Source organism: Phyllobates terribilis, unplaced genomic scaffold (genome assembly GCF_046119375.1).
Source record: "Phyllobates terribilis strain yellow unplaced genomic scaffold, ASM4611937v1 Scaffold_4__5_contigs__length_816908805, whole genome shotgun sequence".
In the NCBI taxonomy this organism is placed as follows: Eukaryota; Metazoa; Chordata; class Amphibia; order Anura; family Dendrobatidae; genus Phyllobates; species Phyllobates terribilis.
Genome location: NW_027362764.1, coordinates 50828302 through 50900390, shown reverse-complemented (window position 1 = coordinate 50900390; position 72089 = coordinate 50828302). Strand labels below are relative to the sequence as shown.

Here is a 72089-nt window from a genome sequence, read left to right as displayed (position 1 = left end):
CAAATTTACAGTGACTAATCAATAATGTACAACATTAATGGAGTTACTATAAAAACAATTAATTCTTAAAGCTCATTGTCATCACCCTATAGCACTCAGGGAAAACACAAAAATATATCAGGGAAAACACAAAAATATATCAGGGGAAACAATGTCTCACCCTATTAAATCACTGTCAATTGTCAACCAAGATGTTATCACAAAATCATTCCAAAAACAGATTAAGTGGCAAGGGCAAATTGACAGTGATATATCCAGAGGAGGCATGGGAAAAGGACATGTGTAGAGATGAGCGTTGTTCTACTCGAACTGTTCGCCAATCTCAAATTCGAGCTGTTTTGGGCGGTGTTCGAGCCGTTCGGCGAACACGAACAATTTGAGAAAAATTCGGCTGTTCGAGGTTATGTTCGATAACTGTTCGTGCACCAAAATCATAACTGGATTTTTTCTCAGTAATGATGAAAATTAATGTTAATACGCAGTTTGAGTGTACAGCGGGGCGGGGGGAGGGGCAGGGGATGGATCTCTGCAGGAACAATGAAGATCTCCATTTTTTTTTTCTCTTTCCCGCATTTACAGTGGGGAGGTGCAATCTGTCAGCCTATCAGCAGCGCACACACGGAGCGAAGTGCTTTTTTTCACACAAGCAAGGGCATGTGTCATTGGCAGTGTATGTCACATGTCCTTGCCCTATAAGACCAAGCCATTTTCCCCGTCGCCACCATTTTCTCACTGCTGCAGCTGCGTGTTAGACGGCACCGCTGTTGCTGTGTGCGCTATACCTTGTTAATTTCAAGCCAATTTTCGCACAAATCTACAGATAGCTTGGGAGTAGGGAATAGTTGTGATTGCAGTCCTTTTAAGGACTAGGTTACAGCATTTCCTACGACTTTTATCAGGCAGGTCTGTGCTCTTAAATAGATAGATTGTGGGAGTAAAGACTAATTGTAATTGCAGTCCTTTTCAGGACTAGGTTACATCAGTTCCTATCAGTTTTTGCCAGGCAGGTCTGTGCCAGTGCTGTGCAAGTTTTTTTCACAGCATTTGGCTGAATCTAGCAAAGCTAATCCTTTTTGGCCTATTGCAGAGTGTGTTAGTCAGTGGAGTAGCCTATCTGTGTTGCAAGATATACCACCTGTGTATAGAATACCAATTTTTTTACTGCACCTAGTGAAGTAAAATCTTTTGGGCATAGCATCATTCTATTAGTCCATCTATACTGACCTCCATCAGGTTGCAAATTGAATATAATTTTTTGTCTGCATCTAGCTCTGAAAAAATATTGGGCTTCTAGCTGTGTGTGGGACTTGTTGTATTAGTCCATCTATACTGACCTCCATCAGGTTGCAAACTGAATATATTTTTTTCTGCATCTACCTCTGAAAAAATATTGGGCTTCTAGCTGTGTGTGGGTCTTGTTCTATTAATCCATCTATACTGACCTCCATCAGGTTGCAAACTGAATATAATTTTTTTCTGCATCTAGCTCTGAAAAAATATTGGGCTTCTAGCTGTGTGTGGGTCTTGTTCTATTAATCCATCTATACTGACCTCCATCAGGTTGCAAACTGAATATAATTTTTTTCTGCATCTAACCCAGCCAATAGTTTTGGCCTAATACCACAGTTTGGCCACTCAGCTCTGCTCGGTTCCCATCCATTGTTTTTTTGTGCAAACAACTCCAGAGTTGTTAATTAGTTAACCACCAAAATGAGTGGAAAAAGGCCTGCTGCTGGTGGAAAGGGGAATAGGCGTGTTGGGAAGGGGAAAAAAGGTTGTGTCCGTGGGGTAGGTGTTAAAGCAACAGTAACATCTGCAGAAGAAAGACCATCTTCCAGCCAAACTAAAATGTCTACTTCTTTTAGCGGACAATGTGATAAGATCCCTTTCTTACGGCCACGCCAATCGCTACAAATTCCAGATGAGGCACAAAAACAGCAGGTGCTTCAACGGATATCAAGTGCTCCTTTAAGTGGGCTCTCCTCCACATCAACTTCAACATCACAAATACTCCAGTCCTCAAAGGTGTCACCCCAATCGCACTTGCTTCCTCACAGCTCCCAAATCTCCAGCTGCCCGTCTGAGTATGAGGTAGAACAGATGGTTGAGTCTGCAGAGCTGTTTACTCATACTATAGCCTGGGAATCAGAGGTCGACTCCAGCGCTTCTGTGAATCCAGACGAGGAAATGATCTGCACTGATGCCCAGAATCTTTATGAGTCGGATCCAGGACCAGACGCAGAAGGTTCTGACCATAATGTAGACCCTCATTCCCAAACTGTAACTCCTGTTGGTGGAGACAATGAGGAAGACGATGATAAGACTCAAATACCTGCTTGGAGCGCCAACTTTAGTTTTTTGTCAGGGCAGGAACAGGTTGGCTCTGAGGACGACGGGTGTGATAACGCACAGGGTGATGATGATGAGGTTGGAGATCCCACTTACTGTCAACCCACAGTCAGCCAAGAGATGAGGTCAGCAGAGGAGGTGGAGGAAGATGCTAGTGAAGACGAGGTCAGGTTGCGCCTTCCTGGACAGAGACGTAGTACTGGTAGCACGTCAACAACTGCATCCTCAAACACAACTCTGCCTCTCACCACAAGTCATGGTGGCTCTTCAGGTCGCATGGGTGCTAAGCCTTGCATAGCCTGGGCATTTTTTCAGATCGATAAAGATGACCCAACTCGTGTTATCTGTAACATTTGTCAGCAAAAGCTAAGTAGAGGCCAAAAAATACATAGTTTGAGTACTTCATGCATGAACCGGCACATGGACATGAAGCATAAGTTGCAGTGGGAAGCTCAGTGTGCTACAATGCGGCCTAGCCGGCCGGGCCAACCACCGTCTGCCATATCTTGTGCATCCGCGGCCTCTTCATCCTCTGTGACTGGGGGGACAGCAGTCACACCTGTTTTGGGGCGCAGACCTGCCACCTCTTTACCCGCAACAGCCAGCGTGATTGGCAGGTCATCATTTTCTTTGGAGGTGGTAACACCAGCTGGTGTTGAGCGCTGTCCGACATCGATAGCACCACCTTTGGATCAAGGCAACCTAACATGTCCGCCTGCATCTTCCTCACAGACCGGCAGTTTGCCGGGGACACCCTTATCAACCCCGTCTAAGCACAATAGCCAGCCCTCGGTCCCTCAGATGTGGACAAGTAAAAGACCATTTCCTCCTAGCCATGAGAAAGCTAAGAGGTTGAATTTCACCATCTGCAAGTTCTTGGCTACAGAAATGCTGCCTTTCCGCCTGGTGGACACAGGATTTTCGAGACCTTATGTCCGTCGCAGTGCCCCAGTACCAGATGCCCAGTCGGCACTACTTCTCAAAGAAAGGTGTGCCTGCGCTCCACCAGCATGTCGCACACAACATCACCGCTTCTTTGAGAAACTCTGTGTGTGACAGGGTGCATTTCACCACAGACACTTGGACGAGTAGGCATGGACAGGGGCGTTACATGTCGCTGACTGGGCACTGGGTAACTATGGTGACAGCAGGACAAGGGCTGCTGTCCAAGTCTTGCCGTCCCCACGAGTTGTGCGTCAATCCTCTTTATGTCAAAGTTCCTCCACTGCTTCTGCCTCCTCAACCTCCTCTCGGTCTTCCACCTGCACCCAAAGCCTGTCTGGTCATGCCACAAGCTTTCTAACTGCGCAGAAGGGATCCTGCACACCTCCTTACTATGCTGGCAGTAGGGCTCAACGTCATCAGGCGGTTTTTACATTGAAATGTCTGGGAAATGTGAGTCACACAGCTGAGGAGTTGTGGTCAGCTCTGGAGAACCAATTTCATGAATGGTTGTCTCCACTGGACCTGAAACCAGGGAAGGCCGTGTGCGACAATGCTGCAAACCTGGGTGCGGCCCTTCGCCGGGGCAATGTCACACACGTGCCTTGTATGGCTCACGTGTTGAACCTGGTTGTCCAGCAATTTTTAGCCCACTATCCCAGACTAGATGGCCTTCTGCAGAGGGCACGGTCGCTGTGTGCTCACTTTCGCCGTTCGCATCCCGCAGCTCAGCGACTTACATCTCTACAGAAGTCGTTGGGCCTGCCACTTCACCGGCTAAAATGCGATGTGCCTACCCGGTGGAATTCAACTCTGCACATGTTGCAGCGACTGTGGCAGCACCGACAAGCCCTGGTGCAATACGTTCTGACGTATAGCCTGGGCCAACGAGATCCAGAGGTGGGGCAAATCACGCTGGAGGAGTGGTCTCAGATCAGGGACCTATGCACCCTTCTGCACAGTTTTGAAATGGCGACGAAGATGTTTAGTGCTGACGATGCCATTATCAGCATGACTATTCCGGTGATTTACATGCTGGAGCACATGTTAAACAGAATTCGGAGTCAGGTGGTGGCACAAGAGGAGGTGGAGGAAGTAGAGGAGGAGGAGTTGTATGCGGAAGGGCTAACATCTGCAAGGTCCAGACGGTCGGCAGCACCAAGGCGGCAGGCATGTGAGGGTGGGGGAGATGGTTTTACCAGGGCGAATGGTAGCAGCCAAACTAGTGAGGAAGGTGCAGGAGCCCAGGAAGAAGTGGAGGACGAACTGATGGAAGACTCATCAGATGAGGGAGACCTTGATCACATTTCTGTTGTGCGAGGTTGGGGGGAGAGGACAGAGGAAGGAAGCATGATTGTTACCTCGCCACCAACACAACAGGGACTTGGTGCTCCTGGATGTGCAACACACATGAGTGCCTTCTTGCTGCACTACCTGCAACATGACCCTCGAATTGTGAGAATTAGAAATAATCCTGACTACTGGGTTGCCACACTGTTAGATCCCCGGTACAAAAGTAAATTTGCAGAAATTATTCCTGCCATAGAAAGGGATGCACACATGCAGGAGTATCAGCAGAGACTGTTGCAGAATCTTACATGTGCTTTTCCACAAAATACCAGTGGTGCACGTAGTGAATCTCACAGTTCCAACTTGCCAACCGTGGGACCGTCAAGTGTTCAGCACTCAAACCGTAACAGAACCACAGTATCTGCTGGTAACATCAATTTTGCGGAATCATTTCACCACTTTTTTAGCCCATCCTTTGCAAGGCCACAGGAGACAAGAAGTCTGACACATAGTCAACGCCTAGAGACGATGGTACAGGAGTATCTCCAAGTAAACATTGAAGCCACGACTGTGTCACTGGACCCTTGCTCTTTTTGGGCTTCCAATCTGGATAAATGGCCGGAGCTAGCCACTTACGCCTTGGAGATCTTGTCATGCCCCGCAGCCAGCATTCTGTCTGAACGTGTGTTCAGCGCTGCTGGTGGTGTGCTGACAGATAAGCGCACGCGGCTCTCCACTGATAATGTAGACAGACTCACGTTCATAAAGATGAACAAATCATGGATCCGAAACTACTTTTCTACCCCTGTGTCATCCTGGGGAGAGTAAAAGCTTGATGATTGGTTAAAATCACCCTACCAACCGTTTTAAGCTTTCAAATTACTAATCATGTTTATCTGTATCTTGGCTGGAAAATAATTTGGGCTTTGTAGCAGTGTGCAGCACTGATTCTATTAGGCCATCTATAATAAGCTCCACCAGATTTAAAATTACTAATCATGTTTATCTGTATCTTGACTGGAAAATAATTTGGGCTTTGTAGCAGTGTGCAGCACTGATCCTATTAGGCCATCTATACTAAAGCTTCACCAGATTTAAAATTAATAATAATTTTTAGCTGCATCTAGCCCGGAAAATAATTTTGGGGCTCCGAGATGCGCAAGACACATAAGTGCCTTCTTGCTGCACTACCTGCAGCATGACCCTCATGTTGTCAGAATTCGAAGTAATCATGACTACTGGGTTGCCACACTCTTAGATCCCCCAAACTTTTCGATCAACCTTTTCATTTTAATAAAGACCAAAAAAATGGTCATTTTTGAAATTATAAGCATTAGCAGGTTGTTAGAAACTGAAATCAAACAGTTTTCAACTCAAAATTTTATTCTAGGTGATGTTACATTTTCACATAGGACCCCTTGTTCAAAAGGAGCTTCTGAACTCTCTCGTCCATTGAATTTGTCAGGTTTTGGATGGTTTCTGCTTCAATTGTTTTGCATGAGGACAGAATACCCTCCCAGAGCTGTTGCTTAGATGTGAACTGCCTCCCGCCATCATAGACACTCCTTTTAATGATGCTCCAAAGGTTCTGAATGGGGTAGAGGTCAGGGGAGCATGGGGGTCACACCATAAGTTTGTCCCCTTTTATGCCCATATCAGCCAGAGATGCAGATGTTTTATGTGCAGCATGAGATGGTGCATTATCATGCAGAAAAATGATCTTGCTGTGAAATACACGGTTCTTCTTCTTGAACCATGGCAGGAAGTGCTGTTTGAGAAAATCCACATACATTATGGAGTTCATCTTTAGCGCCTTCAGGGATCCTAAAGGGGCCGACAATCTCTCTCCCCATGATTCCAGCCCAAAACATTACTCCACCTCCTCCTTGTTGGCGCTGTAGCCGTGTTTGCGTGGGGTGTCCATCAACCAGCCATCCTCCACTCCATCCATCTGGACCATCGAGCGCTGCACGGCACTCATCCGTGAACAAAACAGTTTTGAAATCAGTCTTCATGTAATGTTTGGCCCACTGGAGCCGTTTCTGCTTGTGTGAAGTGGATAGAGGAGGTCGACAGGATGGCGTATGCACAGCTGCAAACCTCTGAAGGACCCTGCATCTTGTTGTTCGGGGGACGTTGGAGGCACAAGCAGCTTCAAAAACTTGTCTGCTGCTATGACAAGGCTTTTTTGCCGCTGCTCTTTCAACCTGACGTAATTGCCTGTAGGAAAGAGTCCTCAATTTGCCCTTATCAGCACGCACACGTGTGTACTGTGAATCAGCTACATACTTCTTGATTGCCAAGACACTTCATCCTGATCATCGCACAATGTTGATTGTAGTCATGCCTTGACCTAAACACTCCACAATTTGTTGCTTCTCAGCAGCCGACACATCCTTTTTCTTTCCCATTTTGGCAGAAAATGTAGGCTGCTTAATAATGTGAGACAGCCTTCTTAAGTAGTCTTGCCTTTCATTGGACACACCTGACAAACTAATTAGCACAGGTGTCTGCAATTGCTTACAGTGATATAAAGAGCCCTGACACACATCACCATAAATGAGTTTAACTGACAAACAAACAAATTCTTCCCTTATCACTCCTAAACACTTTTTGCATAATAATTTGGAACACAGTGTACATGTGCTTTTCCACAAAACACCAGTGGTTCACGTAGTGAATCTTACAGTTCTAACTTGCCAACCGTGGTCTGTATGGAGTTGTTCAATAAAGGGCCCAAAATTAAGATAACATAGATGGGAGAGGTCTCTATGAATAGGAATACCTAAGTATTTGATACCCTGTGAGGGCCAGGCAAAGGGAAAGTTGGACTGGATGGAATCCTGTATGGATTTGGGGAGGGAGACATCGAGGGCCTCAGACTTCGCTGCATTGATTTTAAAATTTGACCATGTAACAAAGTGATCTATTTCAGCCATAACAGCAGGGATGGATATATGTGATTGAGTGATATATACTAGGACATCATCAGCAAATAGAGAGCACTTGTACTCGGTGCCTCCCACCTCAATCCACCTAATATTGGGGTTATGGCGAATTGATGAGAGCAGGTGCTCCGTCACTAGGATGTATAAGAGAGGGGACAGAGAACATCCCTGCCTTGTCCCATTGGTGATTGTGAAAGGTGATGAAAATGTTCTGACGCGCCCCCTGGGCCTTGGGACACCCGGAGCCGGACCCTTTTCGGTGGATGCTGGTGGTTGTAGTCTCCGTGTCGGCAACCCGGTTCCGTGGCTCAGGGCGGTCAAACCAGTGGCGGAACTATTTATGTGGTTTTGATGTTTAAATGTCCGACTACGCCACCCGTGGATTGCGGTCAGAGTGAACCGCCGCTCCAGGGCAGACCGCTGAGGCTGGTGTTGTGGGTGCAGCAGAGCGTAGCATAACTCCCCACGGGAGGAGTATAGCCTCCGGGCAGTGTATGCGGAGGATGGGGGTGATGGTGCAGGGCAGCAGCAGTAATGACACGGAGTCAGTGATGCAGTCCAGGGCCTTTACTCACAGTTCTTATTATCCAGACCACGTCTGCAGGTAACGGCTGCCCACGTCGTACTGTGCTCACCAAGTGAGGGGCTCAGACAACTCCCAGATAACTTTGGAGCGCTTCACAGGACCCCCTTTGTGTGTCCTTTGTCTGGCCTTTCTTACCAACCCTTCTGTCCGGCTGCCTCGGGCCTCCTCTTGGTAAACTTGGCGCCAGTTTCCCTGACCCTATGTGGTGCCTTCCTAGCGGGTGTAGCGAGGGGCTGCGCCACATAAAATGTCACAGCCTCCTGTTTCTAGCTGAGGGTCGTTTCCTGCCTCCACTAGTTTCGGGGACCAGTCTCCCCCTTTGGCCTGACCCCTCCACGCAGGTGGATTCGGGCGTGCGGTGGCGACTCGCCCGTCCGCACCCCTGAGATCCCTTCGTTCCTCGTTCCTGGAGCCTTCTCCGCTCCTCTTCCTTCCTTCTCCCTCTTCCAAGCCTGGGCCTCTGTTACTAGGCCCGCCTCCGGAGCAGAGCTCATGCAGAGCCCCTGCTCCCTGCCACTTCTGCTCAGACTTCTCTGCACTGAACTAAGATGGTGCCCACCTTTTATACTCCCTTCTCAATGCACCCAGGAACTGCTTCCTCCCTGCTCCTGCACTACAGGGTTCCCCTTCCTCAGTGTTCCCTCCCCCCACTCCAGCCAGGGACAGGGACTGTCGTGCCCATCTCAGGGGCATATTGGTCGCCCTGCCCCACGGCAATATGGTGTAATGCATGCAGGTGTCGGGTCCTGATCCACACTACATCCTTACCTGAGAGTGAGATATCACACCTCTGGGTGAGGTGCAATACCTCTGTAGCAACCGAGCCCTCAGGGTGCTACAGTTCCATTTATCTTCAGCCTAGGTGACGTATTGCGATACAGGGCCGTGATTTTGGCTATAAAAGGGTCCCCTAGACTCCTACCCCAAGCTTTTTAAGAGAATCATATATGACGTGCCAGGAGACTCTATGGAATGCTTTCTCAGCATCCAACGAGAGTATCTAATTACAAATTTTTAACTGCATCTAGCCCAGGAAATACTTTGTGCCTAGTAGCAGTGTCTGCTAGTCAGCGGATTATCCCGGCTGTTAAGCAAGCTACACCACCTGTAGTTTGGACACTTCATTTTTTCAAAGGAAATGCTTCGGGACCACGGGATACTCAGTGAAGAGCATCAGGAGGCACCCCAAGGCATAGGGGCTCGGACTGGCAGTAGGATGCCTTGCGGTGGACAGCCGAGCTCGATCCTTATAAAAGCTTTTTAACTGCAGCAGCTTTAGTGGACGCTACTGGAGCTGGAATTACGCGGCTGCTGGCATGAGACTTGCCCTCCAATAGATCCTTGTAAATGGATTTAAAGTGTATTTATTCAAATTAGAGAGACAATTTAAATTAAAAAGCTTAGAGCTGCCTCCACCACAGGGGGGCTCGCTCGACCCACCAGCGGACAGGCACCAGTATTGGGAGAGGGGGGCTGGCCGTCAGGGTTCACCGCGGCTCTGGCACAAACCCGGCGACACGGAGGTGGCACGGGCAGGAGCGGACTGAACGTGTCGGCTTCTCACTTTTTGGATTTTAGAAGGGCATGACATGCCTATATCTGTGTCTCCCCCTCCTTTTACTCCTCCACCTCTTTTCTTTTCGCATGACTATATGTACTTGTCACTTTTCCATGTGTTAGTTGTGTCTTCTGAGCAGTTTGTCAGCTTTTGGACACCTTTGAAGGTGTTTTCTATGTGTTTCTATGTGTTTTTGTTTGCCTGCCATTGGTTTTAACGGTGTTCGAAGGTGTTCGACGAACAGTTCGGCGAACACATGGGTGTTCGACGAACCGAACCGAACTCGAACACTACGGGGGTGGCTCAACACTAGTCATGTGGTCAGTTGAGACCAAAATAGAACTTTTTGGTATCAACTCCACTGGCCGTATTTGGAGGAAAAAGAAGGATGAGTACAATCCCAAGAACACAACCCAACCGTGAAGCATGGTGTGGGAAACATCATACTTTGGAGTTGCTTTTCTGCAAAGGGGACAGGATGACTGCACCGTATTGAAGGGAGGATGGATGGGGCCATGTATCGCGAGATTTGGCGAACAACCTTATTCCTTCAGTAAAAGCATTGAAGATGGGTCGTGGCTGGGTCTTCCAGCATGACAATGACCCAAAACACAAAGCAAGGACAACTAAGGAGTGGCTCCGTAAGAAGCCTTTCAAGGTCCTGGAGTGGCCTAGCCAGTCTCCAGACCTGAGCTCGATAGAAAATCTTTGGAGGGAGCAGAAACTCAATGTTGCCCACCGACAGCCCCGAAACCTGAAAGATCTGGAGAAGATCTGTATGTAGGAGTCGGCCAAAATCCCTGCTGCAGTGTGTGCAAACCTGGTCAAGAACTACAGGAAACGTCTGACCTCTGTAACTGCAAACAAAGGTTTCTGTACCAAATACAGAATGTTTTGGGAGTGAAGGTCAGTCTTTTGATATTTGTGTACATTGGCTTTCTGACTGAGCACTTTCCCCTAAGCCTAAGGCGGTTTTAATTATAGCAGGATCCTACCTTCCCATATACATTATTACTCAGTAAGCTGTACTTACAAAAAACTAAGGTTCTTAGTGCATAAATTGGCCAATTCATGTGTGCCCATCAAACGCAGCAAGGTGACCTCCCGTCTGATGGGTCCTGCTCTACGCTATATACCTCTCTTGGGCTACAAGCCTACAACTTTGGACAAAACATGTCACTTCTGGGCTAAAAGCCTACAATTTAAATGGGCTGGTAGAAATGGTTATACACTGCTGGTTAATGGGAGGAGTGCAAGGTCATATACATGTAGATTTCAGTCTAAGGCTGTGTGCCCACTATGCGTTTTGAAGCGTTTCCACAGCGGCAATTCCGCCGCAGAAACTCTTAAAAAAGGCTTGGTAGAAGGTCTGCAATGTTCCCCAATGATAATCCGTGCTGTGGAAATTTCCGCTGCGGATTATTATTGCGGAAAAATCCGCAGCACTACAAATTTCTTTGCGGAATTTTTTGAATAATATTAATATCCGCATGACTACATGTGCAAATGCGGATATTAAGCGATTCAATGTGCGGATGGTACCCGAGTCTGGAGAAGAGGAGACTCTCCTCCGGACCCGGGTACCATAGTACGTGTAAAAAAAAAGATTTTAAGATAAAAAATAAACATTATACTCACCTTCTGATAGCCCCCGGTCTCCATAGTGATGCGTCCTGGCTCTCCGTCAGATTGCGATGGTCTAAAAGGACCTGCCATGACGTCATTTAGTCATGTGACGGGTCACGCGACCGCTGACATTGGCGGTCGCGTGACCTGTCACATGACTAAATGATGTAATGGAAAGTCCTTTTACACAACCGCGAGACACCGGGGAGACCGGACGCATCGGATAAGGAGGCCGGGGGCCATCAGAAGGTGAGTATAATTTTTATTTTTTACCATTTTTATCTTTTTTTTTTAACTAACTTGGTCACACTATATAAAATCCATGCCGGTTGCATGGATTTATATAGTGTGACCAAGTTGTCAAGCACTTTCCAAGTGATGCTAAAATCGCCTGGAAAAGCACTTGACAACCCGCATGCGAAATCGTATGTGCAAAACGCTTCACATCCGCTTGTCCCTGGCAGGAAAAATGCATGCACAATCCGCATGTACAATCCGCATGTACAATCCGCATGTACAATCCGCATGCACAATCCGCATGCACAATCCGCATGTACAATCCGCATGTACAATCCGCATGTACAATCCGCATGTACAATCCGCATGTACAATCTGCATGTACAATCCGCATGTACAATCCGCATGTACAATCCGCATGTACAATCCGCATGTACAATCTGCATGCATTTTTTCTGGCAGGGAGATGCAGAAACGCTCAGGAAAAATCCGGAGCATTTCTGCATCGTGGGCACTTAGCCTAAGAGAGGATACACATTGGTAGGTTCCCAGCAACGAGAGTCGCCTTACCGTGGCTGCCAGGTACACATGAGTTTACCAATTTATGTGCTAAGAATTCTCATTTATTTCTATTTTCTAGAGCAATAAAGCAATTCAAATTTCATATATTTCATGTTCGCATACTATAGCGCTACTTTATTTCTTGGTTACAGGAAATATCTGACCTCTGTAATTGCAAACAAATATAAAGTTCGGTTTTTAATATTGTATGAAATACTTATTTCATGCAAAAAAATGCAATTTAATTATTTAAAAATGTAAAAATCAAACAATATGATTTTCTGGATTTTTTTTCAAGATTCTGTCTCTCACAGGTGAAGTGACCTACAATAAAAATTACACTCTTCTCCACTCTTTGTAGGTGGGAAAACTTGCAAAATTGTCAGTGTATGAAACAGTTATTTTCCCCACTCTATATGTACAGGTCCTCCACACCTATTACCTCTCAGGGGAGATGTGACTGGTCACCAGGCTCTTGAACTCACAGGTGACATCACTGGTGGTGACGATGACATCATGTCTTACTTTTATAGGACTGCATTGTGCTTCCTGTCGTTACAACCTTGTGTTAACGTGTCCTTTAGCAATTTACTTTTACTTTGACCTTCTGTGTCCTTGAAGACTAGGATGATTATTATTTGCTCGGTCTGGGCTTTTATTCTCCTGATAGCAGTTTGCAGCAGGAGTCAGTAATCCAGATGGTGTGCAGCGTTACTGTGTCATTTTTTGTCTGGAAATTTGACCAACAAAGCAGAAATCTCCCTAAATGTTTTGCTTAGATTTTAGAAAGTACATGTGAGACTAGAGAATTAAAAAACACAGTATCAGTAGCCTCAATATATGGCATTCTGCACTCACTCTCAGTCCACGTTCACACACTCAGTATTTGGTCAGTATTTAACATCAGTATTTGTAAGCCAAAACCAGAAATGCTGACGTGTTTCTATTATACTTTATCTCTTATTGTTCCACTCCTGTTCTTTCAAATACTGACGTAAAATACTGACCAAATACTGAACATATCTAAACACAACCCAAAGGAAATAACGTAAGGCTATGAAGAGACATATGCGTAAGGAGAATAAAAAATAACATATTAATTAAAATCAATAGATAAAAAAAATCACCATTAAAAATAAGCAGGAAATCTATCAATTAACAAAGACTGTGGGGAAAAACATAGATCCTCTATATACTACACTACACAGAACACATCCTCTATATACTACACTACACAGAACACATCCTCTATATACTACACTACACGGGACACATCCTCTATATACTACACCACACGGGACACATCCTCTATATACTACACCACACGGGACACATCCTCTATATACTACACCACACAGGACACATCCTCTATATACTACATCACACGGGACACATCCTCTATATACTACACTACACGGGACACATCCTCTATATACTACACCACACGGGACACATCCTCTATATACTACACCACACGGGACACATCCTCTATATACTACACCACACGGGACACATCCTCTATATACTACACCACACAGGACACATCCTCTATATACTACATCACACGGGACACATCCTCTATATACTACACTACACGGGACACATCCTCTATATACTACACTACACGGGACACATCCTCTATATACTACACCACACGGGACACATCCTCTATATACTACACCACACGGGACACATCCTCTATATACTACACCACACAGGACACATCCTCTATATACTACATCACACGGGACACATCCTCTATATACTACACTACACGGGACACATCCTCTATATACTACACCACACGAGACACATCCTCTATATACTACACCACACGGGACACATCCTCTATATACTACACCACACGGGACACATCCTCTATATAATACACCACACTGGACACATCCTCTATATACTACACCACACGGGACACATCCTCTATATACTACACCACACGGAACACATCCTCTATATACTACACCACACGGGACACATCCTCTATATACTACACCACACGGGACACATCTTCTATATACTACACCACACAGGACACATCCTCTATATACTACACCACACGGGACACATCCTCTATATACTACACTACACGGGACACATCCTCTATATACTACACCACACGAGACACATCCTCTATATACTACACCACACGGGACACATCTTCTATATACTACACCACACAGGACACATCCTCTATATACTACACCACAGGGGACACATCCTCTATATACTACACCACACGGGACACATCCTCTATATACTACACCACACGGGACACATCCTCTATATACTACACCACACGGGACACATCCTCTATATACTACACTACACGAGACACATCCTCTATATACTACACCACACAGGACACATCCTATATATACTATACCACACGGGACACATCCTCTATATACTACACCACACGAGACACATCCTCTATATACTACACCACACGGGACACATCCTCTATATACTACACTACACGGGACACATCCTCTATATACTACACTACACGAGACACATCCTCTATATACTACACCACACTGGACACATCCTCTATATACTACACCACACGAGACACATCCTCTATATACTACACCACACGGGACACATCCTCTATATACTACACTACACGGGACACATCCTCTATATACTACACTACACGAGACACATCCTCTATATAATACACCACACTGGACACATCCTCTATATACTACACCACACGAGACACATCCTCTATATACTACACCACACAGGACACATCCTCTATATACTACACTACACGAGACACATCCTCTATATACTACACCACACAGGACACATCCTCTATATACTACACCACACGGGACACATCCTCTATATACTACACTACACGGGACACATCCTCTATATACTACACCACACAGGACACATCCTCTATAGAATACACCACATGGGACACATCCTCTATATACTACACCACACGGGACACATCCTCTATATACTACACCACACGGGACACGTCCTCTATATACTACACCACATGGGACACATCCTCTATATACTACACCACACGGGACACATCCTCTATATACTACACCACACGGGACACATCCTCTATATACTACACCACACGGGACACATCCTCTATATACTACACCACATGGGACACATCCTCTATATACTACACCACACGGGACACATCCTCTATATACTACACCACACGGGACACATCCTCTATATACTACACTACACGGGACACATCCTCTATATACTACACCACACGGGACACATCCTCTATATACTACACCACACGGGACACATCCTCTATATACTACACCACACGGGACACATCCTCTATATACTACACCACATGGGACACATCCTCTATATAATACACCACACGGGACACATCCTCTATATACTACACCACACGGGACACATCCTCTATATACTACACCACACAGGACACATCCTCTATATACTACACCACACAGGACACATCCTCTATATACTACACCACACGGGACACATCCTCTATATACTACACCACACAGGACACATCCTCTATATACTACACCACACGGGACACATCCTCTATATACTACACCACACAGGACACATCCTCTATATACTACACCACACGGGACACATCCTCTATATACTACACCACATGGGACACATCCTCTATATACTACACCACACGGGACACATCCTCTATATACTACACCACACGGGACACATCCTCTATATACTACACCACACAGGACACATCCTCTATATACTACACCACACGGGACACATCCTCTATATACTACACTACACGGGACACATCCTCTATATACTACACCACACAGGACACATCCTCTATAGAATACACCACATGGGACACATCCTCTATATACTACACCACATGGGACACATCCTCTATATACTACACCACACGGGACACATCCTCTATATACTACACCACACGGGACACATCCTCTATATACTACACCACACGAGACACATCCTCTATATACTACACCACACAGGACACATCCTCTATATACTACACTACACGAGACACATCCTCTATATACTACACCACACAGGACACATCCTCTATATACTACACCACACGGGACACATCCTCTATATACTACACTACACGGGACACATCCTCTATATACTACACCACACAGGACACATCCTCTATAGAATACACCACATGGGACACATCCTCTATATACTACACTACACGGGACACATCCTCTATATACTACACCACACAGGACACATCCTCTATAGAATACACCACATGGGACACATCCTCTATATACTACACCACATGGGACACATCCTCTATATACTACACCACACGGGACACATCCTCTATATACTACACCACACGGGACACATCCTCTATATACTACACCACACGGGACACATCCTCTATATACTACACCACACGGGACACATCCTCTATATACTACACCACACAGGACACATCCTCTATAGAATACACCACATGGGACACATCCTCTATATACTACACCACACGGGACACATCCTCTATATACTACACCACACGGGACACATCCTCTATATACTACACCACATGGGACACATCCTCTATATACTACACCACACGGAACACATCCTCTATATACTACACCACACGGGACACATCCTCTATATACTACACCACACGAGACACATCCTCTATATACTACACCACACAGGACACATCCTCTATATACTACACCACACAGGACACATCCTCTATATACTACACCACACGGAACACATCCTCTATATACTACACCGCACGGGACACATCCTCTATATACTACACCACACAGGACACATCCTCTATATACTACACCACACGGAACACATCCTCTATATACTACACCGCACGGGACACATCCTCTATATACTACACCACACGGGACACATCCTCTATATACTACACCACACGGGACACATCCTCTATATACTACACCACACAGGACACATCCTCTATATACTACACCACACGGGACACATCCTCTATATACTACATCACACGGGACACATCCTCTATATACTACACCACACGGGACACATCCTCTATATACTACACCATACAGGACACATCCTCTATATACTACACCGCACGGGACACATCCTCTATATACTACACCACACGGGACACATCCTCTATATACTACATCACACGGGACACATCCTCTATATACTACACCACACGGGACACATCCTCTATATACTACACCATACAGGACACATCCTCTATATACTACACCACACAGGACACATCCTCTATATACTACACCACACGGGACACATCCTCTATATACTACACCACATGGGACACATCCTCTATATACTACACTACACGGAACACATCCTCTATATACTACACCACACGGAACACATCCTCTATATACTACACCATACAGGACACATCCTCTATATACTACACAACACAGGACACATCCTCTATATACTACACCACACAGGACACATCCTCTATATACTACACCACACGGGACACATCCTCTATATCCTATACCACACGGGACACATCCTCTATATACTACACCACACGAGACACATCCTCTATATACTACACTACACGAGACACATCCTCTATATACTACACCACACAGGACACATCCTATATATACTACACCACACGGGACACATCCTCTATATAATACACCACACTGGACACATCCTCTATATACTACACCACACGGGAAACATCCTCTATATACTACACTACACGGGACACATCCTCTATATACTACACCACACGGGACACATCCTCTATATACTACACCACACAGGACACATCCTCTATATACTACACCACACGGGACACATCCTCTATATACTACACTACACGGAACACATCCTCTATATACTACACCACACGGGACACATCCTCTATATACTACACCACACGGAACACATCCTCTATATACTACACCACACAGGAGAGCTGACACATCCTCTATATACTACACCACACAGGAGAGCTGACACATCCTCTATATACTACACCACACGAGACACATCCTCTATATACTACACCACACGGGACACATCCTCTATATACTACACCACACAGGACACATCCTCTATATACTACACCACAGGGGACACATCCTCTATATACTACACCACACGGGACACATCCTCTATATCCTATACCACACGGGACACATCCTCTATATACTACACCACACGAGACACATCCTCTATATACTACACTACACGAGACACATCCTCTATATACTACACTACACGAGACACATCCTCTATATACTACACCACACAGGACACATCCTCTATATACTACACCACACAGGACACATCCTATATATACTACACCACACGGGACACATCCTCTATATAATACACCACACTGGACACATCCTCTATATACTACACCGCACGAGACACATCCTCTATATACTACACCACACAGGACACATCCTCTATATACTACACTACACGAGACACATCCTCTATATACTACACCACACAGGACACATCCTATATATACTACACCACACGGGACACATCCTCTATATAATACACCACACTGGACACATCCTCTATATACTACACCGCACGAGACACATCCTCTATATACTACACCACACAGGACACATCCTCTATATACTACACTACACGAGACACATCCTCTATATACTACACCACACAGGACACATCCTCTATATACTACACCACACGGGACACATCCTCTATATACTACACTACACGGGACACATCCTCTATATACTACACCACACGAGACACATCCTCTATATACTACACCACACGGGACACATCCTCTATATAATACACCACACTGGACACATCCTCTATATACTACACCATACGAGACACATCCTCTATATACTACACCACACGGGACACATCCTCTATATACTACACTACACGAGACACATCCTCTATATACTACACCACACAGGACACATCCTCTATATACTACACCACACGGGACACATCCTCTATATACTACACTACACGGGACACATCCTCTATATACTACACCACACGAGACACATCCTCTATATACTACACCACACGGGACACATCCTCTATATAATACACCACACTGGACACATCCTCTATATACTACACCACACGGGACACATCCTCTATATACTACACTACACGGGACACATCCTCTATATACTACACCACACGAGACACATCCTCTATATACTACACCACACGGGACACATCCTCTATATACTACACCACACAGGACACATCCTCTATATACTACACCACAGGGGACACATCCTCTATATACTACACCACACGGGACACATCCTCTATATCCTATACCACACGGGACACATCCTCTATATACTACACCACACGAGACACATCCTCTATATACTACACTACACGAGACACATCCTCTATATACTACACCACACAGGACACATCCTATATATACTACACCACACGGGACACATCCTCTATATACTACACTACACGAGACACATCCTCTATATACTACACCACACTGGACACATCCTCTATATACTACACCACACGAGACACATGCTCTATATACTACACCACACAGGACACATCCTCTATATACTACACCACACGGAACACATCCTCTATATACTACACCACACAGGACACATCCTCTATATACTACACCACACGGGACACATCCTCTATATACTACACTACACGAGACACATCCTCTATATACTACACCACACAGGACACATCCTATATATACTACACCACACGGGACACATCCTCTATATACTACACCACACAGGACACATCCTCTATATACTACACCACACGGGACACATCCTCTATATACTACACTACACGAGACACATCCTCTATATACTACACCACACAGGACACATCCTCTATATACTACACCACACGGGACACATCCTCTATATACTACACCACACAGGACACATCCTCTATATACTACACCACACGGGACACATCCTCTATATACTACACCACACAGGACACATCCTCTATATACTACACCACACTGGACACATCCTCTATATACTACACCACACGGGACACATCCTCTATATACTACACCACACGGGACACATCCTCTATATACTACACCACACGGGACACATCCTCTATATACTACACCACACGGGACACATCCTCTATATACTACACCACACGGGACACATCCTCTATATACTACACCACACAGGACACATCCTCTATATACTACACCACACGGGACACATCCTCTATATACTACACCACACAGGACACATCCTCTATATACTACACCACACAGGACACATCCTCTATATACTACACCACACGGGACACATCCTCTATATAATACACCACACTGGACACATCTTCTATATACTACACCACACGGGACACATCCTCTATATACTACACCACACAGGACACATCCTCTATATACTACACCACACGGGACACATCCTCTATATTCTACACCACACGGGACACATCCTCTATATACTACACCGCACGGGACACATCCTCTATATACTGCACCACACGGGACACATCCTCTATATACTGCACCACACGGGACACATCCTCTATATACTGCACCACATGGGATACATCCTCTATATACTACACCACATGGGACACATCCTCTATATACTACACCACACGGGACACATCCTCTATATACTACACCACACGGGACACATCCTCTATATACTACACCACACGGGACACATCCTCTATATACTACACCACACAAGACACATCCTCTATATACTACACCACACAAGACACATCCTCTATATACTACACCACACGGGACACATCCTCTATATACTACACCACACGAGACACATCCTCTATATACTACACCACACAGGACACATCCTCTATATACTACACCACACAGGACACATCCTCTATATACTACACCACACAGGACACATCCTCTATAGAATACACCACATGGGACACATCCTCTATATACTACACCACACGGAACACATCCTCTATATACTACACCACACGGGACACATCCTCTATATACTACACCACACGAGACACATCCTCTATATACTACACCACACAGGACACATCCTCTATATACTACACCACACAGGACACATCCTCTATATACTACACCACACGGAACACATCCTCTATATACTACACCGCACGGGACACATCCTCTATATACTACACCACACAGGACACATCCTCTATATACTACACCACACGGAACACATCCTCTATATACTACACCACACGGAACACATCCTCTATATACTACACCGCACGGGACACATCCTCTATATACTACACCACACGGGACACATCCTCTATATACTACACCACACGGGACACATCCTCTATATACTACATCACACAGGACACATCCTCTATATACTACACCACACAGGACACATCCTCTATATACTACACCACACGGGACACATCCTCTATATACTACATCACACGGGACACATCCTCTATATACTACACCACACGGGACACATCCTCTATATACTACACCATACAGGACACATCCTCTATATACTACACCGCACGGGACACATCCTCTATATACTACACCACACGGGACACATCCTCTATATACTACACCATACAGGACACATCCTCTATATACTACACCACACAGGACACATCCTCTATATACTACACCACACGGGACACATCCTCTATATACTACACCACACAGGACACATCCTCTATATACTACACCACACGGACACATCCTCTATATACTACACCATACAGGACACATCCTCTATATACTACACCACACAGGACACATCCTCTATATACTACACCACACGGGACACATCCTCTATATACTACACCACACGGGACACATCCTCTATATACTACACCACACGGGACACATCCTCTATATACTACACCACACAGGACACATCCTCTATATACTACACCACACGGGACACATCCTCTATATACTACATCACACGGGACACATCCTCTATATACTACACCACACGGGACACATCCTCTATATACTACACCATACAGGACACATCCTCTATATACTACACCGCACGGGACACATCCTCTATATACTACACCACACGGGACACATCCTCTATATACTACACCATACAGGACACATCCTCTATATACTACACCACACAGGACACATCCTCTATATACTACACCACACGGGACACATCCTCTATATACTACACCACACAGGACACATCCTCTATATACTACACCACACAGGACACATCCTCTATATACTACACCACACAGGACACATCCTCTATATACTACACCACACGGGACACATCCTCTATATCCTATACCACACGGGACACATCCTCTATATACTACACTACACGAGACACATCCTCTATATGCTACACCACACAGGACACATCCTATATATACTACACCACACGGGACACATCCTCTATATAATACACCACACTGGACACATCCTCTATATACTACACCACACGGGAAACATCCTCTATATACTACACTACACGGGACACATCCTCTATATACTACACCACACGAGACACATCCTCTATATACTACACCACACGGGACACATCCTCTATATACTACACCACACAGGACACATCCTCTATATACTACACCACACGGGACACATCCTCTATATACTACACTACACGGGACACATCCTCTATATACTACACCACACGGGACACATCCTCTATATAATACACCACACTGGACACATCCTCTATATACTACACCACACGGGACACATCCTCTATATACTACACCACACGAGACACATCCTCTATATACTACACCACACGGGACACATCCTCTATATACTACACTACACGGGACACATCCTCTATATACTACACCACACGAGACACATCCTCTATATACTACACCACACGGGACACATCCTCTATATACTACACCACACAGGACACATCCTCTATATACTACACCACAGGGGACACATCCTCTATATACTACACCACACGGGACACATCCTCTATATCCTATACCACACGGGACACATCCTCTATATACTACACCACACGGGACACATCCTCTATATACTACACCACACGAGACACATCCTCTATATACTACACTACACGAGACACATCCTCTATATACTACACCACACAGGACACATCCTATATATACTACACCACACGGGACACATCCTCTATATAATACACCGCACTGGACACATCCTCTATATACTACACCACACGAGACACATCCTCTATATACTACACCACACAGGACACATCCTCTATATACTACACTACACGAGACACATCCTCTATATACTACACCACACAGGACACATCCTCTATATACTACACCACACGGGACACATCCTCTATATACTACACTACACGGGACACATCCTCTATATACTACACCACACGAGACACATCCTCTATATACTACACCACACGGGACACATCCTCTATATAATACACCACACTGGACACATCCTCTATATACTACAGCATACGAGACACATCCTCTATATACTACACCACACGGGACACATCCTCTATATACTACACTACACGAGACACATCCTCTATATACTACACCACACAGGACACATCCTCTATATACTACACCACACGGGACACATCCTCTATATACTACACTACACGGGACACATCCTCTATATACTACACCACACGAGACACATCCTCTATATACTACACCACACGGGACACATCCTCTATATAATACACCACACTGGACACATCCTCTATATACTACACCACACGGGACACATCCTCTATATACTACACTACACGGGACACATCCTCTATATACTACACCACACGAGACACATCCTCTATATACTACACCACACGGGACACATCCTCTATATACTACACCACACAGGACACATCCTCTATATACTACACCACAGGGGACACATCCTCTATATACTACACCACACGGGACACATCCTCTATATCCTATACCACACGGGACACATCCTCTATATACTACACCACACGAGACACATCCTCTATATACTACACTACACGAGACACATCCTCTATATACTACACCACACAGGACACATCCTATATATACTACACCACACGGGACACATCCTATATATACTACACCACACGGGACACATTCTCTATATAATACACCACACTGGACACATCCTCTATATACTACACCACACGAGACACATCCTCTATATACTACACCACACAGGACACATCCTCTATATACTACACCACACGGGACACATCCTCTATATACTACACTACACGAGACACATCCTCTATATACTACACCACACAGGACACATCCTCTATATACTACACCACACGGGACACATCCTCTATATACTACACCACACAGGACACATCCTCTATATACTACACCACACGGGACACATCCTCTATATAATACACCACACTGGACACATCCTCTATATACTACACCACACGGGACACATCCTCTATATACTACACCACACGGGACACATCCTCTATATACTACACCACACGGGACACATCCTCTATATACTACACCACACGGGACACATCCTCTATATACTACACCACACGGGACACATCCTCTATATACTACACCACACGGGACACATCCTCTATATACTACACCACACAGGACACATCCTCTATATACTACACCACACGGGACACATCCTCTATATACTACACCACACAGGACACATCCTCTATATACTACACCACACAGGACACATCCTCTATATACTACACCACACGGGACACATCCTCTATATAATACACCACACTGGACACATCTTCTATATACTACACCACACGGGACACATCCTCTATATACTACACCACACAGGACACATCCTCTATATACTACACCACACGGGACACATCCTCTATATTCTACACCACACGGGACACATCCTCTATATACTACACCGCACGGGACACATCCTCTATATACTGCACCACACGGGACACATCCTCTATATACTGCACCACACGGGACACATCCTCTATATACTACACCACACGGGACACATCCTCTATATACTACACCACACAGGACACATCCTCTATATACTACACCACACGGGACACATCCTCTATATACTACACCACATGGGACACATCCTCTATATACTACACCACACGGGACACATCCTCTATATACTACACCACATGGGACACATCCTCTATATACTACACCACACGGGACACATCCTCTATATACTACACCACACGGGACACATCCTCTATATACTACACCACACAAGACACATCCTCTATATACTACACCACAGAAGACACATCCTCTATATACTACACCACACGGGACACATCCTCTATATACTACACCACACGGGATACATCCTTTATATACTACACCACACGGGATACATCCTCTATATACTACACCACACGGGACACATCCTCTACATACTACACCACACGGGACACATCCTCTATATACTGTACCACACGGGATACATCCTCTATATACTATACCACACGGGACACATCCTCTATATACTACACCACACGGGACACATCCTCTATATACTACACCACATGGGACACATCCTCTATATACTACACCACACGGGAGACATCCTCTATATACTACACCACACGGGACACATCCTCTATATATTACACCACACAGGATACATCTTCTATATACTATACCACACGAGACACATCCTCTATATACTACACCACACGGGACACATCCTCTATATACAACACCACACGGGACACATCCTCTATATACTACACCACACGGGACACATCCTCTATATACTACACCACACTGGACACATCCTCTATATACTACACCACACAGGACACATCCTCTATATACTACACCACACGGGACACATCCTCAATATACTACACCACAAGGGACACATCCTCTATATACTACACCACACGGGACACATCCTCAATATACTACACCACAAGGGACACATCCTCTATATACTACACCACACGGGACACATCCTCAATATACTACAACACAAGGGACACATCCTCTATATACTACACCACACTGGACACATCCTCTATATACTACACCACACGGGACACATCCTCTATATACTACACCACACAGGACACATCCTCAATATACTACACCACAAGGGACACATCCTCTATATACTACACCACACGGGACACATCCTCTATATACTACACCACACGGGACACATCCTCTATATACTAAACCACACGGGACACATCCTCTTAATACTACACCACACGGGACACATCCTCTATATACTACACCACACGGGACACATCCTCTATATACTACACTACACGGGACACATCCTCTATATACTACACCACAGGGGACACATCCTCTATATACTACACCACACGGGATACATCCTCTATATACTACACCACACGGGACACATCCTCTATATACTACACCACACTGGACACATCCTCTATATACTACAACATACGGGACACATCCTCTATATACTACACCACACGGGACACATCCTCTATATACTACACCACACGGGACACATCCTCTATATACTACACCACACGGGACACATCCTCCATATTCTACACCACACGGGACACATCCTCTATATACTACACCACACGGGACACATCCTCTATATTCTACACCACACGGGACACATCCTCTATATACTACACCACACGGGACACATCCTCTATATACTACACCACACGGGACACATCCTCTATATACTACACCACACGGGACACATCCTCTATATACTACACCACACAAGACACATCCTCTATATACTACACCACACGGGACACATCCTCTATATACTACACCACACGAGACACATCCTCTATATACTACACCAGACGGGACACATCCTCTATATGCTACACCACACGGAACACATCCTCTATATACTACACCACACGGGACACATCCTCTATATACTACACTACACGGGACACATCCTTTATATACTACACCACACGGGACACATCCTCTATATACTACACCACACAGGATACATCCTCTATATACTACACCACACGGGACACATCATCTATATACTACACCACACGGGACACATCCTCTATATACTACACCACACGGGATACATCCTCTATATACTACACCACACGGGACACATCGTCTATATACTACACCACACGGGACACATCCTCTATATACTACACCACACGGGACACATACTCTATATACTACACCACACGGGACACATCCTCTATATACTGCACCACACGAGACACATCCTCTATATACAACACCACACGGGACACATCCTCTATATACTACACCACATGGGACACATGCTCTATATACAACACCACACGGGACACATCCTCTATATACAACACCACACGGGACACATCCTCTATATACTACACCACACGAGACACATCCTCTATATACAACACCACACGGGACACATCCTCTATATACTACACCACACGGGACACATCCTCTATATACAACACCACACGGGACACATCCTCTATATACTACACCACATGGGACACATCCTCTATATCCTACACCACACGGGACACATCCTCTATATACTACACCACACGGGACACATCCTCTATATACTACACCACACGGGACACATCCTCTATATACTACACTACACGGGATACATCCTCTATATCCTACACCACACGGGATACATCCTCTATATACTACACTACACGGGACACATCCTCTATATACTACACCACACGGGACACATCCTCTATATACTACACCACACGGGACACATCCTCTATATACTACACCACACGAGACACATCCTCTATATACTACACTACACGGGATACATCCTCTATATACTACACCACACGAGACACATCCTCTATATACTACACCACGCAGGACACATCCTCTATATACTACACCACACGGGACACATCCTCTCTATACTACACCACACGGGACACATCCTCTATATACTACACCACACGGGACACATCCTCTATATACTACAACACACGGGACACATTCTTTATATACTACACCACACGGGACACATCCTCTATATACTACATCACACGGGACACATCCTCTATATACTACACCACACGTGACACATCCTCTATATACTACACCGCACGGGACCCTTCCTCTACATACTACACCACACGGGACACATCCTCTATATACTACACCACACGAGACACATCCTCTATATACTACACCACACCGGACACATCCTCTATATACTACACTACACGAGACACATCCTCTATATACTACACCACACGGGACACATCCTCTATATACTACACCACACGAGACACATCCTCTATATACTACACCACACGGGACACATCCTCTATATACTACACCACACGGGACACATCCTCTATATTCTACACTACACGAGACACATCCTCTATATACTACACCACACGAGACACATCCTCTATATACTACACCACACGGGACACATCCTCTATATACTACACCACACGGGACACATCCTCTATATACTACACCACACGGGACACATCCTCTATATACTACACCACACATGAGAGTTGAATGATCCTCCATATAATCCCCCCGCACTATATGTACTGGTGTTGCATGTTTTCTATATGGATTTAGATGCACACTTTTCCCTTTATGTCAGTTTTCATATCTTGGTGATATAGTTATTTACTACTGTGGTTGCCATATCTTCTCTCTCCTATCTCTTACCCTACCTTTTCACCATCTATGGCTTAATGTAATCTAACAGACTTGTAACAATAGAGAATAGATTATAATATCTAACAGAACCATGTAAAATGGAAAGATTCATTTACCATCACATTGCTACAGAAAAAACCTTTGCAGGAACAAAGTGACATAGTAACAATGCCAGCTGACAATGCCGCCAATCAGATGTTAATGATTACTACTTAATCTAACACGGCGGCAATTTAATGGCAAATTGTACAATATGCACTTGGTTAATGAGGCAAGTGACAGGTGTAAGGTGGAGACACTGGATGGGGCGGACTGGTAATAAGTCTTAAGTGCAATAAATTAAGGATTAATGAAGGGAGCAGCTCTTGGTCTGTGTGGTCTATTACAGTCGCAGTAATGGACTAATGTACACAGATGTAGCAGAGCTAAGCCTGTCACTAAACACTATTTTATGGGAGCTGTAAAATCTCAATGAGATCATGTAGAAAGTCCCTTCCACTCTATGTATGAAGAAAAGTTCTGAACCTTTTTGCTCAATTTCATGCATGAGTCCCGCATATACTACATGATCTCTGCTCGCTGCCTTTGATCAGAAACATTCTTGTTTTATAATAAGACGCCTCTCACCTGATAGTTTTCACTGATTTAGCAGAGGAGCTGCTAAAGGTTTATTCACTCATTCATTTTGTCTGTTTTTTTCTTTTCTTTCTTTCTTTTTTTTCTAGCTTTCATTATAATTTCTTTCTTTTTCTTTTTTTCTTTAAACATCTTTTTTTTCTGTCTATCCATCATCAATCTACTCATCTACCTATTTCTCTGTCTATTTATCAATCTACCTATTCTTTCATTTTGTCTTTTTTCCTTTTATTTCTTTTTCATTCTTTCTTTTTTTCTTTCTCTCTATCATGTCTTTTTAACTTTTATTATAATTTCTTTCTTTAAACATCTATTAGTCTAACTATCTAGCTATCATATAGGAAGGGGCCATGGATATTGGCCCCCTCCTAGACTAAAAACATCAGCTGTCAGCCGCTCCAGAAATGGCACATCCATAAGATGCACCAATTCTGCCGCTTGTCCTCTGCTCTTCCCACTTGTCCTGGTGCGGTGGCAAGTGGGGTAATTGGGTTGGGGTTGATGTCAGCTTTGTATTGGCAGCTGACCTCAAGCCCAGGGGTTAGTAATGGAGAGGCATCTATAAGACACCCCCATTACTAACCCCATAGTCAAATTGTTTAAAAAAAAACACCAAGAATAAAGTCCTTTTTTTGAAATAATGACACAAACTCCTTTATTGAATTCAAAATTAAAAAAAACAAATACACCTATACAAACCTCTACGCCCAATACATTGAAGCCCATGTCACCTGTAAAAAAATAATAATAATAATAAAGCAACATAATCCTCACCTGTCCCCAACGTGAAGATATTCCTCCGATGCCAATGTCCTTTGTAAAAGAGTTTAAAAAAATAAACAACCATATTCCTCACCTCTCCGAAGAGAAGATAATAATCCATTTGTCCATAGACAAGATTAGCTCTGCTTCATCTACTTGGCAAGCTGAACACCGGCATGATGCGACTATACAGCCTGTCAGGCAGCAGAGACACTGTGCCTCGCGGTGATGTGATAAAGTTGAGCGGAGTTCATACCCAATGAACTCAGGTCACCTTACTGACGTCACCGAGAGCAGGAGAAAGTTCTCAGTGCCATCAGAAAGGTCAGCGGAGTTCAGAGCCAATGTACTTCATTCACCTCAATGACATCAGCGCGAGTGCCATGAGAACTTTTTTGTACTCATTATATTCTATAGGGCTTTTCACATGTTCTTATATTTTTGAGGACAGTCTGGTGCTTACCAAATCATAGAGACATGTCTGATTTTTATCCGGCTCAAACTCGCCAATGCAAGTCAAGCCCATGGATGCCATGCCATCCATGAGCCACCCGTGTATGGTCTGTTTTTCACGGACTGTTTGGTAGGAGAAGCTTGAGAAATCTCCATCAGTTTTTTATTTTCTTTTACATACAAGAAAAAATGATGAAACTCTGAAGGTAAAAACTGAGAAAAATCTGATGATACTCAGACTGTTTTTTGCGTACGAGAGAAATCACTGATGTCTGAATGAGCCCTTAGACTTCAGTAATCTTTTTTTTTTTTTCAGGTTGAAATTTCTAGAAGAATTTTTGAACAGACCACAAGCTATGACCTCTTCTTTACAGGTGATGAAAAAAATGCAACATTTACGTAAGATTCCTACAATTCAAATGCTCGCACCTGTTTATACTCTCACAGTAAAATTAGATAAAATACAACTTTGTCGCATCAATGATCTTTGGAGCAGAATCCACATAATCCGGAATCATCTTCGTCACACTACCAGTATCGGTGTATTCATCCTTTGATGTAGCTATAAGTCTTGTTGAAACCAGTAGTTCCACAAGCGATCAACACCAACAATACTGTCACAAGTTTCCCTTAAAGAACCACTGGATGTAGAGCAGCACTGCCGGACAATTAGCTTCCAATTGGGGTAATTTTATATTATACTCACAAGAATAAATAAGTTAAAAACCTAAAAAATATGTCAAATACACGGCATACCGTCTTCTATCCAACCCCAAGTTTTGCCTTTTGGCTTCTTCTTGGGGCAGGCTTCTTCTTGGGCCTGGCTCCAGCACCGGGTTTTGCTTCATACCTTTTTGGCCAGCTCCGGAAATGTCAGCACGGGCCAAGCGCCCTTTGAGTATTCAGGAAGAAGTTCACTCTGCTACTACATCTGTTCTTGGAGTCTTGCCACACTTTCCACTTGGATATGCTCCAACTATGTGTCCAATTAAACCAACATCTAATACATGATCAGCTCTGTTATTTCTGGTACTGTCACAATCCTCAACTCAACTACTCAATTCTGCTATTTCTGCACTGTCCACATATTTGGCTCTGCTGCTTCTAGTACTTCCAGCTCCACTGATCCACCCGCCTTCCTTCACATCCAGCTCTTCTGATCTTCATTGTTCCATGTATCAGTTCTGCTGCATCGATACCTTTTGTCTACGGAATAGCGAATTCCATCATACATGATGAACACATAAGCGCGGGAGCACCATAAAGAAGCCAGACAGCGCAGCAGCCACCTGGCACTCCTTGAATTTTGCGACTCTCCCTCTAAGGGTCTCCTCTATTTCCTCTGAAACAACGACAATGTGATAAAGACCCTGGTGGGGACGAAACGTTTTTGTTGTTGTTATTTACTCGCAATTTTCTCCATCAAAACGGATGTTTGCTTTCACAAATAAAAACTCTGCATCATTTCAATCATAAGAGTGTGCGGTGAATTTTCTCCTGCCTTGGTTAAGCGGGCCATGCACCGCATTCCACCAGCACCTCGCCACAACGACCGAGTGCACGCCAATCCTTTCATATGGACACAGTGTAGTGCTAGTCTAGTCTAGTGCTGCAGCTCAGCTCCTATTCATTACAAAGTATATGGCGCTATGATGTTCCGGCTGACATACTAGTTACTTCCTTTTGTAGATACAAATAGATGCTAGGTTGGAGTTCTGATGTGATGGTAATTCCTTAAGATGGGTCATCAATATGTTAGTAATATATAACCCCTTCAACATGAAAACATAGACAGGGGTGAAACGATTGAGATGGCAGAGGGTGCGACCGCAACTGGGCCCATGCGAGAGGAGGACCCTCTGATGCCAGCGCCTATTTTTGCTGAATATGTGTCCAAGGACACATATTTATTTGAAGAGTCTGGATGCTGACATCAGGCACACTGAAGTCAGCTACAGAAGATGATGCCACATGTTGTCGTAGTGGAGGAAGGTAAAAATATATATTTTTTTTAATTAATGTATTGAAAAAGAGTGGCAGAACATTATACCAGGAAGGGGTCCATGGAGGGGGGCATTATACAAGGAAGGGGCCCAGGATGGGGGCCATTATACCAGAATGGGGGCCATTAAATCACAACGGGGCCCAGGATGGAGCTCATTATACTAGAATGGGGCCCAGGATGGAGGTATTTATACGTATTTATACCAGGAAGGGGCTCAGGATGGGGGACATTATTAGAGGAAGAGGCCTGGGACAGGGGATATTATAATATTACAATAAGAAGGCATACAGTATGGGGGACATTATACCAGGAAGGTGTCTAGGATGAGAGAAATTATTACAGGATAGGGGCCATCATGGGGGAGATTATTACAGGATGTAGCCAGGACATTATTGAGGGGTAAACATGCGTCATTATAGGATCTAGATTGCTACAAAGATCCATACATCTGACCAACATGCAGGTAGGGAACCAAATCTAAATTTTGCACTGGGCCTCATCAGACTGTAGCTACACCACTGAACGTAGGATGTCGTTTACTAGACAGATTCCAAAAGTGTCTCTTTGTCTGGCCAGTATATGTCTGCACAGCTTATGTTCAATTTTATAGGAAAGCAAAGACTGACCTGTCCGCCACAGAGAACCACTACAAAAATGTATACCAATGCAGTATACGTCTCTTCACAATGACTCCTTTTGGTGGATGGATGTCTAGGCATCTGGTGTGGGCACTGTAAAGGAGTGAGAAGATGTCTGACACCCTTCCTAAAGACTTTTATATGTTGTTATAAAATGTAATATTGTTGAGCACTGTTTCATGCTGATTTTAATCTAACGACTCCCATAAGAGCTGTAGTAGCTGTAGATTATACAGCTGGAAAAAGAAGAGTTAACAGATTCCCAACACTGGAGATGGGAGGAGTATTTGGACTAAGAAGAGATTGACTCCCTGGTTAGAGGAGTCAGCAGTTAGTGATTAGTTCTAAGAGAAGAAGGACGTGGGTCACATTACTGGGGTGTGTGTTATAGGAAGACTATTGAGATAGCAAGCTCTGAAAGAAACTACTGGAGAAGAAGTGGTAGAGATATCCGGATATAGCCAGAAGATCCTCAACACTGAGAAGTGAGCTTGACAGGAGGGAGCCAGCCATAGAGAGTACGGACTAGAGTCAGAATGTAGCGTCGGCGTCCCTGCCCCTGCTAGGCAGGGACGCCGTTCCCCTCACCTCTCCGCTCCGTGCCCGGCGGCTTCCTCCCGCTCTGCTGGCAGCGCGCGCTGCTTCCCGGCCTCTGTGCTTAGGGCGCGCGCGCGCTCCCCCTCTCTTAAAGGGGCCGCGCGCGCCGTCCTAAGGAGTCCCCGGCCAATGGCCGGAGGACCTCTCCATATATAAGGCACCTCCTCCAAAATGGAGGTGCCCGAGCAATGTTGTTGCAAAGCCTTCACTCTGCTTCAGCCCTCAGGTCCCGTTACAAGTTACCTGCCAGTCACCTGCCAGATTCCTGCTTGTTACCTGCCAGTCACCTGCCAGATTCCTGCCTGTTACCTGCCAGTCACCTGCCAGATTCCTGCTAGATACCTGCCTGATATCCGCTTACCTGCTTGCAAGCCTGCGGTCCGACGGTCTGCCTTCCGACACCTGTCAGTCTGTCTATGGACCAGCCTGCCCGCTCACCTGGGAGCGCTCACCTGCTACCTGCCTGCTAGCCTACCTGGAGGCTCTGCCGTCACTTGCCGTGACCACCTGCCTGTCCAGAGACTCTTGCCCGCTCACCTGGGAGCGCTCACCTGTTACCTGCCTGCTAGCCTACCTGGAGGCTCTGCCGTCACTTGCCGTGACCACCTGCCTGTCCAGAGACTCTTGCCCGCTCACCTGGGAGCGTTCACCTGCTACCTGCCTGCTAGCCTACCTGAAGGTTCTGTCGTCACTTGCCGTGACCACCTGCCTGTCCAGAGACTCTCGCCCGCTCACCTGGGAGCGCTCACCAGCCACCTGTCTGCTGCCCTTCTACCCAGAGACTGTCCCTGTCACTTGCCGTGACTACCTGCCCTTCTACCCAGAGACTGTCCCTGTTACTTGCCGTGACTACCTGCCCTTCTACCCAGAGACTGTCCCTGTCGCTTGCCGTGAGTACCTGCCCGTCTTCCCTGGGAGCCACCCGCTTCCTTACAAGGACTGCCCCCTTGTATAGTTGCTCAGAGGTTCCACCTCCCAGACCCGTTACAGTTTGCTCGGGCCATGGAACCCGGTGGCACCCAATCTCCCTCGCTCTTGGACCTATGCCATGAACTGTCCCGTCAAAGGTCCCAACAGGAGTCCATCCTGAGCCACCTGCGGAATGTCAACTCTTGCCTGGACACTCTGACTGCTCCACTAGCAACCACCGCTAGTGTCATGACTCGCAACCCGGCAGCGCCGCTGCCCACCAGTACCATGGCATCCTGCCCCGGTCCCCGGCTTTCTGCACCTCCTCGCTTCGGAGGTGACCCCGCTCAAGCTCGGGGCTTCATAAACCAGTGCACCCTGCACTTTGAACTCCTGGCCCACCAGTTTATCTCCGACCGAGCCAAAGTGGCATTCATCATGTCCCATCTCACTGGGGAGGCACTGGCATGGCTTAACCCTCTGTGGGAGAGAGGGGATCCCCTGGTGTCCGACCTGTCGTCTTTTCTCACTGCTTTCCGAGGGGTCTTCGATGAACCGGGACGAAAGACCTCATCTGCCTCCTCTTTGCTACGTCTCCGCCAAGGGAGTCTCACCGTGGGTCAATATGCCATACGGTTCCGCACCATCGCTTCTGAGCTTGCCTGGGATAACGAGGCCCTGGTGTCCGTCTTCTGGGAGGGCCTTTCCGGTCGGATTAAAGATGAGCTCGCCGGTCGGGACATTCCTACCACCCTGAATGACCTGGTGTCTCTGGCCACCCGGATTGACATCCGGTTTCAAGAACGTACCAAAGAGACCACCCGTGAGAGAAGGATTCCCCGCCTAGCTCCTACTTTCCAGAAACCTGTCTCCTCTTCTGTCACTCCCCAGGCGCACTCACCCGAGTCCATGCAGATCGACCAGACCAAGTTGGTCAAATCTCGCCAAGAGTCACGCCGAGCCGAGGGGAGCTGCTTCTATTGTGGCAGTAAGGAGCACCTGATTCGTTCCTGCCCGGAGAGGTCGGGAAACTCCAGTGTCTAGGACCGCTCGGAGAGGTCGCCCTAGACAAAAATAAGTCCTCTCCAACCCTGACTTTGTCTGTATCTATCTCCTGGGGAGAGAACCGTCACTTTGAACTCGCCCACCTGGACTCTGGATCCGCTGGAAACCTCATCTCTCAGTCCCTGATTGAGAAATACCGTATTCCCACCAAGTCTCTGGCTGAACCTTTGTCAGTCGCCTCCGTGGATGGAAGACTCCTTCCGGTGACCATCCTGCTCGTCACGGAACCCATAACCCTGCAGGTGGGAATGCTGCACTCTGAGGTAATCTCCTTCCATGTGTTGTCCGGACTCTCCCACTCCCTATTGCTAGGTCTACCTTGGCTCCAGACACATGAACCCGTGTTGAACTGGCATTCCGGTGAAGTACTCCGGTGGGGGCCGGCCTGCCATAAGACCTGCCTGGTTCCGGTTCGTCCGGTTCGTCCTCCACCTATCCCAGCTAATTTACCCGGTCTTCCGGCTCCTTACTGGCCCTATGCTGACGTCTTCGGTAAGAAAGAAGCAGAGACATTGCCTCCTCATAGGCCATATGATTGCCCGATCGACCTGGTACCTGGTCCACTCCACCCCGCGGGCGTATTTATCCGTTGTCTGCAGCAGAAACCCGGGCCATGTCTGAGTACATAGAGGAGAATCTGGCCAGGGGATTCATCCGGAATTCTACTTCCCCGGCTGGAGCCGGATTCTTCTTTGTCAAAAAAAAAGATGGCTCGCTTCGCCCCTGTATTGACTATAGAGGACTCAATCAGATCACGGTTAAAAATAAATACCCCCTTCCACTCATCTCTGAGTTATTTGATCGTCTTAAAGGCACCAGGATCTTCTCCAAGCTGGATCTACGCGGAGCATATAACCTGGTCCGTATCCGTCAGGGAGACGAGTGGAAAACAGCATTTAATACCCGGGACGGAAACTATGAGTACCGTGTGATGCCCTTCAGTCTCTGCAATGCTCCCGCCGTCTTCCAAGAACTGGTCAACGACATCTTCCATGACCTTCTTTACTCCTGCGTGGTGGTATACCTGGACGACATCTTGGTCTTCTCTCCGGATCTTCCCACACACAGGAGGGATGTTCGTCAGGTCCTGCTTAGGCTCAGGCAGAACCACCTCTATGCTAAATACGAGAAGTGCCTTTTTGAGCAGACCTCTCTTCCTTTCTTGGGCTATGTTATATCCCAGACAGGCTTGCGAATGGATCCCGAGAAGCTCTCCGCTGTCCTAAAGTGGCCCCGTCCGGAGGGCCTGAAGGCGATACAGCGATTCCTGGGCTTCGCTAATTACTATCGTTTCTTAATTCCTCACTTCTCGTCACGGACTGCGCCCATATCTGCGCTCACCCGTAAGGGAGCAAATCCCAAGGTATGGTCATCCGAAGCTGCGGAGGCCTTGCTTTCCCTGAAACAAGCCTTCTCCTCTGCCCCTGTGCTGCACCGTCCGGACTGCAACAAACAGTTCTACCTGGAGGTTGATGCCTCCTCCTGTGGAGCCGGAGCGGTGCTCACCCAGAAGTCTTCCTCCGGGAGAATGGTAACCTGCGGCTTTTTCTCTAAAATCTTCTCCTCCTTTGAGCGCAATTACTCCATAGGAGACCGAGAACTGCTTGCCGTTAAATTGGCGCTGGAGGAATGGCGTTACCTGCTTGAAGGGGCTCTATACCCGGTGATCATCTATACGGATCACAAGAACCTGGCATATCTCCAAAATGCCCAGAGACTTAATCCACGTCAGGCCCGGTGGTCTTTGTTCTTTGCCCGCTTCGATTTCATCCTTCATTTCCGCCCGGCGGACAAAAATGTCAAAGCTGATGCCTTGTCCCGATCCTTCCTGTCCTCCGACCAAGAGGAGGAGCCTATGCACATTATCGACCCCTCCAAGGTGATGAATGTGGCCCCCTTGGATTTGACTCGTCTTCCACCCGGCAAGACGTTCGTGGCGCCTCCAGACTGTGAGAGGGTTCTTCGCTGGGGTCATTCTTCTAAACTAGCTGGCCATGCTGGCCAAAAGAAGACCTTCCTACTCATTTCCCGGCATTACTGGTGGTCTACCCTGCGTAAGGAGGTGGTAGACTTCGTCTCTGCCTGTTCATCTTGTGGCTGCAACAAAGTTCCCAGACACTTACCAGCTGGTCATCTCCTGCCGCTTCCCATACCTGTTGCCCCGTGGCAACACATCGCTATGGACTTCATTACCGATCTTCCTGTCTCTGCCGGGTGTACTGTCATTTGGGTGGTCGCGGACCGCTTCTCTAAAATGGCCCACTTCATTCCCCTGCCTGGTCTTCCGTCTGCACCTGAGCTGGCTAAGGACTTTATTCGCCATATCTTCCGTCTCCATGGCCTACCCCTCCACATCGTGTCGGATCGAGGGGTTCAGTTTACCTCACGCTTCTGGAGAGCCACATGTAAACTGCTGGACGTCACCCTGGACTTCTCCTCCGCTTACCACCCTCAGTCCAATGGTCAAGTGGAGTGGATCAATCAGATCCTTACCAGCTATCTCCGGCACTTTGTTAATGCGCACCATTCTGATTGGGTGGACCTCCTTCCTTGGGCCGAGTTCTCTTATAATAACCACGAGAGCGAATCCTCTTCCAAGTCCCCGTTCTTTATTGTCTATGGCCAGCACCCCCGGATTCCGTTTCCCGTCTCCGCCTCTGTGGACAACCCTGCCGCGCAGTCTCTTGTCAGCGAGTTTTCTACCATTTGGGAGAGTACCAGGTCTGCACTTCTTCAGTCCTCCGAGCGGATGAAGCAATATGCTGATAAGAGACGTCTGGATCCGCCTCAATTCCGTCCGGGAGACAAGGTTTGGCTCTCTTCCAAACATGTACGGCTCAAGATACCCTCCTACAAGTTAGGTCCTCGCTTCATCGGTCCTTTCGAAATCCTCAGGCAAATTAATCCAGTGGCCTACAAATTAAAACTCCCGGCCACCTTACGGATTCCCAACTCCTTCCACGCATCTCTCCTCAAACCCGTTGTCTTTAACTCTTTTTCCAACAATCCAGGTACTCCTCCTGCTCCGGTTTCCGCTGAAGACGTCTTTGAGGTAGAGAGTATTCTGGCCACTAAGAGGGTAAGAGGAAAGACTTTCTTTTTGGTAGATTGGAAGGGGTTTGGTCCTGAGGAGAGAACATGGGAGCCCCGGGAGAACATCCATGCCAATCTCATCCTTGCTAAATTTCTCTCTGGCCTAAAAAAGGGGGGGCCTAAAGGGGGGGTACTGTAGCGTCGGCGTCCCTGCCCCCTTCTAGGCAGGGATGCCGTTCCCCTCACCTCTCAGCTCCGTGCCCGGCGGCTTCCTCCCGCTCTGCTGGCAGCGCGCGCTGCTTCCCGGCCTCTGTGCTTAGGGCGCGCGCGCGCTCCCCCTCTCTTAAAGGGGCCGCGCGCGCCGTCCTAAGGAGTCCCCGGCCAATGGCCGGAGGACCTCTCCATATATAAGGCACCTCCTCCAAAATGGAGGTGCCCGAGCAATGTTGTTGCAAAGCCTTCACTCTGCTTCAGCCCTCAGGTCCTGTTACCAGTTACCTGCCAGTCACCTGCCAGATTCCTGCTTGTTACCTGCCAGTCACCTGCCAGATTCCTGCCTGTTACCTGCCAGTCACCTGCCAGATTCCTGCTAGATACCTGCCTGATATCCGCTTACCTGCTTGCAAGCCTGCGGTCCGACGGTCTGCCTTCCGACACCTGTCAGTCTGTCTATGGACCAGCCTGCCCGCTCACCTGGGAGCGCTCACCTGCTACCTGCCTGCTAGCCTACCTGGAGGCTCTGCCATCACTTGCCGTGACCACCTGCCTGTCCAGAGACTCTTGCCCGCTCACCTGGGAGCGCTCACCTGTTACCTGCCTGCTAGCCTACCTGGAGGCTCTGCCGTCACTTGCCGTGACCACCTGCCTGTCCAGAGACTCTCGCCCGCTCACCTGGGAGCGCTCACCAGCCACCTGTCTGCTGCCCTTCTACCCAGAGACTGTCCCTGTCACTTGCCGTGACTACCTGCCCTTCTACTCAGAGACTGTCCCTGTTACTTGCCGTGACTACCTGCCCTTCTACCCAGAGACTGTCCCTGTCGCTTGCCGTGAGTACCTGCCCGTCTTCCCTGGGAGCCACCCGCTTCCTTACAAGGACTGCCCCCTTGTATAGTTGCTCAGAGGTTCCACCTCCCAGACCCGTTACACAGAAATAGAGCTGTGGGCCCAATGCAGCTAGAAGGAATGGGGCTGAAGAGGCAACGTGTAAGCCACTGAGAGGTGAGCCTGACAGGAGGGAGCCAGCTGTAGTGAGTACGGACTAGAGTCAGAAATAGAGATGTGGGTTGAGGGCCCAATGCAGCTAGAAAGGTTGGGGCTGAAGATGCAGAAAGATGATAACATGGAGATGAAGAGTGCAAGTTATTTATGCTGTGTAATTGACAAACACTTTGAAAGCTCTGTGCCAGCACTTGCAACTGATAAGTCTGTGCCTCTGTGTAAAAGAGAAGATGAAGTGAAAGCCAAGACTTGTACCTGCTACCTGCTGTATATATGTTATACCAGTTCCAACAGTAAAGAATATTCTATGTTATCAAAGGGGACTAAACCGAGGGGTTCATAAACTGAGGGGTTCCTATAACCATCATACAGTGTGTGACTGGAGTGGTGGAAAAAGGAAATATCCTCAAAGGTGGGCATACACCCCCTATAAGGGAGGAAGTGTTGGGATATGTTTTTTTCTCTTCCATTTTCTGTTCAGTTTGGTTAGGTTAGGAGTTATTTTAGGAGTAAATTAAGCTGGATATATCGGAAAAGAGCTTTCTTGTGTCCCTGTGCCCCTATGACCAAAGAGGCCATGTTCACCAGAGGAAAGGTACTGTGATCCTACACTAAGGTGGATTAATCCAGAGCCAATATATTCAAATGGATCCAGCAATGCAACTTGCTTTCATCGTTTCCATTCATTTCTAAACAGAGAGTTGTAGTCTCACTATATCTGGAGAGTCACAGGTTGGAGATCATACCCATTCTGACTTTTTTATGGGTTTTTGAATGTTTTGGATCTTGCTTAGCTGTTTAACCAATAACAGCGCCACCGTGGGCATGTCTGGTATTGCAGTTTAGACCCTTGCAACTAAAACTGCAGTACCAGGAATGACCTGTGAGCAAAGGTGGCTCTGTTTCCTCCGATTTTTTTTTTTTTTTTTTTACCAATCCCAGGCTATTCTATTTAGTGGTGGATATAAATGCTATTTCCAGTTCACAATTGATAACGTGTAGAGCTTATTATAGATGGTACTATTGCTGAGATCACAACTCCTATCATCCCATCTGGAATATCAGTGTAAAGTATATGCAGATTGGTATCAATATTGAACCCCCTACTGCAGAGAATCTGCTGTGGGGCCCTTGGAAAGCGGGGGGCCCGGCACCTTTGCTACTGATTTGCTATTATGAATACCACTAACTTCTGTATACCCTATCAAGGCAATTTAAAGAGATTGTCCCTACCCGACTTCCCCTTTAAGTAGAAATTAGCTCTAAATTCCTCTTTTTGATCCCGAAACTCCCAACTTTTTTTCCATTTGTGTCCAAATTTTGTGATGATTAATCCGTGTTGGTAACACTCGTGCCTGCCACCCAAGAGAAGAATATTCTTCGAAGCTCGATGAATCACCCTCCTCATCATCATTATAACAATAACCCCCGTTACCATCAAACGGTCGTGACTCTCATCATCTTGGAGACACTGTCGCCCCTTTCCTCCGCAGTCATTGGATCGATGTCGCCGCGAGCCACACGTAGGCTTGGCCACTTTGACGTCACTTGGGCCAACTTGTAAGTTCTTCCGAGGCGTCACTAGCATGTGGATGATGGGGGTAGTGTCATCTACGTGAGCTCTATGGAGAAAGCCAAGGGAAAGCCTCCGAGACTCATTGAATATTGATAAAGAGACGTCACCAGGGCCCCCATATGGCGAGTGGAGTAATTAGATTTCGCTCCCTGGTCCTGCCCCTCTCCTCCTATATAAAGTGCAGAACACTTGGGAGAGGACTGTTCCACTCAGGCACCGGTGGAGAGCAGTGCAGTAAGTATTCACGCCCTGCCTGGGAAGGAACTTCACCCTCCTGCTGCCTCCTTAAGTGACTGTTTTTCCCCCAGAGCTGACAGCGCTCGTCTTCTTTTGCAGATTCCACCCCTGGGCTGCTGTTCAGCTTCTCTCTCCGCTTTGAGTCTCGTGCCTTCACCTGTCTCAGCCTTCACACTACTGTCAGCGAGAGGGAGAAGCATGAAGATCATCGTAGCCTTCGCTGTCGTCATGCTGGTGTCGGCGCAGGTCTTCGCCGCAGACATCGGACTGGATGAAATCGACTGGCCATACAGCGACCAAATCCAGGTAGGTGAAATTTAATTGCAATTTCTACAATTATTTTATTTTTTTTTTCAAATTTTTCTTTAAATTTTGCATTTCAAAAATTGTTTCTTTTCGGAACTTTTTTGAAAATATCAAATATATAAATATATATTTTCTGGTCACTTTGTATCATTAGGGCTAGCTAGGACGTAAAAGAGGGGCTCAGTCGGACATTCTTACATGATGCTGATATATAAATGAAGCAGAGTCCAACTTGTTGTTTAACCAAAAAGTGATTTGTACCATATTGTAACTCAATACAGTGCATAAACCTGCAGTCCTATGTAAAAAGATGGTTAACTGATTAGGACATCCGCCAAATGGCAAACCCAGCTCTGCTACATTATTTAACACATTCCGCTTTATTACATTAATAAACTTAAATCGGTTGCAAAAGTATTTTCAGCTCTGCTACACTTAGAAAAACATTATTACATTCAGCTCTACTATATTACTAAATCCAAACCTGTTACACTAATAAACTTGGTAGCTGTGCCAAATGACAAACTCAATTTTAAGACATGAATACATTCAACTCTGCTACATTGATGAACTCAAAACTATTGTGTTAATAATCTCAACTCTGCTACATTAATAATTCTCGGCTCTGCTACATTAATAATTGCAGCTCTGCTACTCTAACAAAATCAGCCCTGTTTGTGATATAACAGGTATCTTTGCCAAGTGACAAACTCAACTTTAAGACATTAATACTTTCACCTCTGCTACATTAATGAATTCCAAACTATTACATTAGTAAACTCAGCTCTGCTATGCTAATATGCACAGCTCTGCTACATTAGTGAACTCAACACTATTACATTAATAAACTCAGCTCTGCTACATTACTGAACTCAACACTATTACATTAATAAACACAGCTCTTCTACATTACTGAACTCAACACTATTACATTAATAAACACAGCTCTGCTACATTACTGAACTCAACACTATTACATTAATAAACTCAGCTCTGCTACGCGAATACATTCCGCTCTGCTTGCACTGCCGTAACAGGCTGTGCCAAATGACAAACTCAGCTCTTCTACACGTACAAATGCAGTTTTGCTACCTCAATCAGGTCAGCAATGCTACATTTGTAAAATCAAACCTGTTGCAATAACAAAACTCAGCTCCGCTTGTAATACCTGCAGGGAGATGCTAAATGACAAACTCTGCTCTGCTACATTAATAAACGCACATCTACCATAGTAATCACCATAACTCTGCTGCTTTATCAAATTCAGCTCTGCTATACCAACACACTTACATTGTACCTGTTGCACCAACAAACTCAGCTCTGCTCATGCTACCACAATACGCTGTGCCAAATGACAAACTCAGCTCTCCTGCATTACTAACCTTAGCCCTGCTGCCTCAGCTCAACATGTCTACATTAACAAACAAACTCAGCTCTGCTTGTGAGATTTGCCAGATGATAAACTCAGCTTTGCTACTTTCATATATTTATCACTACTGCATTAAAAAATGAAATCTGCTACATCAATGAAATCGGCTCTGCTACATTAATAAACTCTGTTCTGCTGTAATATCGCAATAAGGTGGGCCAAATAACAAACTCAGCTCATTATACTATTAATCCTGCTGTAGTAATAGCCTTATCCCTGCTACGTTCAAACTCATTAATTAACTAAATTAATAAACTAAAATCTGCTCCAGTAACAAACTCAGCTCTGCTATACTCAAAAATCCAAAACTGCAAGAAGAAGATGCTCGTCTTATGGTTCTTATGTTTGATAATCGTCAGTTATGATTGATTATTTCTCTTCTATGCCCCAAGATCAGGAGCAGCCAGTTACACGGTATTAACCCTTCAAGGGACTGATGTCCTCAAAAATTTGCGTTTAAGAAAGTGAAATAAAAAAATAATTAAATGCTCAAAAATCGAAAAGATCTAAAATTCATCACCTGCAGCTGAGACAATTGTGTCATTATAACGCTAGAATTTCCAGATGCTGATCTTAGTGTTAATATTGGACTTCAGTGTCTCCGCCAGAGCAGACAAATCTGTGTGTACAATGCAAATGTAGCAGAGCTGAAAGTGTTACTTATCTGAAAGGTAATAATTATTGGATTAACTGCAGAACTATGGAAAATTGCATAAAGCGTAATCACACTAATTGCTCATTACATGTGACGTGCTCAGGACGCCTGCATTTATTATTACCTAATGCAAATATCTATCTATTATCTATCTATTATCTATCTATTGTCTATCTATTATCCATCTATCTATTTTCTATCTATCATCTATCTATTATCTATCTATTATCTATCAATCATCTATCTATTATCTATCTATTATCTATCTATCTATCTATTATCTATCATCTATCTATTATCTATCTCTCTATCTATCTATCTATCTATCTATTATCTATCTATTATCTATCTATCTATCCATCTATTATCTATCTATTATCTATCTATTATCTATCTATCCATCTATTATCTATCTATTATCTATCTATTATCTATCTATCCATCTATTATCTATCTATTATCTATTATCTATCTATCTATCTATCTATTATCTATCTATTATATATCATCTATCTATTATCTATCTCTCTATCTATCTATCTATCTATTATCTATCTATTATCTATCTATCTATCCATCTATTATCTATCTATTATCTATCTATTATCTATCTATCCATCTATTATCTATCTATTATCTATTATCTATCTATCTATCATCTATCTATCTATCTATCTATGTATCTATCTATTATCTATCTATCTATCTATCATCTATCTATCTATTATCTATCTATCTATCATCTATCTATCTATCTATCTATTATCTATCTATTATCTATCTATCATCTATCTATTATCTATCTATCTATTATCTATTTATTATCTCTCTATTATCTATCTATCTATCTATCTATCTATCTATCTATCTATCTATCTATCTATCTATCTATCTATCTATCTCCCTGTAATCTGGCTCCTTTCCCTTTGCCATTTGTCCCAATCTTATTAGCAGCCTATATTTTAGATATTGTTTAGTCTGACAGATGTAGCGGAGCTGAATTTGTCTTTACAACTCTTTCTTTCAATCCCTTTTATGAGTTCACCTCCAGTCCTAGTTTTGCATAGTAAGATTCAGCCCCGGGTGTGTGGATGGGTCCCAGTCTTTTTCTGTTTGGACTATTCCTTACGGATGTAGCAGAGCTGAATTTGTTCTTTCTTTCATTTTGACCACCAGTTGAATGATGATCAGTTATGTCCCTTCATTCCTATGTAAAACCACTGAGGACACATTGTGCCAAATGACAAACTCATCTACACTGCATGGCGAAAAAACTCAGCTCTGCCACAATGAAGGTGATGTCTGTGCTCACAAGTGGCAGGACCACCGGCTATTATAATCTCACGGGACGGAGTTTGAAGTGGTTTATATTAATCAAAGGGCAATTTATTCCAGACATTTAATCACACAAGGACACTTCACAGAAAGGAGCGCCATGTCTGTGATCATTACTGCTCCACCGCCCCCCGTGTGTAATGGGGGGTTCTCACAGCATAAAGACGCCCGTATTCCTGCTGTACTAAGATGGGGGGAACCAACTGGTCCCAACAAACATCAATATTTGGCTTGAAAAATAGAGGCGAATTTTGAAGCTTGTGGGCCCCCAACTAGCACGGTTCTTTAGTAGTATCCGTCTTCTCATATGGACCTTTTGGGTTCCCTTCGCTCCAGGTCCCGGATGCACCCACTATAGTTACACCCCTATGATTAACCCTGCATGATTGGGTCTGATTGGCCAATCAGAATTGCCCCCCAGAACCTCTGCCTACTACTGGACCCCTGCCGCTGTTACTTGCAGAATAGGCAGGTGGCTGGTGAAATTAGGGTTAATCCCAGTAAAATGTGCAATTTCAGGTTTTATAGGAACTGGCTTTCGTTATCTTAGAAATAAATTCTTGGGATCAAAGTTAAAAAAAAAACATAAAAAAAAAGTAAAATAAATAACTACAAAAGGAGCAGATAAAAAAAAAACAGCAATGAAAAAATAAAAAGCGAAATATAAAATAAACGAAAAACAACAGTGAAAAGCGTCCAAAATAAAAAAAAAACATGAATAATAATAAGAGCAATGTAAAATAAACAAAAAAAAACCCAGATAATAAAAACAATAAAAAAAGTTAAAAAAACTGAAAAAAACTCTCCCTCTCCGAAAAAAGTAGCATATGAAACATAAATAATAAACTAAAATAAATAGAATTGAAACAAATTAATGAATGCTAAATAAACGACATATAAGTAAATACTAAAATAAGATAAACAGAATTTATAATTTTTAGCAAACACAAAAAAATGACAATTTAAAAACATTAAATGAAAACAAGCAAAAAGAAAAAAAAACAACGAATCAACCCAAAAAAGCCCAAAACAATGTTGCATTGATTGCCCAGGCTGGTAATGTCTCTGATGACCTTGTTAGCAGCCGCTCTTGTAGACAGTAGGGTTGATTTCCTCGGTCCGTCCTTTCCTCATTGGGACTTATTAGTTGAATCCGTCACTTTCCTGGACATCGGGGGACGCATTTTTGATTTGTGGTAAGTGATACTGGTGGGTCAGCGTCTTGTATTGACCCACCTGTGCCCCCCCCCGTAAAATATTCATGATCGCACTAAGGTCACTTGGTCAAATCCCAAAAGGATCCTTAATCTGAGTTTAATGACCTGTGGGAGGGAGGGGGTCATTTACTTTCGAAAATGAGCCCCTTCCTAATATAATCATTGTGAATGAGATTCCTGAAGACACAATCTCAGGAATTAGAACATATGTCAGGACCATGGACGGCACCAGGAGTATCACAGATGTAGCAGAGGTGACCTGGTTATTATTGCAGAGTAGTGATTCCTGAAGTGATGGCTATCTGTCTCAGTTCCATAGACTCTTAATGGAGTAGTAATATGCATTGGTGACCATTGCTTTATTCACACTGGAGATAAGGGACCCCCATTTTGACAGGGGGTCTTAGTGATCAGATCTCCACTGACTGATCATGCATTTATCACTAATCCTGTCATTAGGAGAAATCTGTTCAGAAAAACATCCTCTCTGCTGTTTGCAATTTCCATAATCTCTAAAAGTAAGATGCTGTAAAATATAAAATGTCTAGCAGTGAAATTATAATTCAGATGTAGCAGAGCTGAGTTTGTCAATGTAATGTTTAATTTCTTTACTAGCTGATTGCAGGTAAACCTGAGGGAATGGATAGGATATCACAGAGGAGAAAAGCAACAATTCAATGACTAACTCAACTCTGCTACATTCATGGTAGTGGTACAGCTCTGCTACATCTGTGCATTATACAGAGTACAGACTATCATGGAGCGGTGTATGGAGGAGCTTCGCTGTGAAGCTTCTAATGACACATGATGGTTATGGCAGCACTATGTGCTTTACTGAGCGCGGTCTGTATATTGTCCATTAGTGCGTCGTTCTATCATACCCATCATGTGTCATTAACAGCTTCATTCACTTCACACATTATCCAGAGCTGCAATCCCTGGAGGGAAACTTAATGTTCTGAGATGTTTTTGTACATTCTTAATTTCCAGCCCAGAGTAAAATGGTTCCTTGTGGAATGTGATTGGTTGTAAAGTCATATTAAGATGTAGTTTCTTGTCTGTACAGTGATAAGTTAATGATACAACACAACCTGCTGTGGAGAGTAATCATTTTACATCATCAGAGAGACTGAACTGGGTGTTGGTCCATTCTCCTTCTTGGGTTTTCATGTTTCTCAATATTCATGAACTCCCTGATTGTATCTACACACTCTTCCTTTCTTTACTCCTTCCTCACTTTTCACCATCCATCCAGCCACCTCGACCTTCCTCTCAAGTCTTCCTTCCTTCTTTCCCTTCCTCGCTTTCCATTCATCTTACCTAATTTCTTTTTTTTAACCATATATAGTATGTGCTGTATGTTTCCCCCTCTCTCTTTCTTTCTTCCATCCTCACCTCCTTCTATCTCTTCCTCCCTTTCTTCCTACCACATTTCCTTTTTTCATTTCTTTCCTCTATCCTTACATGTCCTTCCCTTTCTTACTACTTTTAACCTTCTATTCACCTGTCCAACCATTTCTTCCCCTTTCTTTGCCTCTATCTCTTATTCCTTCCTTCTTCCCTTCCTTCATCTTGCTGGTGGCTGTCTTCTTCTTTTCCCTTTTACTCCTCTACGCTTCTCAACATTCATGATCTCCTTCCAACCTCTCTGCCTACCTAACTTTCTTCATAACTTCCTTTCCTATGAACCAACCATCTATTCATCTACCCTTGGACACTTCACTGTTTTCTTATTACCATTCATCCTTACCTCTCTTGATCCTTTCTTCAACCATCCATTAGTCTATTCATCCATTCCTTACTCATCATTTCCATTCCTTCTTTTGTGTCCCCTTCCTTCCTGTTACTGGCTGTACTCTTCTTTTTCCTTTAACTCTCCCGTGCTTCCCAACTGTCATGATCTCCTTCATCCTTCCATCTCTCCTTCCTTCCATTCATCCATCCATCCAGCCATCCATCCATGCATCATTTCCTCATTCGCCACCTTCCTCCTTTTTACTTCCTTCCAATTAAGCATCTACTCATCTATCCAGTAACCAACCATCCTCTAACCCCTCCTCCTTTTACTCCTTCCTTCTTTTTTTCTTCTTTCTTTCTTTTTTTCTTTCTTTCTTTCCTTCTTGTTACTGGCTGACCTCTTATTTTTCCTTTAACTCCCATGCTTCCTAATAGTCATGATATCCTTCATCCTTTATTTTCTCCTTCCTTGTATCCATCTAACCATGCATCAGTTACCTTCCTTCCTCCTTCCCACCCTTCCTTCCTCCCTTCCTTTCTTCCTCCCTTCATTCCTTCCACCCCACTCCCTCTCTCCCTCCGTCCCCTTCTCCCAACCCTTCCTCTCTTCCTTCCTTCCTCCCTCCCTCCATTCTTCCCTCCCTCCCTTCCTTCCTTCCTCCCTCCCTTCTTTCCTTCCTCCCTCACTTCCTTCCTCCTTCCCACCCTTCCTTCCTCCCTTCCTTTCTTCCTTCCTCCCTCCTTTCCTTCCTCCCTTCCTTCCTCTCTTCCGTTCTTCCTTCCTCCCTTCCTCCCTCCCTTCCGTCCATCCTTCCTGCCTTCTTCCCTTCCTTCCTCCCTCCCTTCCTTCCTTCCTTCCCTTCCTCTCTTTCTTTCCCTACTGAAACACGTCTGCTATATCCTTTGTAACATCTCCTACTAAGAATGATCGTGTGGAGGAGCCTTTGCTCTGATTCCCTTCGCTGATCTTCGGAGGTAGCATTGCAGCATTGCTCCACCACTTCATCATCACACTTGAAGACTTGTCATTTTGTAGCAGAGCCGACTTAGCAGGAAAGTTCTCTTTCTGTAGCATCCATGATAACTCACGGAGCACAAATACTGCAGGTGTAGCCATGTCCTATGGAGACTCACAGAAATCAGCAGCGTGACACTATTCTGACAAGTGACAAACTCATCTCTGCGACATCAGTGAATGTGTTAACCCCCTGATTTCAGGACTCTGAGGATGTCACAGACCCCCAGTGTCGCCCTCTTCTGGTATATCATGGTGATGTGACCGATACTTTGAAGGCAGATTTCCCCTTTACGGACCGAATGAAAGGAGTTTATATTATACAAGAACGCCCTCATTACAGTAAAGGGATCCTCCGCTCATTACACCAAGTTATCTGTCCGTAAAATGCCCAATGTGTACGTCTGCTCGCTGCGTCTCTGCCATACTCGCCTGGATGCTCTTAGTCATCTGGATGAATGCAATCTCGCTGATGTGTTGAATACATTTTGGATATTAGGGGGGAGGGGTGGAGAATTGGGGGATTGATGTATACAGCACATTATAGCAGGGAAGCCGGGGGCCAGATCCACAACGTATCACTATGACTTCATCTTCATAATTAGATCAAACATCGGATTTCTTTATGAAATTGTTCTGGGTGTGATTCAAATTGGGGGATTTCGTTTTCTGCTGAGATATCAGCCGCAGGCTTCTAGTTCTTACTTTTTTTGCACCCATGTTGCTGTCATTATATTGCTCTTTATTACACAGGATCAGAGTTATATAACCCCCAGCCCCCCATACCACCTGCCATTACTAACATGTGACAGAGCGGCCGGTGGAGCAGAGCTCACTGATACCAGCGCGGTCCTGTAATAGGAGCCACCGGGGTAACAAGTCCATGACATTTCTCCTCCTGAATCTTCCCCCATCACCTGTGAGTGATATTACTGAGAAGTGGAAGGAACCGCAGCAACTCAGCCACGAGGTGGAGACCCCGTAACGTTACAGAGCGGGGGGCCGAGTGCTGAGGAGCAGAAAAGTCACCACCGCTCTGCTGACCCCATAACTGCAGAGTCCAGACCTCCTCTGGTATCAGCACAAACACTGCGCCCCCGCCGGGAGCTTCATGGCTAAGCAGCTGCATGCAGCCGTACATCACCAAGCACAATGCTGAGCGTCGGGTGGAGAGGTGTAAAGCCGCCACCACCGGACTCTGGAGGAGACGTGTTCTGTGCAGTGACGGATCGCACTTCTCTATCTGCGTCTGATGGAGGAGTCTGGGTTTGGTGATTCCAGGAGGACGTTACCCCCTGACTGCATTGTGTCCCCTGTACAGATGGTGGAGGAGGATAATGCTACGGGCTGTTATCAGGGGTCGACCGCGGCCCCTCAGCTCCAGTGATGGGAAATCTTAATCTTTGGCACAAGACATTTAGGACAATAGTAGCTTCAGCTTTTTGGAAACAGTTTGGGGAAGGTCTTCATGATCTCAAGGTCTCTTGACCCCATCTTCAGTAAATGGGGCTGAGCTGCAATACCTGACACTACCAATACACATAAGTGGTGCTATTTTTAGAAAGAAACAACCATTTGTCTCATCTTAAGTGACTCCTTTAATTTTGTTAACAACCTCTATACAAACATCTGTTGTCCTCTTTAGTTGAGTTCACATGTCTCCTATGATTAATGCAATATATCAATTGCAAGGTTGGCGCTGGCATTCAGCCAGTGGGACTCCGATGACAATTCTAGGCACGCTTCACGGAGCCTGCCAGGGTACATTGCGACATGCGTGCAGCCCACCAGACGACGCTGAGGTTTTTTCTAATTACTTTAAATAATCAATGTGAATCAATTGCATCCCTCCCTAGTAAATGGTCCGAGCGGGTGATATATTGTAAAATGCGGAGGATGAAATACGTCTCCCTAAGTCAGAAAGTCACCTTGGAGGAGACTCGGCAATTATCTTAAAGAGTTGTGCTCATTCCAAATGTGAAGTCTTGTCCATAACTCAAGCACTGCAGATGCCTGACACAATACTGATGCATGGCGGATGGCGTCGATACAAGGTATTGGCGAGCAAAAAATCCAAGTGATCCAAGAAAAAATCTGATAAATAGAATTTTATTTCTGAAATGTATTTTATTTACAATTAAAAGTGAGATAATCGCCCAAAACATCTTTTCCAAACCGTTAAAATAGTAACATATAAAGCGCCATGGAATAAATGGCGCTATAATAATAAATAATAATAATAATAATAATAGACATGAGCGCATTTGCTATGTCTGAGATGCATTTTGGTCTCCTTTAAAGAGGATCTGTCACTTGTCAAAAAATACTTTTTTTTTTTAGCTTGGTGTAAAAGCCGCTGTTCTCCTGAATCCAGCGTTGTTTTTCTCTTGTTCCTGAGCCTCTCCAATCCTCTTTCTTGTATGTAAATCTAGCCTTGTTAGCCAAGTGGGCGTGGTACTCAACTCTTCTTAATGGTCCTATTCTTGAGGATCACACCCACTTGGCTAAACAAACTAATTTCCATACAGGAAAGAGAGAGCCATATCTCAATAAAGGAGAGGAGCGGCGGGAACAAAAGAAAAAAAATGCCGGATTCAGAAAAACAGCTTCATTTACACCAGGTAAAATATTACATATTTAATGAAATTGACATGTCCTCTAAAAGAGAACAATAGGCAAATATTTAATGGACGTGAACACAGTTTGTTACTTGGGCAAAAAAACAAGTTGAACAGTCACTCACATTTATTTATTTTTATTTATTTATTTTCTTACCATTTGGCTTTTATTTTTAGTTTAATCTTTATGATTTTTTTTGCATTTTTTCACCTTTTTTTAGGCATTTTATTATATATATATAGTAGTGGGAATAGTAGGAGACGTAGGAGTAATATCAGTAGTAGGAGGAGTAGTAGTTGGACTAGGAGTAGTAGGAATAGTAGGAGTAATAGGAGTAGTACGAGTAGTAGGAGGAGTAGGAGTAGTAGTTGGACTAGGAGTAGTAGGAATAGTAGGAGTAGGAGGAGTAGGAGTAGTAGGATTAGTAGGATTAGTAGGAATAGGAGTAGAAGTAGTAGGAGTAGAAGGATTAGTAGGAGTAGGAGTAGTAGGATTAGTAGGAGTAGTAGGATTAGTACAATTAGTAGGAGTAGTAGGATTAGTAAGAATAGGAGTAGTAGGATGAGTAGGAGTAGTAGGAGGAGTAGTATTAAGAGTAGTAGGAGGAGTAGGAGTAGTATTTTCTTATTGTATTATTATCATAGTAATAATATTGGTGGGATATTACTTTATTTTTTGGTTGATATTAGTAAAATATTGTTTATTTCATTTACTATTTTATTATGATTAATGTTAAATTTCTATGACTTTAATTACACATATTATTTAACTGCGATTCATTTTTGAATATTTATGCATATATAATTATTATTTTTAAGAAATTATTTATATAGCTTCTTTATTACATTTTTATTAATTACTATTTTACCTTTGATTAAAAGATATCACAAAATATTAATTAAAAAAATATGGACATATAAAAACAGTTTGGATCATTAGAGCTTTAGTTTTGCCTATACTTGTGACTGTAATCTTAGTGCAGCCTGGTGGAAATGGTCTCTTTTTTGTCCTCGCAATGTCTCACAGTCCTGAATGTTACCCATGACCCATTACCTGCTATGGTTTTATAAGAAGTATATAAGTGTTTTCCAGTCATATGTCTGACCTGTTTTAGGCTGTGTTCACATTCTAGGCTGTGTTCATGGGAATGTCTTTTTTCCTCCAGGACTCATTTCTGTTCTGAATTTAGTTTGACTCCTACGCTGATGAAGCAGTGAAGGGTGATTTGTATGTAAGTTCTTCCAGTAAAAAGGCTGAGTTCAGTAATTAGCAGGACGCATCCGAATGAGCAAATTTGTACAAATGAGAAGGATTAATTGAAGAAAAGAAAACAGGAACGTTTCAGCTATTTTTTCATATGAATTAAACATGGTTTGACATGAAATGGGCCATTGGTTAGAAGACAGCTCGGAGAATTTACTGCAGAAGTAACTTGCTTGTTCTAAAAATTAATTATCTTTTGTCAAGTCAATGGTCGTCTCTCAGGGCCTCGCTTTACAATCCACTTCACATTTAGTAAAGATCATATAAAAATCAAAATAACTTTAATTTTTCTATTAAATTGGTCACTAGGGGGCGATCTTCATCACTTGGATTTTATATTTTTTAAAAGACCCAGTGGGAAAATTGTATTCAGAAATCCAATCAGCGGAGAAGATACTATTGAAAAATCAATGGTTCAACTGAAAGCCCCAGATGAATATTTGGCACTTAAGTCGGTAATTAAACATTGAAGTGTAGGACAGGGTGCCGTAAATCCATTAATCAAATATTTCCTAGAGAATGTTCTTCATATTTAATATTTGATTATTTAATGGAGAAGTTAATGGGGTTGTACATACTTGTACATGGCGTGTGTCTCTTGCAGTTTGGCTAAATTGAAGTGAATAGGGTTGAGCAGCAATACCATACACAACCTATGGACATATGTGGCACTGTTTTTCTAATTCTGAGCGGTCCCTTTAACTATATTTGGTCTCTAAAGTGGTTGTCTCGGAAGACATCATAGAAGAAAATTGTCCTCTTGAGATGAAGTATTCCTCTTGTTCGTTTCTAAAGCCAGACCCTTATTGATCAGTTAGCCGTTGAGATGACTTCAATCTAAAAAAAGGGTTTGTCTTGATCAGAACCCCTTTAATAGAAGCTCTTAGGCTCTTGGTTCCCTTCCCCCTCCATGCAGGGACGCTGGCATACTCACCCCTCCAGCCACTTAGCGTGGCCACCGTCGTGACTCCTGTCTCCCTGCTTCCTGCCTCTGTCTGTGCACTTCCCAGCGGCACGCCTAGTGTGGGCGCACACTCCCCTGTTCTTAAATGGGCAGTGCGCATCTTCTAAGATGCTCCCAGCCAATAGCTGAGAGGCATCTTGTATAAAAGACACCCTCCCCAATAGGAAGGGGCCTAAGCAACATTGATTCATTTGTTAGTTAGTTAGCTAGGTCCCATGGTCCATGTGTGGCCAGTTCCTGAATCCGCACCCCTGGTCCGTGTGTGGCCAGCGCGTGAACCTGCTCTCCTGGTCCGTGTGTAGCCAGTGCCCAGACCTGCTTCCCTGGTCCGTGTGTGGCCAGTACCCAAACCTACTTCCCTGGTCCATGTGTGGCCAGTACCCAAACCTACCCTCCTGGTCCATGTGTGGCCAGTGCCTGTACCTGTCTCTTCTGGTCGGTGTGTGACCAGTGCCTGAACCCGAACCCTTGGTCCTTGTGAGGCCAGTGCCTAAACCTGCTTTCCTGGTCTGTGTGTGGTCAGTGCATGAACCTGCCCCCTGGTACATGTGTGGCCAGTATCTGAATCCTGAAACCGCTTCCAGGGGTAGCTGAACTCTGAATCCGCTCCAGTGGTCCCTGTAGTCTGAAGCCACTCCGGCGGTCCCTGTAGCCTGAAGCCACTCCGGTGGAACCTAAACCTGTTCCCGAGACCCATGTGTCTGAATGTGCATTTATCCTAGTACTCCGAGTTGTTCAGACTGTTATACCAGTCTCCGAATCCAGCCCTGTCTGTGACTCTGTGTCAGTATCCGTCCTTCTCGAGGAGTAGTCTGAATGTAGCCCAAGTCCAGTCTGTGTCTGCGTACCTGACCTCTGGGGTCAGAAGATGCGAACTACGTGCACCACCTGCGTGCGTGACGCTTCCATTTTTACTTTGTGAGCTTTGCTTGCCTTTCATTTTTCAGTCTCGGTCGCTTGTCTGGTTTTTAGCTTTACAAAATTGTGACTCCAGCTTTGCTACGGTGTCTGTTGGAGTCTACAGTGGTCAAAAATTCACATCATATCTCACCTTTTCTCCTATGATTGATGTTTGAGATGCTGCTTCTCTTCCTCCCCGATGCTTTACATCACAAATGTTGCTATTCATCTACCGAGTACTTGACATTTTATCCTTTATTCCCCATTACTGAGGTTTTACGCCTTTTGTGCGGATCTTGATATAATGCATTCAATGTAGATAATGTGATTTATTGTAAATGTGATTTCAAGGCAATTATGGACACTTTGCGATCACCCTCTGATATATTGATACTGACTGTAAAAATGTATAAACCCTGGAAATGTGAAGGTCATTGACTAAGTGTAGATTTCTAGTCCGGGTATTAACTATTTATGTGGCGGATCCAAGGATTCTGTAGGCTTTTAGGCATTTATGTCCTGAACTGAAATATACCGATTGCCTATGAATCTCAAGGCTGAGCAGTTAGCTACTTCCTTCTTCAGTGAGGTCACTTTATTGTCACCATGGATTAGCGTGAAGGTTCTGGTCTGGATGGTTGCAATTTACTAATAAATTTAGAATGATCATGAATTTCATGATACCAGATCGTGTTTCAGGATTATCATAGATCTTATCATGGTAACACTAACCTGAGGGTAAAGATTCAATTTCCTCACCGAGCCATGTATCTACATACTCTTGATAAGGCAGAGTGGCCTTTTGGCAATCCCTTTGGCACCCCGGACGCTTGACTTGTCAGTCCACCGATCTTTACCAGATACAAACGCAGAACTCAGTCCTTCAAAAAATGGCAATGGACATTTTGAGCTATTACATTTTTTATACAAATTAGAAGTTGAATAATTAGAATTTTTTTCCCATGGAGCATTGCCTTCTTGAGAGTCTCCACTCATGACCCGAATCTCTTCAATGAGAAGCAGTATGGAGGATGTAAATTTCCTAAATTTTTGGCATCTGGGAAGTGAAAAATTCCCTTTTGGACAGTTCTTACATTTTTGCTGTCATCCCCACGTGACCCTCTGGGGTCCTTTAGTCTCTCGTTTATTCAAAAAAGAGAAAGTGGACCATTGTGGTGCCAGTTTTCTCCCTTCTTATGACCTTAAAACTGGTCCCACCACCCTCTTTTCTAATTCTGTAGTTTCTCAGGAAAGGAAAAGCAGTAGAACACAGGTGTTGTTGTCACCCATAATTGCCAAGGGTGCGCGGGGCCCCTCTCTTCAAGGGACCCATAGGAAATGCATCGTCTACTACCATGGTCTGTGCACCCGTCCCATGAAGTTTGTCTTTGGGCATAGAACCAGGACTGTAGTAAGATGGGGAGCTTTGGGGGGCACATACTTTTGGCTGGTGGAGATTCGATCTCCTCTGGATACTTTAAGTTTTTTTGTCTTCTTCTTTTTAGGAGGAATTACCGGTGTTCGAAAATTTTCTACAGAGGATTGCAAGGAAACCAAGACCTGATCAGTTTTATGGTTTAATGGGAAAAAGGAACAATGGTAGGTCAAAGTGATGTGTGATCTGACCATTTATATGTTAGAAGATGTCAATTTCTACGTTATTACCTTATTGATGCCTGTATGTATGATGGTGCTGATGTATGCATGATTATCATTTATGATATAAGTAAGCATGATGGTGATGTAATTATGTGTGTATGTATGGATGATAATGTATACATGATGATTGTTTATGTATATATGATGATGTAAGGGTGACGTATGCATGATTAAAATGATGGATGACGATGTAATGATTGATGATGTATACAGTATATGGTAACGTCAGCTATGTAAGTATGCCTGGATGATGATGATGTGATGACTGATGATGATGTATGATGATGATGTGATGATTGATGATGTATGTATGGGACTCACTGCTCCCTAGTCAGCCATCAGGTCTGATGTCATCAATTATTAATCATTAGCTAAGTTAAAAGTTTTAGCGATGACACTCATGAGTGGAGATGGTGATTTTATCAATCTATTATAGTTCAAAATGGCCGCCCTCTATAACAGTGATCTTTTTTTTTTTTCTCTCTTTTTATATTTTAGGATACGGCCAGATGTCCCGCAAAAGTAAGTTTACTTTTCATTTTACTGTGTTGCTTTCCACCATCTTCAGTGCATCCTAATTAACCCTCTCTTGTCTCGCAGCGCTTTTTGCCCCGATATTAAAAAATTGCTTCTAATATTCCGATTCATTCCTCAATCCCTTATTGAGTACGTGTAATTAAGTTAGCGATCTGTTTTAGAAAAAAACGCGAGAGGCGCTGCAGATGTGCAATTATAACAATCTGGCTGCCGTAGGATTGAATCATTATTTTGGTTGTGTTTTAATTAGCCCTTAATAAGACTAAATCTGTAATAATCAGGGAGGTTTTATTAAAACCAGAACACAGAGAAAAGCAGCTGCATGACAACCAAGATGGCGGATAAGAGTTTTCTTTAAACCACGTTGATGAAATTAGGTTGGTTGCTAAGGGAGGAAATGGAGCAGCCCATAGCAACCGATCAAGATATAGAAAGTGAAATAAGTGATCTGATTGGTTGATTTCATTACCTGCTTTGTTGCTCTTTTTTCGTTAAAACTTTATTGAAATGTTTTTTAAAAATACAAACCAAAATTGGAGGATACAATGGTGGAGCAGTAAAAGAAGTGACCATGGAAGGAAATGCAGATCTTCAGGAGGAATTGATTTACTATGTTATGCTTAGAGCAGAGCCCAAAGGCCTTCTGAGGCCCTGCACTTAGCATTACACCCTGGGCCTCATTATTAAAAGTGTCCAAAACAGATTCTGGTAATCAGTTTAAAAAGGTTCACAATCATGAAGGATCAGAGCCGTTCTTAAAGGGGTTGTTCACCAGGAAGGTAAAAAGAAAAAAAAGATACCTCCTGCAGTGGCACCACGCCTCCATTCCCAGCACTGCATCATCTCACAAGTCTAGTCTGACTGTATCAACCTCTAGCAAAGGCATCAGGTGAACGCTGCAGACAATTAGCAACCACAGATCGTCTGCAGCGTTCGCATTTTGTCTGAAGTGGATGAAAACGCGTTATTCCTGTTCAAACAAAATGTTAATGCAGCGGCTTACGAGTGTCATTTGATTGGCTGCAGTACTCATGTGACCGCTGATGTTGATGCCAAGACACCCATGTGTAATGCAGCACTGAGTATGGAAGAGTGACACCGATGTGGGAGGTGAGTATATATTTTTTTATTTTTTTCCTCCTTTCTGGGTCCATTAATAAGGATAGCCGGTACATAATTTGCCTTAGCTCCTTTTATGTCTAGTTTTCTTTCTTTTTTTTGTGCCAAATTTATAATTTATTTTTATTTTTTAAAGTCACTTTATGTGTTTTTGTGCTAAAAAGTTGCAAAAAAAGGAAAAATAATGATGCTTTTTAACTTTGGGAAAGATTCATGAGCCTCCTGTGCCATTTTGAAAAATTTGGAGCAAAAAACAGCAACAAATACTTTAAGACAAGAAAAGTGACTTAAAAAAACATACATGATGAATTGGGACCTTTCCTTTTTCCTTTGACATAACCATTTTAGGGTTGTTGTTTTTTTTATTTTTTATTTTTTTTGGGGGGGGGGGGGGCAAGTTGTCCTTTTCAATGCCACCATTTTAGGATATATTATATAACTTTTATTTCTTTATTTCTTTATTTTTTTGGAGGTGGAAAAAAAGTCCCCATTCACTTTTTGGGGAAGGCAATGTGCTAATTATATAGCATAATACCAATATACCAATTTTGTAGATACATAGATATATGTATATTTTATATGCATTCTTTTAATCATTTATCTTTTCAGTGATACAGCTTTTTTACAACTTTTTTTACTACTTTAAAAATGCTTTCAAACTTTTTCTTCTCCAATACTTATTAGCTGTCTTATACAGTCTTTCCAAACTATTTTCTATTAAATATAATACAAGTATTTTACATTCCTACTCTTCTTCCTTATATAGGATTTGGTCAAATATCTCGAAAAAGTTAGTATACACCAGCTTTAGACCACAAATCAAATGTTAAATGATCTCCTTTTTTGTGATCTTCTATCTATGGTACCTAATCGTGCTACAAATATGTAAAATCAATGAATTTTTCTTTGTTTTTTTGTGGTCAAATCAAGTATTTATCAATTAATTTATGATTATGACTCACTTTTATGAAAATCCTACTAGAACTATTTTCCCAGAATCGGATTAACATTTTGTAAAATTCTTTGCTTTATGTACTTGGCTTTCTTCTCCGTTCACATGTAAAGCTCCATTCACAGTTTTTCTGCTCTTCTCCAGTTATTAGAGAGTGTTGCATTGTCAGAGCCCAAATTTGATAGGGCACCTGTCTGACAGAGAAGGGGGTGATGAGATAAACGATTGTTTCCAAGGATGAACTGAAGAATTTAGAAAGCCGCTATGTATTTGAAAGGAAATAAATCAAGATTGTGCAGACATCAGAAATGCCTAAAATGGTTTTCCTATCTGTAAATAAAGGCCTCCTGGTGATCAGATGATCTCTACGGGTGCAGAAGCAAGAAATCTTAGTGATCGCCCGAAAAAACTAGTAGTACGTGACACATTTCTCTTGCAGTGGCCACTACAGGAGAAATGCGGTACTACAATACACAATGTAAAACACGGTCATACTGAGTAATCCGAAATGGAAGCTACTCTTTGAAACTGCTTTCTACTCTGCCTTAAAGGGAGTCTGTAAGCACAGAATGACTATTCAACCAAAGTACAGGTGCTCGGTGCACCCTTGGCGTGGCCAAATATTTAAGTACACCTTTCCGCCTAGTTGTTTACCATTTATCTCCGCTCTTCTCTGGCTCTATAAAGCCAAAGCTGTCAATCAAAGAAGAGGGGGGTCAAGATAGAGGTAAAACAAGTAGGTGGGAGGGTGTACTTAAATATTTGGCTATGCTAAGGGTGCAATGAGTCATTCTGTACTAACAGAGTTCCTTCAATAGGGGGTGGTGAACCCTCCTTTTTATGATGTTATTGTGCCCTAAGGGGCAATAGGATAAGTCTTGTGTTCCACTTATTGGTGCAATGTGGCGTGTTTCGCTTAAAAAAGATCCAAATTATAATTATTATGATGTTTGTTCAAAATGGCTTAAAGGGGACCTTTAACTCGATTTTTCTTCATTTAGACTGAGCACCTCCTCCAATTTCCACCGCTCAGCTGATTCTGGAACAGTTTTTCTTTTTCTTCTGTGCCCCTCTGTTCCAAAGTAATAAAGATACTAAATTTTGCCTTTAAACAACTGGGCGTATGCAACAGAACCTCTTTGTGGGCGTGGTCATATTTTGATTGGTCACCTCAGAGGAGAAAAAGCAAACACCCACAGTGAAGTTCTTCCTGTATATGTCTAGTTGGTTGAAGGGAACATTTGCATATTTATTTACGGGGGCCATAACTTTGGAATATAGGGGCCCAGAAGAAAAAGAAAAACTGTTCCAGAATCAGCAGTACAGCACCAATTGGAGAGGGAGATTAAAAAAAATCCAATGAAAGGTCCTATTTAAAGGAATTTTCCATAGCTGGTGGTAGTTAGTTCTTTGGTCACATAAAGTGCTGTATAAAGGTCAGTTAGTTGAAGATTGGTGATGTGTAAGTTGAGGCTGGCATTCATAGACTCTGGATCTATATGGATCTATCTGGATTATATATTTGTCAAATTCCCAAACCGGCGCAAGTGTAAAATATTTGGCTAACTCTTCAAGGAGCTGTCTGCTTCGAACAATCCTTTTTCTTAGAAAGGTTTGCAGAAATTAAGCTGATCAGAGGGTATACATCTGGTGCAATCTCACGTGATCAGTAGCATCTGCAGTATCACAGCAAGCATTTAATCTCCCTGCAGCGCCCCCGCAGGGTGAATAAGGCATTACACAGTTCTCATTAAAACCAGTCTGATATTTTTTAGAGGGGTGTTCCTCTACTTTGACACATACTATATAGGTCATCAATATCAGATAGATAGGGGTCTTTTAGTTCTTAGTTGTGCCTGGTTTCTCCGACAGATGATCTTGCTAATTGATAAGGATCTTTAAGTAAAACCTTACCCCCTTAGACAACTCCATTTTATTAGAAGGAGCCACTGAAAAGAATCTGATCGCAGGGTGTTCACCATAACGATCTGCTGTTATATACAGGAGAGCTTTGCAAGTGTTCAACTTACCTGCAGCACCTCCGCTGGCAGAATAGAGCATTACAATGCTATGTACCTCGTATCGATCCACCTATCTTCCTTCCTATCTGTGATTTTATCGATTGATTAATAAAGGGATCCATACATTGGGATCAATGATTAATGAAAATCTATTAATAAGAAAGTAAATGAACAAACGTTTCCCCTCCCCTCATTTTTTTTTTTCATTCCAACAATTAATTTTCTCAGATCAAGAAATTTGAGAGCTTCGATTGATCATTGCATTCAGCCATATTTATGTCGATCCATAGAATCCATATAATAAATGTTTATGTGATCACTAAGATTAAAAAAAAATGTATAAAACCCACAACCCTCAAAATGTATATTTTTCCAGGGTATAAATCAGATACATTTTATGGACTTATGGGCAAAAGATCTTTATTATCCGGTATGTATCCATCATATGTATCATTGATAAGAGAACTGTTTTATTAATGATACGGCACATGAATAGTAATCCTGAATGTATCCATTTCTTCTTTGTGTGATCTGTCAAATGAGACTATATATATTGTTCCTCTAAAAAAAAAATGTATGTCTACTTTCTTCCATGGTCCTGCAACCTTAAAAGAAGAGGTGTATCTTTTAGCCTCCCATTTGGGCTGTCATTTGGTTCTCCCTCCTTTCATGTAGGAATGAGCTAGTGAGGCAACCCAAATTGGGGGGTTACTCTGAGAGAATGGCCAACTACAGTGACATCGAGAATAGAAGTCGTGAGCACATTACAGCCCTGGTGTCCAAGGGGGGCAGAATGACCCTTTTCATATAGTAAAGAGCAGCAGCCCTATAATACTGCTCATAGGAGTTGTAGCATTTCATGTGCAAACGATCCTATACTATGGGATATGGTTTCCTTGGATCATGGCCTGAAAGTGTCATGGTTGACCATTGAGAAGTCAAAGTGGAGACATCAGGGTTTCACTACGTCACAGCTCCATAGCCCTGGGATTGATTGACAATGGGTACAGCTAGATTTACCCATAAGGCCCTATATCCTATAGGCCACTGTGGGCCCCATGGGCACCCCACAGGTTTTCCGATGTGGGTCACAAGGTTGATATCTCGAAATTTGAATGCCCACACCATGTCTAATAATGTATTATGTAAGCATTGGTGGAGTATATGGCGACACAATGAGTGCCCACTGGGCTATAATATGAATATGCTGCCTTACAGGCCCTATGAGTGCAGCTCCGGAGCACAATCTGCTCCTGCAGTCAGGGAAACACTGAGGAAGGACAAGAGAGTAGGCAGACAAGAAACAAAAGGAAGTTTAAGAAAGTCAGTAGGTTCCATGGTGTCGTAGATGGCGAGGTCAACCCTGGAGCACATCCCTGCTGACAATATTGCTCACTGAATTATTTAGCTCTTCTTCTTCCTACTTTAGTAACTACGGCTCGCACATTATATATCAAGTGCTGCTTAATTAATTACCCCATGGGAACAAGTTTTATTTTTCTACAGCTTCAATGCAAATTATGACAAATTGCTAAGCAGCTGTAGGGGCGACGCCACCGCCACCGCCGATGAGCCAGATCAGCAGAACTTCATGACGCTGCCCCGGCTTAGAAGCCCATCACTTGGGGCCATGTCAACTAAGAAGCTCAGAATAACGGCAATCAACCGCTAATAGACTCCCGCACATAGCGAGGACACGCGTCTTACGCTGCGGCTTCCGAGGGTTTTTTTATCATCTGGATTGATTGGCAGGAAGTTATGTTGTGTTTTATTTTATGATTTTTAAATGTTGTGTTTTTTTTAAATCTTGAGATATATATATATATATATATATATATACATACAGTACAGACCAAAAGTTTGTACACACCTCCTCATTTAAAGATTTTTCTGTATTTTCATGACTATGAAAATTGTACATTCACACTGAAGGCATCAAAGCTATGGATTAACACATGTGGAATTATATACTTAACAAAAAAGTGTGAAACAACTGAAAATATGTCTTATATTCTAGGTTCTTCAATGTAGTCACCTTTTGCTTTGTTGACTGCTTTGCACACTCTTGGCATTCTCTTGATGAGCTTCAAGAGGTAGTCACCGGAAATGGTTTTCACTTCACAGGTGTGCCCTGTCAGGTTTAATAAGTGGGATTTCTTGCCTTATAAATGGGGTTGGGACCATCAGTTGTGTTGTGCAGAACTCAGGTGGATACACAGCTGATAGTCCTACTGAATAGACTGTTAGAATTTGTATTATGGCAAGAAAAAAGCAGCTAAGTAAAGAAAAACGAGTGGCCATCATTACTTTAAGAAATGAAGGTCAGTCAATCTGAAAAATTGGGAAAACTTTGAAAGTGTCCCCAAGTGCAGTTGCAAAAACCATCAAGCGCTACAAAGAAACTGGCTCACATGAGGACCGCCCCAGGAAAGGAAGACCAAGAGTCACCTCTGCTTCTGAGGATAAGTTTATCCGAGTCACCAGCCTCAGAAATCGCAGGTTAACAGCAGCTCAGATTAGAGACCAGGTCAATGCCACACAGAGTTCTAGCAGCAGACACATCTCTACAACCACAGTTAAGAGGAGACTTTGTGCAGCAGGCCTTCATGGTAAAATAGCTGCTAGGAAACCACTGCTAAGGACAGGCAACAAGCAGAAGAGACTTGTTTGGGCTAAAGAACACAAGGAATGGACGTTAGACCAGTGGAAATCTGTGCTTTGGTCTGATGAGTCCAAATTTGAGATCTTTGGTTCCAACCACCGTGTCTTTGTGTGACGCAGAAAAGGTGAACGGATGGACTCTACATGCCTGGTTCCCACCGTGAAGCATGGAGGAGGAGGTGTGATGGTGTGGGGGTGCTTTGCTGGTGACACTGTTGGGGATTTATTCAAAATTGAAGGCATACTGAACCAGCATGGCTACCACAGCATCTTGCAGTGGCATGCTATTCCATCCGGTTTGCGTTTAGTTGGACCATCATTTATTTTTCAACAGGACAATGACCACAAACACACATCCAGGCTGTGTAAGGGCTATTTGACCAAGAAGGAGAGTGATGGGGTGCTGCGCCAGATGACCTGACCTCCACAGTCACCAGACCTGAACCCAATCGAGATGGTTTGGGGTGAGCTGGACCGCAGAGTGAAGGCAAAAGGGCCAACAAGTGCTAAGCATCTCTGGGAACTCCTTCAAGATTGTTGGAAGACCATTTCCGGTGACTACCTCTTGAAGCTCCTCAAGAGAATGCCAAGAGTGTGCAAAGCAGTCATCAAAGCAAAAGGTGGCTACTTTGAAGAACCTAGAATATAAGACATATTTTCAGTTGTTTCACACTTTTTTGTTAAGTATATAATTCCACATGTGTTAATTCATAGTTTTGATGCCTTCAGTGTGAATGTACAATTTTCATAGTCTTGAAAATACAGAAAAATCTTTAAATGAGAAGGTGTGTCCAAACTTTTGGTCTGTACTGTATATATATATATATATATATATATATATATATGTTTTTTCTTAGAATTTTTACGTTATGGATTAAAAAAATAATTTGATTATTTTGTTCTTTTTTTAAAAAACTACAACTAGGCATTATTGTATTTTTGGGTGTGCAGCTGAGGGTCTTTTCTTTTAGTTCATTAGCTATATTTTTATATATTTATTTTTTGTATTCATAGTTTTTGGAAGCAAACTATCATTACTAATCAGATGGGTATAAGGCAGCCTTAGACTACAGGGCTGCTGTTCCTGATATCATGCAAGCACTCTAAGCTTAATGGATTTCTACATCTGTTTTGCTCAATATAGTAAAATCTGATTAATATAGCAGAATGATATGAGCTAAATATTAGATAGTTGTTACTGGGAATACACTGACTAGCAAAAACTCTTGTTTATGCACCATGTATAGCACAGCTTTCGCTTAATAAATGTTCTATCTATTATCTTTCTATCATCTATCTATCATCTATTATCTATCATCTATCTATTATCTGTCTATTATCTATCTATCTATTATCTATCTATCTATTATCTATCTATCTATCTATCTATTATCTATCATCTATCTATTATTTATCTATTATCTATCTATTATTTATCTATTATCTATCTATCTATTATCTATCTATCTCATATATCTATCTATTATCTATCTATCTATTATATATCTATCATCTATCTATTATCTATCATCTATCATCAATCTATCTATCTATTATCTATCTATCTGTCTATTATCTATCATCTATTATCTATCTATCATCTATCTATTATCTATCAATCATCTATCTATTATCAATTATCTATCTATTATCTATATATCATATCTCTAGCTATTATCTATCTATCATCTATCTATTATCTATCTATTGTCTATTATCTATTTATTATCTATCTATCAATCTCATATATATCATGTTTATTTATGATCTGCAGTTTATCTACAGTATCCTCTATGTATATATTTATTTATGTATCGATCTATTTGTCCATCTACCTGATATCTATGTATATTTCTATCTATCTAATACAGCTATTTATCCATTCATCTATGTCGTTTTGTCTAGATATTGTATTGATAAAAGCCTTATATTTTTGTTTCCCCCCAGGATCCTCAGAAAGGAACACGATACATAATTACGAAAGAAGACGCAAATGAGACCCCTCACCTCCCCCGAACCGCTCCATTGATTAAACTTCATTCATTGAACCAGAAGATGAAGTGTAATATATTATATCCAGTGTAAAATGAATACTTATTTATTTTAAGATTGGTTTAGCTTGTATATTCAATAAAGTTATTATTTTTAATAGTGTGGCAATGATGCGCGTCCTATAAGTGTGCCGTGATTCTCCAGTTATCACTCTCATCAGGATAATATAATGGGTAAATGATTGGAGTAGTGACTAACTGATTGAGGAGGATCTGGTATGGTGAGGAACCTCATGTCATGGTGAATAATCCATTGGGAACATCTGTTGGTCTGGGTATAAGATTCAGACCTCTGGACCCTTAATTGTGGGGAATCTTCATCTTTAAAGGGATGGTCCAGGATAAAAAAAATGGCTGTTTGTTTAACCTTAACATTGTTTTTAATCCAAAAACAGTGCCACACCTGTCCTCAGGTTTTGTCTGGTATGACAACTCAGCAACATTGATTTGAGTTGCAATACCATACACAACCTGTGGGGTAAATGTGGCGCTGTTTCTGGAAGAAAGCAGCCAAGTTGATGTTCTTCACCATAGCAGGTTCTCCCAAATGTTAAGATGGCCTGTCTATCCATTAAAGAGAAGAGACATCCAGAATTGGCAGAGCATGCTGGTAGTTGTAGTCCTTTATTAAGTCGACCTCCACAGGATCACTACCCCTAATGTTTAGCTACGCCATTTTACCTGGACATCAGTTGGAGGCAGAAGGTCAATGTTTAATGATAATGACGATTTCTTGTACCTTTTGTTATCGCCCAGACGTTGGTATCATTGCAGCATGTTTATTTTCTTTCCTGAATGTGAATCCAAAATTTTCATTCCATAGTTTAGATTTTTTTTTCTGATGGTGGCACTTTGAATAAAAAAAACCTTAAGATTTTGCAACATTTTCTTGCGTTTCATGCTTGGTTATTTTTCAAAATGTATATTTTATACATATACTGTATGAAGTAAATGGAATTAATCTGATTATTAACTACAACATTGGTCCATAACCTGTGGCTGTCCAGCTGATGTAAAACTACAACTCCCAGAATGCCCAGGCTACTAGGGTATTCTGAGAGTTGTACTTTGGCTTCATCTTAGAGACGAAGGAGTCAAGGACCATGAAGCTGCTACGGACCCATTCCAGGTTGATCATGTCCCCATTTCAATTGGCGAGAGGTGAAGACCTCCACAAGCATGTGTGACATGCAGAAGTAGTGCTGTTGCTTTAAAAGCATTCAGCAACTATTAGAAGTAACACAAGCACAGGAGACAGGAAGTGTTGTGCTCCAGAAGCATCCAGCAACTAGAGGGGTTACCACAGTTACATGAGAAGGGGAGGGTTTTAGCAGAGCCCCAGGTGGATTGTGGGGAAGTTGTTTACTGTCTGTCTGGAGCCGAAGAGAAAGGTGGTGTGTGTGCTCTGTATCTCACAGAAGCGCCCCTGCAAGTGAAAAGGATTCAAGTCAGGAGTGAAGCTAAGCACAGGTCAGGTAGAGTTCCTGTACTAACAGTGCAGAGTATTGTCAGGCAGAAAGATAAGGACTGAAAGAAATGGTGTCACACGGATCATCTCCCTCAGCAAACTCCCCCCCCCCCTCCTCCATCTCACTGTGCTGTAAAGAATGCTGTGTTCATTAATGTATCTTTACATTAGAACTGTGCTGTCCTGTACTACTGGGAAGACTGTGAACTGCTGCGCTGCTAAGGAAACTGTACTGTTTGTCACTGGAGCCTGTTGCTCATAAGACTTAACTTGCACTGGCTGTGGGGTTTCTTATTAAATCTACTGTTCTACCGTTTATGAGGACTCTTGTCAAGTGTGTCTGGTCAGCAAGTGAAACAACCTCTGTGTCTGTGCCTGAGGGTCAATACCCCTGTGTGCCTGAGAGAAGCTGCAGCACATGGTCTATGGTTGCCCTGAGTAACGGTTCCCCCAGGATTCCAAAGGATTCATGTAACCTGTCTCGCCCCTATCTGAACCTAGCGGCATGTGTGTAACACATGTGACCTCTAGGAAATTAGGATGAGGAGACGAGTACCTCATGGCTAGGTAGTTTAGCAATGTATTGGTGTCAAGCAGCTGCCATGGAGCTTACTGTATCCTTTAGATTGCAAACTTATTTGCTAACTTTTAGGGCTTGTGTCCAGGAGGTTAAAGATCACATGGCACAATTGTTTTTCTCCATGTAGTTGCCCACCCTAAGTCACATCCTCTCCACACTTCCTCTATGCCCCCAGAATGTCCATTTGGGCACCACAAAAGCCACCTGAAACCTGTTTTTTGGGATATTTCTTCCAGAGACATTTGCCAACTCTTCTGGGAGTCTGGGAGGTCTTCTCTTTTTCAAGGAGCAAACTGGACAGTCCAAGATAGTTGGCAAGTTTTTAAGTTTGGATGGCACTGGAGACATTTTTTGATTCTCCTGGTGGTATGAAAGGTCTTCACTACCTCAGGGAGCCACCTGGACAGTCCAAGAAAGTTGGAAAGTATTGGTGTTTTGATGGCACTGGAGACATTTGCCATCTCTTCCAGGAATCTGGGAACTCTTCCTTTCTTCAGGAAGCCACCTGAGCAGTCCAAGAAAGTTGGCAAGTATTGGAGTTTTGATCACACTGGAGACATTTGCCAACTCTCTTGGGAGTCTGGGAGGGCTTCCCATCTTTAGGGATTCACCTGGACAATCCAAGACAGTTTATAAGTATTTGTGGCACCTGAGACATCTGTCAACTCTTCCAGGTGTCTGGAAGGTCTTCTGTTCTTCCTGGAACCACCTGAAATCTGCTTTCTGAGATGTTTCTACCAGAGACTTTTGCCAACTTTCTTGGCAGTCAGGGAGGTTTTCCCTTCCTTAGGGAGCCACCTGGACAGGACAGTCCAAATAAGTTGGCAAGTATGCTTGTAGTGTATGCCACCTTAACAATTCAAATCCCAATATTGGTTAAAACACAAAGTATGAACTTCACTGGAGCAATAAAAATAAAAAACTGGTGGCATTGCCCTTCGATAATGTTTGTAGAATTGTACAGAAGATAATTGTCAGGCCTTGTTGATATAATCCCTTTGGGCTAATATGAGAGCAGTGCAGATGGAGCAGAGCATAATTTGTCATTAATTTTTACTTGCATTACATCCTCTAAAATCCTTTTATGAGATCCCAGCACTGCATACTAAATGAAACCTGTCAGGTTGCACTAGCCTCCCAAACTGCCCACACAGTGATTTAGAGCATACGTCAGAACCATCCCAGATCCAACGACTCAGTCCCAAGTTGGGGGAGCTGTCCTGGGAGGTTGGGTGTATGTGCTGATTACAACTGTATCTGTTATCTCAGGACTCAGATGCAGTTCAATACAATGGTGGAGCAGGAAGACATCAGATCTCTGTTTCACCAGCAGATCTCTGCTCCACCATCAGATCTCTGCTCCACCGTCAGATCTCTGCTTTGATCTCTGCTCCACCATTCCATCTTGGTAGAGACTGATGGACCTGTAAGGGCATAGAGTGCCTAAAGGTAAATGGATCTGGCCCTACTGCCCTATTCTGTTTGACGAGTCCTCCAAAAATTAGCTGGTTTCAGTCGATCTTCCTATATTATTCTCCTATTGAAATCCTGGCTGCTTATTGTTAGATTGTGGGAGACAATCTCTTCTGACAGCCTTTCTGTGTCTTTAAAATAAATCTGTAGCTGCATTTTCCTGTCATCATCTTTATTTTTTTGACAGTTCAATGTATTTCATAATTGTTTTTTGAAAGTTTTAACACTAATGATAGTAAGAGTGCTCCCATAAATGGTGCCAGCCCTAGCACCCAGGCGCCAAGTGCTATAGTTCCCACAATAGTGCCAAAAAAAGTGCTCCCAGTGCAAAATTGACAACAGCCCTATTAATCATATCTTAAAGAGGCATGTTTAAGCAAATTGCACCCAAGGGGGCATCCTTGTGCATTTGGTGGGTGGTACCGTACATTCCCGGGGACTTAAATGTCCTGATTTTGTCGAGTAGACAATTAGCTTTTATTCCAAACGGCATTCAAATATAACTTTCTATACAAGCATTGATCACCAATATATGAGAATTCTACCCATTCTGTGAAATAATCAGTCACAAGTCACACTTGTCAGATAGACACTTGTCTCAAAAATATGAAGACCCCTTACTATATGAATTGTCCCTTGACGTAACCATGACAGCCCTAAGAGAAACATCTTAGGCATCAGGCTTAAAAAAGCATTCTATGGTTCCCATAGCAACCAAACAGATGACTGATTTTAAAAAATTGGAATGTTGCTGGTTGCTATGGGCAACGGAACCTTTTTCACAGGGAAATAAATGTGCTTCTTAATGGCCCTCAGAGCTCTTGGTTCACTAAACTGGTGTCTTCATAAGTGCTTGTAGATCTTTAGGGCCCCTCATGGCCCGAGTAGCACTTTAACCTCTGCACCCCATTTTGTTTTAGCCCTTAAGGTATTAGAACAAGTAAAAGAAGGACCCGTTGGACCCTGCAGTCAATAAATGTTAGATGTTTCTTTGTGTTTGTTCTCGGTTTTGTGTGTTTTCGTTACTTATTGGTTTTGGCTACTCGGATTGTTCTGCTTCATTAAGTAAGGACATGTTTTTGCTTTTCATCCTTTGTTTCTGGTGATTTCGCTCCTACTGAATGATTAATAAGGTCGTTTTAGCTAAGCTTCCAATACTGAAGTCGTTGAGAAATGGAGATTTTATTCTCACAGTTGTATATTCCCATCTGTGCTGGTTATTAAAAGTGCTCTCCGTCTAAATTACTAGTAGACAATCTGGATGAGCTACATAATGGACCAGGCATCAGTGGTTGGAGGACGGCAAACAGCTCCGTCCTTATATCTCAGCTACCTGGACCATTGTGAGCAAGGGGTCCTATTGTATACAGTTGATTAATAAACAAATCATCCTAACATACTTGTAATTCATTGGGGTTGAGGAATCTCTGAAGTGACACTCAGAGATTTTGGGGGCAAATCCTCAAATAGAAAACAAAAATCACATGAACAAGTAAAGGCGAGGTAATTCCAAATGGAAGAACTTCACTTAGATCAACTTAAACTATAAATGCAGAGATAGATTCAAATAAATAAGTGGATTCAAGGGATGGTCAAACTGTACAAGTGCTAAAAGGACAATTCTCAAAATACATCCAAGGCTTAAATAGTTCATAAAAAAACTATATCAAGTATGGTGTGACATGCAAGTGCAATCAGATTGCATTCAACCTAACTGTAGATGGCATGTCCGATAACTTGGAAATCATACCGTATCGTATTATGATTGTATTGTTGCAGTTACACTGCTATGCAGTCAGGTTTAGAAGTTTTTCTTATCTCTCTCCCTGTAGCCCAGATCTGATGACAGTAACGCCTCCCACCTTCCTTCTGTGTTCAGTGTACATCAGCCATCTACTGTACATCTGTACATCTCTGGTGCAGAATTACCTTTTTATCTACTACTACTGCAGATGTTACAGCTACTGCTACTGTGACATGCAGAAGTAGTACTGTTGCAGAGTGTGACATGCAGAAGTAGTGCTGTTGCAGAATGTGACATGCAGAAGTAGTACTGTTGCTTTACAAGCATTCAGCAACTATTAGAAATAACACAAGCACAGGAGACAGGAAGTGTTGTGTCCAGAAGCATCCAGCAACTAGAGGGGTTAACACAGTCACAG

At 43.6% G+C, this 72089-nt stretch overlaps 1 protein-coding gene across 2 annotated transcripts; it reads left to right on the top strand.

Moving 5' to 3' along the window:
- The first annotated feature begins 41805 nt into the window (after window positions 1-41805).
- LOC141264910 (tachykinin-like peptide) lies at window positions 41806-67292 on the top strand. Of its 2 annotated transcripts, XM_073677321.1 has the most exons (7): window positions 41806-41963; window positions 42066-42272; window positions 56912-57005; window positions 57564-57587; window positions 59488-59511; window positions 62071-62124; window positions 66303-67292. In XM_073677321.1, the coding sequence occupies exons 2-7, from the start codon at window positions 42165-42167 to the stop codon at window positions 66350-66352; spliced, it is 354 nt and encodes a 117-aa protein (XP_073533422.1). In that variant the 5' UTR covers window positions 41806-41963; window positions 42066-42164; the 3' UTR covers window positions 66353-67292. The 2 variants fall into 2 exon arrangements, with proteins under 2 accessions (XP_073533422.1, XP_073533423.1); XM_073677322.1 differs by lacking the exon at window positions 59488-59511.
- Window positions 67293-72089: the final 4797 nt, after the last annotated feature.

Coding starts and splice junctions, on each gene's coding strand:
- LOC141264910 (XM_073677321.1), top strand. CDS start 42,165: ATGAAGATCATCGTAGCCTTCGCTGTCGTCATGCTGGTGTCGGCGCAG. Junction 42,273..56,911: donor CATACAGCGACCAAATCCAG/GTAGGTGAAATT, acceptor TCTTCTTTTTAG/GAGGAATTACCGGTGTTCGA. Junction 62,125..66,302: donor CAAAAGATCTTTATTATCCG/GTATGTATCCAT, acceptor GTTTCCCCCCAG/GATCCTCAGAAAGGAACACG.